At 40.7% G+C, this 60948-nt stretch overlaps 2 protein-coding genes across 7 annotated transcripts; one reads left to right on the forward strand and one right to left on the reverse strand.

The window, feature by feature from the left end:
- Window positions 1–1284: 1284 nt before the first annotated feature.
- On the reverse strand, window positions 1285–32955 carry TCEANC2 (transcription elongation factor A N-terminal and central domain containing 2). Of its 3 annotated transcripts, none has more exons than XM_037043203.1 (5): window positions 32882–32955; window positions 31927–32068; window positions 24471–24612; window positions 8742–8935; window positions 1285–2316 (listed from the first exon to the last, which is right to left on the reverse strand). In XM_037043203.1, the coding sequence occupies exons 2-5, from the start codon at window positions 32026–32028 to the stop codon at window positions 2128–2130; spliced, it is 627 nt and encodes a 208-aa protein (XP_036899098.1). In that variant the 5' UTR covers window positions 32029–32068; window positions 32882–32955; the 3' UTR covers window positions 1285–2127. The 3 variants fall into 3 exon arrangements, with proteins under 3 accessions (XP_036899098.1, XP_036899095.1, XP_036899096.1); XM_037043200.1 differs by lacking the exon at window positions 32882–32955 and adding an exon at window positions 32656–32867; XM_037043201.1 differs by lacking the exon at window positions 32882–32955 and adding an exon at window positions 32557–32648.
- A 5-nt stretch (window positions 32956–32960) lies between these two features.
- On the forward strand, window positions 32961–60607 carry TMEM59 (transmembrane protein 59). Of its 4 annotated transcripts, none has more exons than XM_037043196.1 (9): window positions 32961–33367; window positions 36900–36932; window positions 37899–38004; window positions 39766–39860; window positions 43270–43422; window positions 44935–45016; window positions 46041–46125; window positions 52054–52162; window positions 59980–60607. In XM_037043196.1, the coding sequence occupies exons 1-9, from the start codon at window positions 33179–33181 to the stop codon at window positions 60133–60135; spliced, it is 1008 nt and encodes a 335-aa protein (XP_036899091.1). In that variant the 5' UTR covers window positions 32961–33178; the 3' UTR covers window positions 60136–60607. The 4 variants fall into 4 exon arrangements, with proteins under 4 accessions (XP_036899091.1, XP_036899092.1, XP_036899093.1 ...); XM_037043197.1 differs by having other exon boundaries at window positions 32962–33367; window positions 46044–46125; XM_037043198.1 differs by lacking the exon at window positions 36900–36932 and having other exon boundaries at window positions 32963–33367.
- Window positions 60608–60948: the final 341 nt, after the last annotated feature.

The raw sequence follows: 60948 nt of genomic DNA on the forward strand, positions 1-60948 counted from the left end.
TGTGCTATGAGTTTTTGTTACAATCTAATGGGGAGACAGAATCACAAGCACAGCCACAGAACATGTGTGTAGGTACAGAACCATATACAGGATACCGCAGCAGGGGCAGGAGAGGGAATTAGGTAGAGGGGCACTTCAGAGAGACACAATAGCATGAGAAAATGCTTGGGGCGGGGAGGTGATGTGGTGGGACTTTCGGTGTTGACATGTCACTTGTTTCCAGCACGGAGAGGTGGATTTGAAGAGGCTAAGCCCGGATGTGAAGGGACTAGTTAGGAAGCCCTGTGGTCAATCTGGGCCACACAGGGCCAAGTCCTAAAGTGGCCCTACGGATGGAGATTCTGAATATATGTGAGAAGTAAACCTCTAGGACTTGACTGGGTCAGGGTAGGAGAGGCGGTGTGTAGGTGACCCCCAGGGTCCTGGCTAGAGTGCCTGGGTTGCCAGTATTGCCAAGTGAGAGAAGACATGTTATATTCTGAGATGCCATCTGAAGTTCAGGGACCAGGCACGGTCTGAAGATGCAAATTAGAGTATCACCCTCATGTAACCATGAGAGTAAATGAAATCAACCAGGGAGATGGAATCCAGTCAAATAGACCTGGGTTTTGAATCTGAGCTCTGCCATTCACTAGCTGTGTGACCCTGAGTAAGTGACTAAACATTCTGAGCCTCCCTTTTCTCATCTTTAGTGGGATGTTGTTAGTATTATTATTATTAAAATGTCTATCACAGTGCCGAGCACATGGGGGGTGTCTAATTATTATTCTGGCTCCAGCACTTCCTGGCAGTGGAAAACTGAACAAGATGCTTCTGCGTGGTGAGCCTCGGGGTCTCATCTACAATTCCTGCCAGGCATCCACAGTACCTCGTGGAATGGGCGCTCACTAAATGGTTGCTGAACAAATGAAGAAACCTAAAAAACCTGAAATAATACCTACTAACAGAACAGATGAGAAGATTAAACAGGATTCAAAAAACTGTGTAAGATCAATGTAAATGCTAGTGAATTATCTAGCACTTGGAGGGTAGACAACGTTAGTCCCTTCCTCTCTGTCCTTGCTTTTTTTTAACCCATCGTCTTTCTTATTTTAAACCTCTCCTTTTTTATTAGCTCTGCCTTTTCAGATTACAAACATGTGCCAGTCTCCCCTAACCTAATACACTTTCCTTGGATCTTGCTATCTCAGATTCTCATCCAATCATTCTTCACGTTTACCAACTATACTTTTTCTCAACACAAAGCCCTTTTCAATGAACAAGCCATATCTTTTGTTTTGGGGAAAAGTCCCACTTTATTATTACTTTAAAAAAAGGCAAATATCATTTACATAATTGTTCAAGCAGAACTATATAGAGATATTTCATTTTAAAATATATATGTATGTAATATTTCTACTACAGTAATTCATTTCAAGAGGGATTTCATTATGTATCTTCTACGGGGCCCTAAACCGAGAGAGGCAACGTATTCCAATAAACCCCAAGGTGTGGAGATGCTTCAAGTCAGTTCTTCATTAGGAGCCTCAGCATGGGGGCTCCGGAGACCCACACAGAAGGTTTTCCGGAGAGAGCTGAGACGTTCAGATAAGTGAGTTCTGCAAAGAAGGGGTAGCTGGCTGGCTGCGGCAGGCTCACCCCTGGGGTAGAGCGGAGAGAACAGACGGGGGAGTTCTGAGAGGCACCAGAGCTGTCTAAACTCGGGGGGACGGAACCAAGTGAGCGGCAGCAGTAATTGAGTTTCAGTTACCTGCAGGGTGGCGAAATAAAGCAGTAACTTCATCTGCCTGACGTGGGGGAAGTTTGGAGGTGTCCTTGGCATACTCACAGTGAAATCCGTCCCCTTTTGCTGTGTTGGGTGATGGCAGCCACACGGCCCTGGCTTCCCAGTGACAGCCAGCGCGCATCCTGCGAGGCAGCGCCGGTGCGCTACAGCTAATGAAGCATTTCCTGCAGGCGCGTCTCCCAGGGCTCTCTGCGTCCTCTGTCTGAAGGAACGGCACCATGGGAAAATTTAGCGCAGCCAGCATCAGCCATCACCCAAACTCAAAAGAGTCTTTGAATGGCGGAGGGGGGGTGGGGGCCGTTTTCTTTTCCGCCGAGCCCAGGGTTAGAACTGTCCTCGGGTCATTTTCTGTGGGTCTGTACAAACGTGCCGACTGGCAGCGTGCCGTTCTTCACCTGAGCCCGGATTTCAGCTCGGTGCTTTAATGTGAAGACCAGGGCTCTCACCGTCCGCCTGTACGGCCCATTAATGAGGCGGGAGCAGAGATGAAAGGTTTCCCGCTCAATATTTTCAACCAGTAGGTGATCCATCTAAAAAACAGCAAAATTATCAAATTAGGGCCTTACATTGCATACGGATTAAAAAACAAGAGAGGCTGGAACACTCTGCTCAGAGGCTCCCATTAATCAACTGAAATTCAAGGACATCTACTTCCTGTCACAAGAGAAACAGGAAGAGCAAATTAATTCCACCCTGGCAATTAAGGAACAAGGCCATGTGCTTTGTGACAGGGACCTCATTCACAACCCCTGCCGGGTGGTAATATTTGCCATTATAACAGGAAACTGGCCTGAACTAAGCAACGGGTACTGGGCCCTGCACTTTACCAACCAGGAAACGAAGACCAAGGGCAATAAATCAGTATAACAGTTTATACTTTTTTGGGGGGGGTTGTTTTAAAAGTGCCTTTTAACCCCTTACTGCATTTCAGAAGCACTGGATCTGAATCCTAATATGTGTGTAGAGCAGTTTGTAAATCACTTTTCACATTTACCGATCACAACTCCTATTCTCTCATTTTACAGATGAGGAAATGGGTTCAAAGGTAAAAAGTTCAAGGGCTTACAACTGCTAATAGGCAGAGCTGGGACTCTGACCTGGAGCCCCAACTCCAAAGTTCATGTTTCTTCCTTTTCACCATACTGCCTCCTCAACATCCTGAGAGACCAGTGAAGTTCGGAGAGAAGTCTGCAGGGTCAGCTAAGCAGAGCAGGCCTAGGGGGTGCGACCTGTGGCAATTCCGGCGCTGTCTGGCTCAGGCCCAAGTCCTCCTAAGGCCACAGATGTAATTAAAGTAGGAGGACAGATCTGGAACTTTGTCCACATGGTCTGGATCCGGGTCAGGCTGCGCTGCTGGTCAGGGAGCCCCTCCACCCTATCTTTCTTTCCAGGCTCACTCCTCACTATTCCCTCCCTCCTTCCTCAGTCCCCAGCGCCGCCCAGCATGAGCCCGCTAAGCTGCTTTCACATACCTCTGTGCCTCCGCACAGTATGTGTTCCCTCAGCAAGGTACACTTGGAAACGCCTAGGAAACACATTCCAATTTGTATGTCGAAACTTAGCTAAAAAGCAAAAAGCAGTGAATAAGGCTAGTGCAGTCTTTGACTCCATGGAGGGCACAGTCCAGTAAGAAACAGGTAAGGAACTGGGAGTATAAGAGCACTGAATGCTAGGAAAGAGGCCGGAAATGCATGCTGGGACACGGGGGTATAGCAGAGGACCCCAAGCCAGGAGGGCAGGATCTGGCTGGGTAACGTGAGCATCTGCTGTGTGATAAACTCACTGACCAGTACGTATACCTTCTGTGCACTTTTGCTATGTATATATTGCACTGTTGTTTAAAACAAAAAGTTTAAGAATAAAATGCACCAAAAGTAAAAAAGGATCATCTGACATTTAATAAAATATCCTAATATAAGGAACAGACAGACCAAAACAAATAGAGAAAAGAAATTTGGGAGAAATAAGGACCAAATTTCTTTTGGAAGAAAGCAGGGAGCAGAATAGAACTGAGAGAGAAAGACAGGATGAACGCCCAGGCCCAGACATCTGCCTAAGTACAGCAGACAGAAGATGTTCAGGGAAGTGCATGGTCCGGATGACTGACTGACCACCTAGGCTGTGCTGGAGTGAGTGGACTTGGCACCACGGCTGTCCAGAACCCAGGCTCCTCAAGCTTTTCATGGCCTCCTGGGCGGGCACTGACCTAGCCCCTGGCCTGAGGCAGCCCTGGTGGCAGATTACTGCTGGGGGCTGGGAGGCTGGCTGGCTGGCTGCCCAGCATCTGTCCAGAAACACATGCCAGACAGGCTCCTCAGTCCAGTGTGAGGATGGCTAGCCACTGACTGTTAGAGATTCACTTAGTTTAGCAGTCAAGAAAAAAGTGTTTTTTAAAAAAATTTTTGAGGAGAGCAGTTGTTTGGGGAGAAAATAGTATATATACATGCATTTGAAACACAGGTTGTGACCATTCCATCCAATTGTACTATATATATAAAATAAAAAAGAACTTGTAGGGTGCCCTGGAGTTCACTGAACTGGATACTCATACATACATTATTTCACTTAGCAAATAGTCACTGAGTTGCTAGGCTGAGCCTGGCCTGATCTGGGGAGTGTGGAGACTGGGCAGAAGAGACCCGACCCCGACCCTCCAGTACCTCACGGTCCGGGAAGGAGACGGCATGTACCCACACACAGCTGTGGGGTAGTGGAAGAGGTGTTCTCCCCACCATGTGGCGGGAACAGGGAGCGAGTATCTAATAGTTCTCACATCTTCCTGTTACATGAAGGCCAATCAGAATGAAGAAAGGAAGAAAAACACCAGTGATATTAAAATGTAAATTATATGGGAAAATGATTCATCATGTACCCTTGTGTACAGCAAGTTCATTGCACAAAGTGAAGAATGCCTATCTTATAACTGCCTTTGGATAACCCCCGGCCCCCCGCCAAGTTACTGGGTTCTTTCCAATAGGTCCTAACCTCGTGACTTAGGTAAGCCCTTGGGACTGATCTAAAGGACCACAGTCTCACTGAAACCTCAAGAAAAAGGGGTTTTGCTGTGCAATGCAACTGTAGGAATGGGACTAGGAATGCCATTAAAAAACATACAGATTTATTTAGGGACCACATGCCTTCTTGGTCTCTCAAGATCTGCCTGCACTCCTCTTCCTCACAGGTTTTTGCTCTTCTCTGCGTGCTTCAGTATCAATTCTAACTGCCATAGTCTCTCTCCATATTCTACCATCTCTACCCACGGCTTCCGCTTCCTCATCACTCCTCCAACATCCTTTCTGTTTTAACACTCCCACTATTGTTTTCTTAGTATTTCCTAGTTTGCATTTCTTAGAGACAGAATTTGATTTGCCTTCCCTGTTTGTACCCGTGAGTTACTCAGTTGTCCAATCCTGGACGAACTGGCTATCACTGGGAGAAGATCTAAAACATGACCACCTAGAGCTGTCTCCATCAAGGATTCTGGCCTCAGTGGGGAATGGTGCTCTAATCAATTAGTGATGTCTACCACATCTGTAAGCCCTTTAGAAAAAGGGAACAAGGCCTTCTTCCCATGCGTGCCTTAAGTGCAGAACTTCCTACATTGTACTATAACTATCTCCCTCAGAATACTGTGAGAGCCTCTCTAGGGATGAGACTGTGTTGGATCCCTTTCTAAACCCCCCATGCCCAGCACAGGTACTAGCAGATATTTCTTGCTAAGAACTCAGTAAATACTTGCTAAATGAATGTCCTTTTCCCCCTAGGTAACCTCCCTCTGTTCCTACTCTTTCAAATACATCCTACACGTAGTAGATAAAAAATAGAATGTGAAATATAATGCTTCTATTTCATATGTATTTCTAGTTAGCAAAATCCTACCCCTCCCGCAAAGGCCAGTTCAATGGCCACCTCTTCTATAAAACCTTCCCAGAGTCCCCCATCAGATTTCACTTTCTGTCCTTTGTGTGTCTACACCACTTGCTAGTACCACTATTTCAGATCTATTTCATCTTGCCCTGTATTAGTCATTTACAGGCTGTCAGCCAGGAGACAGTAAGCTTTCTTAAGACAGGGAGTGCAGCGCACTCATGTTTGCTTTCTCCCCTGGCACTAGTAGTAGTAGTACTAAACATTTGTTGAATTGAATGTCCACTGGAAGCAAACTTTGTGTGGGTTTTAGTGCACATAGGATGATTGGATTTGTACATATCTAACCACACTCCTTTCTGACCACTTAAATACATTTATAAAAGAGTTGGTCAAAGCCAGAGGTGCAGCCTGAAGCCATTAAACAAAAGAAAAAACTAACAGTTCCATATGGGGACGTACCCCTGACCTGGATCTCATTAGCACCATCTGACAACCAACTGGGCCAACCAGCCAGCATTTCATAACTCTTAATGATACAGGCTCACTTTGAGAATCGGGTTCATTTTTTTTTTAATGACATAATAGGAAAATGATCACAGGCCATGAGGTAGGGAGGAGAGTGGATAATGAGGAAGGGGAAGTAAGAGAATGACACCACAGGGGATGTTCATAAGAGGAAAGATCTAAAAGACAGAGCAGAACAAAGAAGATCTGGAAGGGAGAAAGTAAAGGGGAATGGAGCCAGGGTCTCAACAACGGAGCTTTCATTCATCTGTTCCATTACTCCAAGAACAAGGAAGCAATCCACGACTTTGGAAAGCAAGATCCATATAGTAATAAAGAGACAACTTGGCTGTGTGTGTATACTCCTCATCTGCGGTTTTCGCTAGTAAAGAGCATGACCAAAGCAAAGAGCATGAAAACAATTTTTCTGCAAAAGTGTAATAAGTAGACTTACAAAAACACATTAGGATGGGATTGTAAAGGCTGTTTAGCCATTGGGTCAATAACTTACCAACGACTCACTACTGCCTGATGAAGTACATTTGTTGAGATCAGATGTCTGATCTGACTGCACTCAATGCTGGTTATTGTCAAAGACTAGATACCGACTGGATTAGATGGCTCACTGATTTATCCTAATATGGAAATGTTTCAGATAATAGGTGCTAGGAGTTAACTTTGCTGCAAAAGTGTTTATAATTCTCTGACATATCAAACTGATAAAATTACTATCCATACTGTTTTATGCAACAAAAACAGATTTGATATATATTTTTCTTGGCCAAGGAAGAGAATAAGATGCATACTTTTAATTTTTAAAATCTACTCTTAGGGAACAAAACCACTCAACTATGCTTAATCTGGTATTTTTTCCAATTACATTGGAAAGCATTAACGAATGTATCACTTTTTTAACTTTGCTTTGTAACACTTGAGTGCTTACCACTTGATGTGCCATTTAAAGGATAATTAATGGATAAACTAAAAGGATAATTATTATGGAGTTTAATATAGCAGGCAAACCACTCATTAATCCTTACAAGCACTGCTTCGTTATTATCATTTACTTAAAAAGATACCACAGGGAACTGGTATTTACCAGCACATTAACTACACATTATATACCCACACTCTATGTTTCTGTAATCATTTTGGTTTATTTAAAAAATAAACTTTATTTAAAATATCAAATAGCAAGTCTTGTTGGCTAATCAATATTCTGAAAAATTAGATTTATAATCTTCATATTTTTTCTTTCTTCCAAGGATTTAATTTTCATATTAAAGTTTTCTTTAGGAAAAGGTAAGCCAACTTAGCAGCATAGCAATTTGCTGAACTATCAAATAACATTAAAAATTATAAAAATGAAAAAAAAACATATAGAAAATAATATACAAAATGACACTGACTGATATTGATCAAGATTAAAAAAAAGCACAAATGTAAATAACTGTCAATTTTCTGCCATGTTTAAATAATCAATAAAACTATCCTATGGAACACTAAGCATATAATTGGCTCTTAATAGTGGGATAATCATAACTTTATAGCATTCATTTAAAAAGCTCTAATAATTTACCAAACAGAAAATGCACCAAAATGTTAACATAATTATGTCTGGGTTGGTAAGTTCAATGCTGACCTTCTTGTTCCTTTCTATATTTTTCCCATTTTCTATCATAAGTTTATATTAAAAGACCCAAAACTTTATTTTAAAAAAGTAAATAATATACCACAAGTCTATTCACCTATCTTTTGTGGATGCATAATTAAGATAGAAAGGTTAAAATATTTTTTCACTTAATATAGTAACAGATCTAGCATTTTAATCAGACTTCCGAATTGCTTCTTTCATTAATAATATTAAATTATTCTTAAGGGAACTTTAATAGGAACACCCTAAGAAAAACAAAAATGTAGATGTTGCATGTCTGATTTTTCCAGAGTATAAACTGACCTGTAAGATTTGTCTGATGATGGTGTTTCATATTATTGTTAGTGAGCAAAAATCCCTCCAGCACTGCATCCCGAACCACTAACGTCAGCTGAACTGTTGACTACGAAGATGATAGGAATTATGTCTAGCCAACTGATTATATGTTTTAGAACCAAAGGTATGAATGTGGAAAAAAGTTACTTATTTTGCCATTGATATTCCATAACAGAGTCTACCCCAGAATTTTTGCTTCAGTGGGAAGGGAAAGGATTTTAAACGGAAGGAGACAATGTTCACTAAGTGACTTCTAATCACCAGGCACTGTACTATTCTTTTGTATAAATGGATCATTAGCTCTTTCCAATAACCTTAGATGGTAGGAATAATAATCATTTGACAGATAAAAAATCAAGTGTCAGAAGTGTTAAGGGATTTGCCTAAGGTGCCACAGCTTGAGCCAGGGTTTTAGTCCAGGTTTTGCCAGTTCCTTTCTACAGCACTGTCTCCCAGAATGATTACAAATCCAGACCCTTAAAGAAAAAAAAAAAACAGATCTGCAGCATTACGACTATGAAAGTTCATTATGGAAATGTGAGGCTCATCTAACCAAGATCTCCTAGTAATCACATTCCAACCAGACATTACCTCCAATTCCAATGCTTCTGAGAGTAATTTCTGGGCATTTTTCCTAAATGTCTCAGTTTTGGAATCACTCCGGACTTCGATAGAAGGTCTATCCGCGTGTTTCTCAATGAAAGTTCTCCACTCAGTGTAAACTTCTCTGGCAAGACAAGCCACCTCTGGGTCTGAGTGTTGACGCATCTTGTTCACAGTGTGACCTGGAAGGAGAGAAGGGAAACCAAAGGTTCTGTCTTCTGAAAAATACAGGATAGATGGACTGAAGTGTGTATGACACTTAGCAAGTAATATACATACCTAAAATTTCTGAGGCTCTTGGAAAAAGGAAAACCATTTCTCGAAAATGAAGATTACAAGATAATCACTGGACTAGACAGTGTAGTAAGTCATACAACAGAAACAATCAACAGATACTTAAAACCGAACAACTAAGGTACCAAATCCACAATCCAAAAATTGCAATAAAAGAAAATGAATTAAGCATTTTTCTTATCTTTTTGGTACATACTGTATTTCAGAAAACCAAATAGCTCTAGTTACTGAGGGCATGTTCTTTATTCAGCTAATAAATGTGAAAAGACTGACATTAAAAAGAATTGTTGCCCATAATGAATTCACGAAGGTGATAATCCTCAGTAGATGAGCTCACTGGATGAAAGGTTGATGGGGAAATTTATAATGGCGTTGTCAAACCTGAACCACTGATCAATCAGCATCCCCAAGAGTGGGACTACCAGACACAGGAAGCAATGCACAGCCCTACCTACGAAGTATTCTTGTACCATCTTCTCCTTAAAAAGATGAACTGGAATCCAATGAGTCATCCAAAGCTGACTTCTAGTTTGTAGAAAATATGAGAGGCAGTTGGGTAAGTTATATAGTATGAGGCAACACACAAATCCAGAATGTGGGACATTCTACAGAACAACAGACCTGGTCTAACAGTAAATGGCATTTTTAAAAAGAAGGATAAATTGGCACCATAGCTCAGGAGCTAGAGCACTGGCTTTGTGAAAAAGGGGGTAAGGTCAAGGACTTCTACTGATTAAGAGTCTCTTGAGTCCAAACTATCACGTGTGATGTTCGGAACCCCTCAAGGCCGTCTCCCACAGGGGCCAGAAGAGCCTTCCTTTATTGCACTTTATTATTTTCTCTTTTAGGGATTTCTTTTTCCAAAACATAAACCTGACCATTTCACTGTTCCACTTAAATCTTTCCATTCTGTATCCACATTCACAGCTTGTCACCCAAGTCCCTTCAATCACGTGCCACCCTCCAACCCACTTTCCAGCTTCGTTTCCAGCTACCACACTGTCATCCTATACTGAAGCTACTTGCAACTCCAAAACTCTCCAATATTTTGAAAGTCTCTACTTTGAACATACACTCTGATAAACATTCTGTCTGCCTGGAATACTCCTTCTTCCCACTTCGTCTGGTTGACTTCCCTTCTGTCTTTAAGACACAGTATGGGAGTCCCTTCCTCTAGAAAGTCTTCCTTATACCCCTAGTCTTGGTTGTTACACCTCCTCTGTGCTTCTTTAGCTCCTTGGACTTTACCACAATAATTATTATGATTAGTTGCAACTAGATCAGTTATTTCTCCTGTTCAGCAAAGTGAGCTCCTTGAGGGTAGGAGCTGTGCCGTGTGCATCTGTCTGCATCTCTAGCAGAAAGCATGGTGGCAGGAGGTGGGGGCGGGAGAGCAGGAGTCCAAGAGCTGTTGTGGAATGAGGGGCTCGTATGAAGAATAACTTATTTTTACTAAAATATTTATGCAAGGGGGAAAATACCATATTATATAATAGAAAATTAGTAAAGTCATGCCAATATATTAAAGTTAATTTAATATAATCTCAATAAAAAATCTTAATAGGCTGGGCTGTTTTTATTAGAATACAACCTATCTTGCTAGACTTATAGAAATATAAATGGGTAAATATATAAAATATTATTTTGAAAAAAGAAATCAGGTATAAGTAGCTTTGTAAAATATGAGAATATATTATAAGCAACAATAATTAAAATTATATGGACTAGCACCAAAAAAACCCCTACTAAATTAAAAAGTTCATAAATAGACCGTATTATACACAAGAATTTAATATATAATAAAAAGAATCATCACTGAACAAAGGAAAGCAGAAAAAGGCTTTAAATTTGGGGGAAAGCTCATTAGCCGACTGTGCAGGCCAACACCCAATGGCTCCTTCACTCCCCGCACATCTGTGGAAGGCCCACTCTTACGCAGGGCACTCGTCACACAGGGCTGAACGAGAAAAAGTACCTGCTTTTACGGTTCTGTGATGAGCATCCTGCAGATGAAAAATAAATGTAACTCTAAAGGGAAAATGAGGGTCTTTAACTTCTCAATCTAGCCAATCATCTACCTAGAAATGGCACCTAGCCTCCTACTGCCCAGAGAAAGGAATGTACCAACGCCTTCACCGGGAGAGGGGAGTGGAGTGTCTCGAGGTGCTTCCTGGACTGGACGGCAATGCTTAGTGAGGTGCTTCCGAAACACACACATCACTCAAAAGCTGGTCACTACTCAACATTTGCTTTCTGAGTAGAGGTCTCCATATCCTTGCGATTATTCATTCAGCGAACACATTTTTGTTGGTCACTGTTATAGATGCTAAAAATAAAGAGATAAATGAGACACTGGAGGACCTTGAGAGCTAAGTTCAGGCCATTGTAATACCTTAGTACTAAACACCTTCTTTATGCCTGGTCCTGAGGGTACAGAGAGGAAAAAGACACAGTCCCTGGAATTTAACCTACTCTCACCCTGCCAAGGTGTGCAAAGAAGATTTATGTTAAAAAAAATTCATTCGGGTACTGTGTGTGGCAGTGAAAAGCTAAAAACAACTTACAAGCTCACCATTAAGAGTCCAATTTGTTAAATAAATTATAGTCCGTTCAAACAATAAATATTTTGCAGCCATTAAAGACTAGAATAATTCAATATGGAAAGGTGATTATTCAGTTAAGTGGAAAAAGAAAACAGATTCTCAGAAGAGCGGACACAGTATGAGCCAATATTTATTTATTACATAATTTATAACAGAAATTACATTTATGTAATAAACACATGTGTGTGTTTATACGCAGAGGGAAAGGTCTAAAAGAATTTATAATGAAATCATCATGGGTGTCCTCTGAGAAGTGGGACCGTGAGTGTGTGTCTGCTCGGCCCAGTTTGTGACCTGTGGGCTGGCTCACCTGTGAGCGGCCCTGGTGGTGCAGGCTGTGGGGCACCGAGTGGTGCTCACACTTGGGCTTCTCTGGAACGCAGACCCTGCTCTCTATGTGGTCCCTAGCTTATCTTTTTCTCTCCCCATAAGAGGCTCTGTTGACCTAGCTTTATGTATGAGAACTGAAGACACGGAAGTTTTCAAACAGAATCCTCTACTTGTCAAACCAATGGCCCTCACCATCCTGATGTCACTTGATCCTTCAACGGCATCCGACACGCTCGCTGCCTTCCTCCTTCTGACATACTCTCTTCTACTGCTCGTGAGACACCACCTGTTACTGCTTTCCCTCTTCCTTTTCTATCTCTTCTGCTGGCTGCATATGCCTTGCTCAGCCTTTATCTGTGAAGCCCAGCTGGGGTGTTGTCCGTGGCCTCCTCTCTTCTTCCCCCGCCTGCCTTCCCTGAGTAACCCTACCTATTCCTGTGGTCCAACTACCACCTGCAGGCAGAGGACCACCACACATGCATTTCCAGCCCGAAGGTTCACACTGACCACAAGACCCAAACATCCAGTCCCCTACTGGACATCCCTACGTGCTTATTTTGCAACATCTCGGTCTCAACATTTCCACAATGGAAAATGAATTATTATCCCCCTCTTCCTGTATTTCTTATCACACAATGGCACCACCATTCACCCACCAAGTAAGGCTCCTTAGCATTTCTTGTACCTTTCCCTTTTCCTCTTCAGCTCCCTCTTCATCCTCACTGCTGCCCTGGTACAGGTCCCCGTCACCTCTCTATAGGCCTATCGAAATGATTTACTATTGCAATCTTTGGTCCCAGTCTGGCCTTCTCCAGTTTATTCTCTATCCCGAAGTGAAAAATAACCTTTTTAAAACACAATTTGATCACATCACTCCCTTACCAAAAAACCCTTCAGTGGCTCTCTCCACTGCCCTCAAATTAATTTTTAAGTATAGCATTTGAGCTCTGGATGACCTGAACTTCTTTGGCCTTACTTCTTACCAGGTCGCCCTCTTTCCTTCCTCCCCTCACACCCAGCCCTCCCGCCCCTTCATCTCCATGCACCACACTCTAGCCACTGAGAGCAGCTTGCACATCCTCATTTTGNTGGCCTTCTCCAGTTTATTCTCTATCCCGAAGTGAAAAATAACCTTTTTAAAACACAATTTGATCACATCACTCCCTTACCTAAAAACCCTTCAGTGGCTCTCTCCACTGCCCTCAAATTAATTTTTAAGTATAGCATTTGAGCTCTGGATGACCTGAACTTCTTTGGCCTTACCTCTTACCAGGTCGCCCTCTTTCCTTCCTCCCCTCACACCCAGCCCTCCCGCCCCTTCATCTCCATGCACCACACTCTAGCCACTGAGAGCAGCTTGCACATCCTCATTTTGGTTCTGGCTCTCTGGGCTTCTCATTTCTGTGCCTTCGCTCACTGTTCCCTTCGACTGGAATGTTTAAATGCTCGCCCTCCCTTCTAAACTGCAAACATCCGGAGGGCAGAACCTGCACCTTACTCCAAATTACAGCCCCAGCTCCCAGAATAGTGCCTAGCACAGAATAATCAACAAATGTTTGCTGGACTGAATCAAAGTTAAATTTAAAAATTTACACTTGGCTCTCAAATTGGCTTTGTACTAACATTTGAATGCGGATGCAGCTGATTGGGAAAATCACCAGATGTGAACAAAACAATGGGATGAAACTGTGAAGAACTGAATCCGAAGGTGATGGGAAAATCAAAAGCTTGTAATTCTTCCCCATTGCTAATAATTCTTCCTGCGTACTACTCCAGATTTTATATGAGTTATTCAGTTTTTATAACTAAGCAATGAATTAAATACTATTTTTATATCTCTTTTTACAAGTGAGAAACTGAAGGTCAGCAAAGCAACAAGCTCCAGGTCTCACAGTAAGAGAGGAAGCCAGGGTTTGAATGCAAATGGCTTGACTCCAGGGCCTGCACTTAACCACTCGCACCCTGTATCTCTGTCAGTAGGGACTGGACCACAGGCAGCGCTCTGTAAGGCTCTACTGAGGTCACGCTGTTTACCTTCCTGGTATTCCCATATCAGAAGAGAACAGGCCTTGTGAAGTGGCCACAGGGCTTAAAGCTCCCGGCCTGCAGGGGGCAGCACACCCCACAGATAACTCTCACAGGACCCCCACCCAGACTGGTGGTCCCCAGGCTCTGCCAATATCAAGAAAACCACCCCAGGATGGGCGGGGCTGTACAGGAGCTCAACGAGATGCAAGCTTTGTCAGCAAGCGGAAGGAGTCTCCAAAGAAGAGTGACAGCAGGAAAGGTGGTCTGGGCAGGAAATGAGAAGGGGAGACAAGGTCTGGGGAACCCTCTTCTAGCAAAAACAAGGCAAAAATCATACATTTTGGACCACAAAAGGAATTTCGTGATAACGGTAATGATGCCAGTTAACCACTGTGCTGAACGCTTTGCACACCTCAACTCGCTTCATTCTCAGGACAACCCTATGAGGTGGGTGCTGCTGTGGTTCCCCATCGTACAGGTACAGAGCCTGAGGAACTTGCGAAGGACACGGCACGTAAGCAGCAGCACCAGGTTTCAAAGGTAGGCAGTTTGGCTCCAGAGTTCATGCTCTAACCCCAGGTTACTGCCTCTGGTGATAACACTCTTCTACCTTCATCTGATTCGGTTGAAAAAAATGAGGATCCATGACCTTTCCCCAAGGTCACAAGTTGGTCAGTAGCTACATGAAAGAAGTTAATGGTCTGCGAAAGTCATTATTTGCTCCATGAAGTTTGTTTTAAAGCAAGCAGTGCAACTGGCTGATCTTATGATCTTAGCCAAGTCCCCTGGATTTAAGGGTAGGGGGCTTCTGCATCCCGGCACATTAAGCTAAATTCCCTGCAGGAAGCAATCTTTCACTCATTTAATAAACATTACCACATGCCAGATTATGTACCAGGCCCTGTGCTAGACACTGGGGGAGAATGTTGACCAACCGCAGCCCTGCACTCAAGGAGCTCCAGGTAGGTCTAGGCACAGAAGACACCTAGAGACAAAACTGTGGAACTGTTACAGGCACTAAGACAGTACTTAAAGGGGAACTCCACGGAGGATCAAGGGACAGAGGAGGCAATTCAGCTAGGAAAAGGGCCAGGAAATACCAGCAAAGAGGCAAATTCTCATCCTGGGTCTTGACAATGACTCAAGGAGACAGGACTTACAGAGGAAGTGGAGTGAACAGGATTTGGGAACCTGAAATAGCATGGCATCATTTGAGGGCTAATGGCAGGCAAAATAGTGGTCCCCCAAAACAGCCATGCCCCATTCCACAGAACCTGTAAATACGTGGAAAAGGGGACTTTGCAGATGTGATTAGGGTTAAGGACCCTGAGCTAGGGTGGACTAGCCTGGATTATCCACCGGCCTGGATTATTGGTGGGCCCCATCTACTCACACACCTTAAAGGTAGAAGAGAGAAAAGGGTGAGTCAGAGATGAGGTGTGAGAAGAATTCAACCCTCCAGCTCTGAAGATGCAGGAAGGGAACCGCAACCTAAGGAATACGGGAGGCTTCTAGAAATTGGAGAAGGCAAGAAAGATTCTCCCTGAGTCTCCAGAAGGAACGCAGCCCTGCCAACACCTTGATGTTAGCCCACTGAGGCCCACACAACCACCAGATAATAAATCTGTGTTTTAAAACACCCATTTTATGGCAATTTGTTATGGCATTAAACACAGAAAATGAACACAGAGCCTATCATACTTGGGGATTGCTGATGAAGAAGGAATCTACGACACAAGTTAAGACTAGAAGGCCAAAGGTCCTTGCCATTAACTTCTCCCGTGACCTTGGGCAAGTCAAATCACATATCTATCCATTCACCCACCCACTCACTCATCCACTCAATTTGTTCATTCAACAAACATTTTTAGCTTCACAGAGATTATATTTCATCTGGATCTTGAAGGACAAGTAAAAGCTTGCCATGGACAAAGGAGCATCTTTAGGTTTCAGGAGGTGGCATGACGTGGTATAAGGATATCTCACTTAGCTTTGTCACTTACTATGTGGTTTTCTGACCTGGACAAGTTACTTTAAGCTCTCTAAGCCTCACTTTTCCCACTTGTAAAGAAGAGAAAATAACAATTACCTTCCAAAATTGTTTTGTGGTTCAAATGAGGTCATAGTTGGGAAAGCACTTAGTAAGTACAGGTTTTCCTGTTGTTAATCAATCATAAATGAAAATAAGACATCTCTGAAATCAGATCACTATGATTGACACAAGACTTTTCCAAGAATATTCGCATATAGAGCATTGCAAAGTGGGGCACCTGGGGCACACCTGCTCTCCAGGTTGAGGGTGCAAGGCTTCACTCTGCTGCCTCATCAGCCACCTACTTGATACCTTGTGCTCACTGGTATCCTTTAAAATAAAGGTATCCAGCCCTGACTGGTGTGGCTCAGAGGGTTGGGTATCATCACTCAAAGCAAAATGTCACCAGTTCTGTTCCCAGTCAGGACACAGGCCTGGGTTGTAGGTTTGGTCCTTGGTCAGGTCGCATACAAGAGGCAACTGATCGATGTTTCTCTCTCTCTCTGCTTCCCTCTCTCTAAAAATAAACAAATAAAAATCTCTTTTAAAAAACCCGTTAAGCCCCGGCTGGTGTGGCTCAGTGGATTAGCACCAGCCTGTAAACCAAAGGGTCGCCCGTTTGACTCCCAGTCAGGACACGCGCCTGGGTTGCGGACTGGGTCCCGAGTTGGGGGCGTGCGGGAGGCAACTGATTGATGTTTCTCTGCCTTGCTTTCTCTCTCCCTTCCCCTCTCTCTATAAATAAATAAGTAAAATCTTAAAATAATAAAATAAAATAAAGGTACCCACTCACAGAGTCCCCGTTAAGTGGCACGTCCAAAGGCTTTCTCCTGGCTGGCCCTCAACTTCCCAGCCCACATGAGAACAGCGAGGCCACGCATTTCCCTTGCCTCTTAAACCACTCTCCTCCTTGGCCTTCACGTTCCAGTACAGAAGTCCTGGTTCCCTTCTCCCTCTAATTACACTCCCTCTGCTCTTTTACTAGCTCCTCTTCCCACGTCCCCACCATGAATCCTCCACCCCTTAGTTCTACCCCTTAGCCCTTTAATCTTTTTTTACCTAGCATTCATCCACTTAGGTGACATTAAGCAAATGACTTCCAAATATGTATTTTTAGTTTAAATCTCTCACGTGAGCTTCAGTCCCACATCTCCGATTAACCGCTAGACATTTCTACCTGCAAAGTTCCAGTCAGAGAAAAATGCTAGGGGCATTGCTAAAATGGGGATACTAGGAGAAACCTTGCATTTGAGGTACACACGAAAGGCCACTAAATTCTGCTTAAAAGACATGAGTTTGAGCAGATGGCAGAACCCACAGAGATGGTCCACTAATATACAGGCACATACGGTGAGGGTCCAGGGCACAATGGCAGTCTGCTGCTAACCAGGAAAGAGCACTGTCCCAAGAGGCCTGGGTTCTCGTTATATCTGGTGCTAACTCACTATGTGGCCCTGGGTAAGTCACTGCATCTCTCTGGGTCTGTTTCCTCCTTTATAAATGTAGGTAGCTAAATGGAATTAAGTGTTATGAACCTGACATTTACAAAGTACAGAAACAGCAAAAATTATACGATCTCAATAGTAAACGGACAAAGAACATAAACAATTCATAAAAAAAGAACAAAGTGCCAATGAACACATGGAAAACAATTCATTCTCTGCAGCAAGTGAAAACAACCTATTTTAGCCTATATTAATTAGTAAGATTTTAAGAAAATGGTAGGAATATAAATTGAAACAGCATTTCTAAAAATCTAAGATTCAAAGTGGAATCAGGACAGGAGCTACACACTCGAGAGCTGTCTGAATTAAGGCCTCTGTTAAGCTCGAGAGGGGACAGGCTCTCTGTGAAAATATTCTAAAGCGGCAGCAAGACTGAGGTTGGAGTTTTAGGGAAAAGCTCCCCATTAGAAAACAGAGAACAGGGACTGAAGAAAGAGAAAGACAAGAAACAGGAATCTAAAAAGCTACAAAGAGCCATGGAGAAAACTCTTATTCGAACTTGTCATTTTCATTCATTCAATGAATATATACATCCTGCGCTCCACCTATATGCCACACTAACGCTGGAAATACCAGTGTGAAATGCCACTGCAGTGTGTCGCATGGTCCTGCTGGCCTAGGGTTACTATTTAAGTGAAAAATACAGAAGTAAACAATTAAATAAGTAATTACAAACTCAGGTAAGGGCTATGAAAGAAATAAACATTAAAAAACCAACTGGCAACAAGTTCAGTGTCATTTATGTTGACAGTAAAAAGATTAATCAATGGTCTCAAATGCATGGTTCTGGGAAGATGAGAAACAAGACTATTGGATTGGATGGAATGAAACCACCTGTATCCTAGGAGAGAATAAGGGTGGTTGTGGGCGGGGCCAGCACGGAAAGCGTTCAGTGAAGGAATGGGAGGCACAGAAATGGCAGTTGTGATTATTAATAATTTTTAAAGGAATCTGGCTACAAAGGGAAGAAGAAAATCAAAGTGTCTGTAAGAGATAGCAAAGATAAATTAAAGGGCAAGATTTGTGTCTGTCTGAAGGCAGAAAGGACCAGCGAAGAGGGTAAGAGTGGCCACAGAACAGAGGCGTCTTGGCCTCCTCATCCCCAGTCAATCCCGCATTCTTCCTGATACGGTCTTTCTACAGATCTGTCAGTCAACAGGTTGGAATCTCTCCCATTTTAAAATGACAACTTCCTTCAACCCCACATTCCCTTTCTGATGTTACTCTCTTTTTTCTTTCAATTCTTGAAAGAATTATTTTCACAGTTTCATTTCCTTACCACCTTCTCATTCCTCAACCTTCTGCCCTGAACCCTGCCCTTGACCTTACCAAAATCATTTATGATTTTAACTTGCAAAATCTAATGTATAATTTTTAGACTTTAACATATTTGACTCTTTGAGAACAACAAATGCCACTGACCTAGAAACACGCCTTCACATTTCAAGACAGCATTCTCTCCTGTTCCCCTTATCACACCTTGTCAGTCTCCTCTGGTAAGTCTCCTAAATATTGGTATGCTTCAGGATTTTGGATTTGGCTCTATGCTTTTCTTCGTTTAAAAAAAAAGTTTTTTTTAATCCTCACCCAAGGATATATTTATTGATTTGAGGGACAGAGAGACACACTGATGTGAGAGAGAAACATCGACTGGCTGCCTCCTATATGTGCCCTAACCAGGGGTAGAACTCGCAACCTAGGTATATGCCCTGACCAGAGATCAAACATGCAACTGTTGGTGTATGAGATGATGCTCCAACCAACGGAGCCACCCAGCCTGGACTATGCTTTTCTTAAATACTCTTCCTGGGCAAGCTTACCTATTTGCATTGCCTCAGTTTCTAACTATATGTTGACGATGACTCCCAAGTATATACTTAGAGTCTCTCCTTAGCTTTAGCCTGTACATCCAACATTCTCTTGGACATTTCCTCCTGGATGTCCCACGGTATGTCCAACACAGTAAGTCTAAAACTGAATTTATTGATCTCCCCACTTCCAAACCTGCTGTCCTCTATCTTAATGAGTGGCGCTCCCACACACCTACTTGGCCATAACAGAAATCTAGGCTTCAGCCTTCGCTCCTTTATCTTCATTCCCAACATCCAATCTGTGGCTTGGTTCTTTAAGATTTTATTCCATGTATGTCTCTTGGTTCTTACTATACTTCTCCAGCCCCATGACTGCTACCCCATCCAGGCTACCCGCATTTCTCAACCGGATGTTTAGTAGCTTCCTCACTGGGCTTTCTGCTTCTAGGTTTGCTTTTCTCCAACACTTCCTCCACATGGTAGCCAGATGATGTTTTTCTAAAATGCTAATGTGTGTATGTCACTCTTCCATTCAAAATCCAGTCCCATTCCAGTTCAGAACTACATCGACTACCTTTAGGGTTTCAGGGTTTATCACGGACTAAAGCTATCCTTTCACTGCAGTAAAACTAGAATCTAGATTTTAAAAACCACCTCATTCCCTCCTTCAAAAATGTAAGCAGAGCCCTGGCTGGTGTGGTTCAATGGACCGAGTGCCAGCCTGTGCACTAAAGGGTTGCAAGCCAGGTCCTGGGGGGCATGAGAGGCAACCGCATATTGATGTTTCTCTCCCTCTCTCCCTCCCTCCCCCTCTCTCTATAAATAAGCAAATAAGTAAGTAAGTAAATAAATAAATAATGTAAGCAGAAGCTAAAGGGTTCAGCTCAGGGAGGGTGGGGTTAAACTAAGGGCTGATGCAGATAGCCACACTGCTAAAATACTTATTTTCGGGTCAGTGGTGAAGAGGGAGAGCTAATCCTGGGACCCTCGTGCCGACCTGGGACCCCTGAGAAGTCTGCTAAAGGATTCCAGGTCAGAGGGGACCCGTCACTATCGCTAGAAACAAAAAAAGAAAAGAAGCTAATCCCCTCTAGAGGGAAGCGTCTCCAATTTAGTCCCACTCAATTCCCACAGATTAAAGGAAAATAATGTCTCACAATTAAAAATCAACAAACACCGGGAGGGCAGCAGAATAAACGACAGATTTAAACTGCCGAGGACTACACATGCGAGAACAGTCAGATGAGAAATACAGAAGAACTGCACAGTAAGTGTTTAAAGAAATAAGAGGCCCAATCACAAGAATGTACAAATAATATTTAGAAGAGCCAGATTTAGGGAGAAATGAAACTTACAAAAATGAAAAACAATTTTTGAGATAAAAAACTCAATGTACAGATTAAATAGCAAATTAGAGTCAGCTAAAAGAGAATTGGTGATTTGGAAGATCTGTATCTGAAGAAACTGCTCAAGACATGACAAGAGACAAGAAGATAAAAAATATATGACAAATAAGCTAAGGGGTATGAAAAATAAAAGGTCGAACATACTTCTAATTATAGATCCCAGAACAAAGAAATAGAATGAAAGAGAGGTACTTTTGAAGGGAAAATGGCTATAAAGTTTCTACAAATGAACAGAAACATGCACGACCAAGAAGTAAAATAAATCTTAGTTAAATAAAAAGAAATATATATTGTGGGAGCCATTCTACAAGACACCCCCCAATGACCCCCAACTCTTGGTATTCATAACATGTGTGTAGTTGCCCCCAAATTGTACCGGGGTGGACTGTGTGCCCAACAGAGTATGAGAGAAGCAACGGTACGTCACTTCTGACATTAGTTATAAAAGACACTGTAGCTTCCACCTTGGTTGTTCCCTCTTGAATCACCTGTCCAGGAGAACGTCAGCTGCCATGTCATGAGCCACCCTACAGAGAGGCCTGCGTGTTGAAGAACTAAGGCCTCCTGCCTGAATCCTGGGAGTGAGCCATTTTGAGTCAATCCTTAAGCCCTGGTCAAACTTTCAGATGACTACAGCCACAGCCAACAGCTTGACTGAACCTCTAAGAGACTGTGAGTCAGAACCACCAGATAAGCAGCTCTCCAATTCCTGACTTTCAGAAAAACTATGTGAGATAAAAATACTTAAGCTGCTAAATTTTTTAAAGAGACTGTTTATTTATTTTTAGAGAGAGGGAAAGGGAGGGAGAAAAAGAGGGAGAGAAACATCAACTGGTTGACTCTCACATGGTCCCAGCTTGGGACCCATCCTGCAACCCAGGCAGGTGGCCTACCCGGAATCGAACCAGTGACCGTGCAGTTCGCAGGCTGGTTCCTAATCCACTAAGCTACACCAGCCAGGGCAAGCTGCTAAATTTGGGGGTAATTTTTATACAGGGATAGATATCTAATACACATGCTAAGACCAAAAAGTTCTGAATGGCTTACAAAGAACCTTCTCTATCTGGTACAGATTGTCTCCCCAGCTTGAAGTCAAACACATCAAACTTGTTTTAGTTTCTGCAGTGCATCCTGTTCTCTCCCACCTCCAGCCCTGTGTAGAGCTCACATAACATACCTCCTGCCTGACACATTCTTCAGCACCTTCTCCTCTACTCCCAACGCATATATTCCGTAGACTAACTTTCCCGGTCATCAGAGCATTCATCACATTGTCCAACAGTCTTGTTAAATGTCTGTCCTTCCATTAGACTGCAGGCTTCAAAGAGGTGTGCAAAATATCTGCCTCCATTATTATGCCGGCACAGTTCCTAGCACAAAGAAGGCCCTCAGTAAATATTTGTCTCTTATAGCCCACAGGACAGGGACAGGCAGGAGGCTAAAGGTGGAAGAATGTAAACATGTTCAGGCAATGATCCAAATGAATCTTGAGCTTAGCAATTGTCGTAAGTACAAAGAAATCAAGAAACCCTTACGTCAGGTTTAGGGAAGCTTGGGGTAGGGTAAAGACGCAAAAGTTGGATGGTTTCCAGTTCCTCCCAAGTCAAGCCACCTTGTTGTGGTTTCATTATGACTCTTGAATTGAAATCGCTGATCAGACACACCCATTCTTAAAAGCACACTCAAAGAACAAATAGAAATGATTTAAAAAAATTATCATGATCTGTATTTGTAGAATAATTCCAGCCTATTATGTTGATATTTAAAATCTGATCATAAATAGTAACTGTGGTGTGTGCCTAAATATGAACAGACACATACAAACATGTAAATATATACATGTCATAAAATATTAATCACTAGTACCCTCTACTGGTGGAAATACCTTATCTGCTCATATGAATGGTCTTATTGCCCTCTAGTGACCACAACCTATAAAGAGAAAATCCACCAGCAGATGGGAGCAGTTCCTTGGCTATAATGATAGGGTTTTATGTTCTTTAAGCATCTAATTTTCTCAGATTCTGGTTTATATTACAGGGGTGCAACTCTCAAGACTCTAGGGGGTTCTCTGGGGGATTTCACACAGCTCTTGCCAGCTGTTCGCACCAGTATGTAGCTGCTCTCTCTTCTGCTTCTCATGAACAAGAGGTCAAGGGGAGGCAGAGAAGGCAATGGCTGCACCAGTGTGAGGGCAAGAACAGCAGCTGTGAATGACTCCCCTGGACTCCCCAGGGAGTCGGGAGCAGCTTGAAGAACACATGGTGGCCCTCCCTTGCATGTCATTCACAGGTGGGTACTGCAGTAAAATGGCAGTTCAATCTAGGCCCTGACTTACCTTTTCAATACCTCCAATGCTGTGACAAATGACGTAGCAGCAAGGGATGCTATCATTTTGTTTTTATTTACCATACTTTGCAAGTTATTTCTACTCCAGACAGAAAAGCCAAGCCTCTTTCAAGATTTAACTGAAATGTCACCTCTTTCATGAAGCCGTTTCTGAATTCCCCAGGTGAAGGTGACCACTCCATTCTTTATGTCAGCACATACCTTATATAGATCAGAATGGTACTCAGGACATTATCTTGATTTTTTAATTTATAACCTGTAGTTTCTTAATGTTCACATTTGTCTACATGCTTATTTTTCCACCAAATCCTAAGTTCCTTGAGTTCACAAACCATGCCTTATTTTTGCACACTCAAAATGTTAACTGGCCAAAGATCACTGCCAGTTACTAGTTCATGAAGTTAGCATAGAAACTAAAGTATTTAGAAACTTTAAGAGCAATTTAACAGAATAATTCTACACCTGTTGAATAAAATTTTTAAAAATGGGGTCTGTATTTTGTATATTTTAATTTTATTTTTCTGGTAATTAAAAAAAAAATGTATGATGAGGTCTGTCCGGAAAAAGTCCAGCCATTATTTATACAATGAGAACATTTTGTGCAACATCAATGTAACCTGGCAGCCAAGGAGAGTAGACTGAAATGCACATGTGTGAACAATGACAACTTCACTGTACTAGTCAGTGGGGGTGGTAGACACCACTGAGTAAGCATGTGTACTGTGTGGCTGCATGTGTAAACGAATTTACATCAAACTTTGCATTAAGCTTGATCATTCCTCTGTGGAAACTATTCAGATGATTCAGAAGGCCACAGCTATGGGCAACTGGTGATTGGCAGCTGCACCATGACAACATGCCTGCTCATGCATCATCTCATGCAGAGTTTTCTGTGAAACATGAAATCTCCCAGGTGACTCAGCTCCCCTATAGCCCAGATTTGATGCCATGACTTCCAGCTCCCCTCCCCCCCAAAAGTCATCTTTGAAAAGGAAGAGATTTCAGACTGTTGATGAGACTGAGGAAAATACGACAGGGCAGCTGATGGCGACTGGGAGGACTGTGTGAGGTCCCAAGGTGCCTACTTCGAAGAGGACTGAGGTGTCATTGTCCTATGTACAATGTTTCTTGTATCAAGGATCTTCTTCAATAAATATCTCTTTTTCATATTGTATGGCTAGGTACCTTCTGTACAGACTATGAAAATCTGGTGTGCTACCAATGGAAACTTTTTAAAATAACAGTCTCTTACCACGTATAGTTTGAAAAGCACATAACTTAGTTGTTGAGTGAGGGAGGAAAGGAAGAAGGAAGGAGACAAAATATAAGCACTTTGTATAACATTCAGAAAGAACATACCTATCCTTGTTGATTTTAAAACTTCCCTGGAGGGTATTTTCTTCTTTAATTCTCGTAAGGTTTCAACCAGATTCTCTTTGGTTTGATCAGGAAGCTCCAACATAGTTTTCCATCTTTTTATGTCTTCTACAACCACAACTCTCTGGGAAAAAGAACAGTCATTTGGAAAATGGAACATTTTCATTAGAAAGACATCTGCCTTCACCTGAGCTAATGGGGCTCCTATTGACATCTGAATTATTGATTATGACCTGAACCACAGCACAGTGTGTGTGATAGCCCCAAATGATGGGTAATTGCTTAAAAGCAGGTCCTGCTTACTGCAAATCAGGAAGAGAGTTGCATCTATTAGGAAAAGTGCAAGTTTTAATCTTACCATGTCAGACACCACTGGGCACTTAGCAGGGAGAAGCAATAAGGATAAGAAGAAAAGAAAAACGATGCTGAGGTGAATCAACCCTATAGCTCACTAAAGTGTTTTAATTCATAGACAAGGACAGAGAGCAGAAAAGTCATAAAGACATATTTATTTCAACAATAGAAGCATACTTCAACAGTTCCCACTTCCTAGATGATATAATTGAAACTGTCTCATGTTTGAAGAATTTTTTAAAATTTCAAATAGAGGTAGACGAATTCACTATTTTGAATAAAAAAGTGAACATTTTGCCATTTTTCATAAATAAAACATTACGAAGTTTAAATTTCCTTACATCCTTCACCAAACTCCTTCCCCTCCTGTTTCTAGAAGAAACTGCCTTACTTCCATTAAGTATAAAATTTTAACAATTAAGGAATATGAGAAGGGACAGGAAAGTTCTTTGTTCTGTGTTGCAACTTTTCTGTTGTTTCTATAGTAAACAGACACAAAATAATAAAGTTGTTTTTCTAATTTAAGAATTCTTACCTTGATGGCTATTACCCTGGGGAGGGGACCCAGTTAGAGAATGGGAGGGGGTTTGGGGGCTCTGGGATTCGGGCAATGTCCTGCTTCTTGATGTGGATACTGGTGACACAGGTGTGTTCACTTTGCGAAAATCTGTCACCATGTCCACTCATGGTTTGTCCATTTTTCTACGTGCATGTGACAGTTCACTAAAAAGCAGCAACAAAAAAGTCTCAACTGCCTCCCCGGGCTGGGGTCTGCTTCCCGCCTAGCAAGGGTGCTGGGAGGAGGCGGCACCAGACTCTCCCACTTCCCTGTCTCTGCTCCTCCTCCTCCCCCATCTGCTTCCTTGCTTTGATCTCTGACTCTCCCAGGTTCAAAGACTGGGAGGAGGAGAGGTGAAGACAGGAAAAGCTGTACTTTTGGTTGTGATACTGTGCTAATCAGGTTTTAGTGCACTGGGATATTTTCAATAGGAAGAAGGTATAAGTATCGTATCATTCTGCAACTTGCTTTTTCACTCAATATATTTTATTCATTTATTCACATTGATATATATAAAGCCAGATGAACCACTTTAATAGTATTTTATATACAAATGTCTTAGAGCTCTAAAATCTATTCTCCTAATGAATATTAAGGGTTATAAATAATGTGACTTTAAACTATATATACAAAATAGGAGAAATAGAAATATATAAATGTAAATATACAGATATATATCTCCATGCATGGTAATAAGTATGGGGTTCTACTTCATTATAGTGAACTCTTTTTTTCATCCAAAACCCTGGGAAGATCCCAATCTTTATGCTGTTTCATTGGACTAATGGAATTTCTCTAGCTCATTTTTCTCAAACACGTTAGCCCTGTTTTGGCCTTCAGCTTCAAACGCAGGTTACTAGCCTGAGGACTTATCCCCATTCTGGCCCTAAAACCCCAGTCCCTTAAGCTTTACATCTGGTTTCAATAGAACTATTCAACTTCAGCTCCCACTTGCAGTTCTGGGTTTACATTTCCTCGTACCTGAGGATTTCTCGTTCTTGCTTTCAAGTTCAGCTCTGTGTTAGGAGACTTTTTATTCAGTACTTCCACATGGTCAAAATGAGGTTCAGGGTTCCACTCAGCTCATTCTAGCATATGGAACTGCAGAAGCCCACACTCTTCAGCATGGCATAAAAGGCCTCACACGACTTCACTCTTGACATCCTTTTCAGCCTCATCATTTGCTCCAGATACACCAAAGGATTTAAAGCCGCCTAAATGAATCGCAGTATTTCACTCTCTGCCTCGGATGCTCTTTCTTCACCTATTTATTTTTTAAGATTCTCTTTAAGCATCACCTCCTCTATGAAGCCATTCTTGCCTCTCTCCAACCACATTCGAGCATAATCCTTTTTGGGTCCCTTTGTATTCTGCACAGACTTCTATTACTGTATCTCTGCTTTCTGCATATACTTATCTACAAGGCTGTCTGCCCCACTGGACTGTGAGCAACTTGAGGGCTGGAACAATTCATTTGTCTCTCTATCCCCAGCACACAGTACGTGTAATTGAACAAAGCCATTTCTACCCTCAAGGACTAAGTACAGCATAGCTTTCGGATCTGAAATTTTAGGGCAGAAACAGAAAAATATAGCAGTCAAGTTTCAGAGCAGAAGAATTCCATCCACACCAAAGAATGTTTCCTTATTTCTGTCCAAATATGGGCCCAAAACAGATATTTCAAGTTTGTAAAAGAATTATGGGGAGGAACAAGGGAAAGTGAACATGAAGTATCAAAGGGGCAGCTACAATGAGTAGTGGAACGGTTATTGCCAGAAAGAAGAGGTGCTCTTCAAAACACATCTGGTCTCACAGTTATGGCTGGCTGAAATACCACATTTGGCAAAACCAATCAGGGACAATGATTCTCTCCTAAGCAATAACATGGGCACCATCCCACTGGTGGGGGCAGGAGACAGATATTGGCTAGTCAATCCTACAAAGGAAGGAAAGGTTTATAGAGCATTCTTAAGTGCTGAACCTAACAGAACTAGTGTATTCTAAAATCTTTTAATAAAATAAAATCTCCCATTGCAACCAACATAAGAAGTCATGTTCCTTTAAGGGAGTAAGGAGAGAGTAACCAAATTAACCTTTACCATTCAAATATACACTACATGAGCTCTACTGAGTACTACTTTCACTGAATGTGATAAGGCTACCGCAAAATTACCTGTACTACACTGATACCAGAAGTACAATGGTGCTAATATTCTAAGATTTTTATACTTCCTCTGCATGGCATTCAGAAACTCCACCTTTTCAAAACAGTTGATCGTATAAGGGGCAGGCTGTTGAATCAGATCATCTAGTTCAAATCCCATCATGTACAGCTGCATGGCTTTGAGTAAACTACTTACTCTCTCTGTGCCTTAGATTCTTCAACTGTAAAATATAAATGATAAAAGCATCCATTTCACGGAGCTGTTATTAGAATCTAAAGAGTTAAATTATGGAAAGCACTTAGCACAACGCCTGGCCCATTGGAACGGGCTCAGCAAATGTTAGTAGGAGTCACTATTACTATCATCATCGTCGTCATGGTTCTCAGTTCTAGTTTGATTGCACAAGCCTCTCTTCTCTGTACATGAAAAAAAGGAAGCTTAGTTTTTACTACATTCCAGGCACAATGCTTAGCTCTTTCAACATGCATTTATTTATTTAGCCGTTATCACAACACTACAGGTTAGACATTTGAGCATCTGTGCATTTGAGTTAGACATTAGACATCTGTGCATTTGAGTGGGTTGACAAACGAGTAGGAATTCACTAGGTTAGATGTTGTTACTTCTGATGTCATTGACGAGGAGATCGAGGCTTGAACATTCAGCACATTTCTTGGCATCAAAATGTGATGCTGGCGTGTGGGAATAAGTCATCTGGCAGAGGGTAACTAACTCTCTAGAACGCACACTGGACTCACCTTGGTCATAATTTATCATCGTGTACACGTGAAAGTAAGCAGGTACGTGTGCATAAAGGAAAGAGAACAGCCAGTACCACTTAATGAATGGTTATCTGCCACTACTTCCCTCTACCTAGCCAAATCTGTCCGTCCCCTTCAGGGTGCTCTGACCACGAAAACAGACACTGGGCTCTCGACTCTCTTAATTCTTATTGCCCGAAAACCAAATTTGTAATGGATCACTATGGTTTTCTATCATTACTTAATAATTTCTTATGCTATGATCCTCTTATAGGAAGTCCCATGAGGACTCATACTTTGACCTTGGATTTCTCTTATGTTCCCTAGAGTCCCTGGCATAGTGCTGGACATAAAAGTACTTCATGACAATATTTATAGAGCCCTGCCTGGTGTGGCTCAGTTGGATGGGTATTGCTCCACAAAGTGAAAAGTTACCAGTTTGATTCCAGGTCAGAGCACATGCCTGGGTACGCATGTTCGCGGGCCTGGGTGCATGCTTCTCTCTCACACTGATATTTCTCGCCTTCTCCTTCTCCCTCCCTTCCCCTTCTCTAAAAATAAAAAAGTAAAATCTTCAAAAAATAATAATAATATTTATAGAATAGTTTAATATCTAGACCCTGCAAGGGCACCTCCAAATAAAGATGATTCCTATTTACTCAATAAATTTCTACTTACAACGTAGTAGGCACTGTGTTAGGTATTAGAGCAGAATTAGAACAAAGTAAGACACTGTGGTCCCAGTCTGTAGGAGCTCATAGTAGACTGGGGAACTACAAGTAATCAGGTAAGCATAATACAGTGAGGTAGGTGCTATAACAGGTAGTTGAGCCAAGTGCTAAGAGAGCATTGAAGAGGGAAGGATGAACTCCCCCAAAAGACCTGGAAAGCCTTTCAACAGCCACTTAAATATTTACTGATTACTTACGCATGTGTCAAGCACTGCGACAGGTCCAAGAATACAGAGGTAAACAAAATAACCAAGGTCCCTGTACTCATGACATTTATAATCTACAATTCACAGGGAAAGTTGCATTTGAGTGGGTTGACAAATGAGTAGGAATTCACTCTGTAAGAAGAAAGAGAAAGGCTTTCCACGAAAAGGGACCAGCCATATGCAAAGCCCTGGAGGCATGAAAGAGAACAGCTTATACAGAGAACAGCACGAAATGGGGTGCAGGTGGAAAGTATTCCCATGAATAGGAGGCTACAAGGGATTAGACAACAGGCTCACGGGGTCAGAGCAGAAGAGGTAACACACGCCATGCCAAGGCTTTTGGAGTTTTAGTTCATTTGGTCATTCAGAAAAATGTGTTGCAGGCCTCTATATGCTAAGCCCTGTGCTAGGCACAGGGGACACAAAATAAATAACTTGTCCAACATCACACCAGTAGTGACAGCAGAGCTGGGATTTTAACAGACAGTTTGGCTCCAGAGTCTGAGTTTTTAGTAACTATACCATATAATTTCCAAGACAAGGGAGTCAAGCCATTCTAAGCAAACGGGAAAGCATATGCAAAGGTACAGAGGTATGAAAGAGCACATATTTGGTAAAGTGTGAGTGGTTGACACTGGATGAAATGGACATACGAAGAGCCAGCAGGGAAGGAGGCAGGCAGGTGCCAGGTCGTGGAGGGCCTTGGGGGGCCTTGGGTGTCACGTAAAGAAATGTCTTTATTGACAAGTAAGGAGGAACCACTGAAGGATTAGGCAGGGAAATGACTTGAGGAGATTTTCATGTTTTAAAGACTTACTTCTCTGGCTAACGTGTGGAGGGAGAATGACAGGGAATGCTAAGTTAACAGACCACGGCACTGCTCCACATGAGAACTAATAACAGTTTTGAACTTATAGCGGGAGATGTAAGGACAGGAAAGATTTTTAGGAAGCACAGTTGAAAAACTGCATACAAGAGAGAAAGGAGTTAAGGATGGTTTCTGTTTCTAGTCCTAGTTACTTGGCATATGGATACAAAGTAAATACAGGAGAATAAAGAATAAGCTTGAAAGAAAAGCTATTGCATTTAATAGAAATGTTATTCCATATGCCTACAATTTATTCTGATTCCATAATCTCCCTATGACTTATGTTCATCATCATACAGTGTTTCTGAAGTAGGACACAAGAGTAGAGACATAGAGGGGAGAAAGGACAGGCAAAAAAAAGTAGAATACGGGTGTTTGTATGTGAGTGTAGGTATAGTTTAATTATCACCCTCCTCTTTTTCTTCCAGATAGTCTGATTCCACAGTCCCACCCACCACCATATACGTGAATACTATGAAAAAACAGACAGTCAACAACTTGAATGTGTTCCATGAAGTCACAGAACTTCGAGACAAGGAGTAATTTTAAAGATAATCTAGAGTTCAGTAGGTCTCAAGCAACCAACCAAGGGCTTCTCGGAAACATGAGGATATTTTTGGTTAGCACCATGGGAGGTGTCTGAAGGCCAGGGATGCTAAACTTCCTACAACTCACAGGACAGACCCAAACGATTAAGAATTATTTTACCCCAAATGACAACAGTACTCCTTTAAAAAAAGCAGTGACATTGTTCAACCCTATGTGTTAGGAATGAGGACAAACTGAGGTCCCACAGAAGGAAATGACTCGCTGAAGATCACCCAGCTGCACGGCAAGGACTGGAACCCAGGGCTGCTGTTTCCACTCCCCTGCACTGTTTTCTTCCCTGGAGCTGGTAAGCCTGTGGCATATCTAGAAGAGTCTGTCTGACTATACAGGTCAAGTGCACAGAATGCCACCTTGCTATCACAATTCTCTGCACATTTCATCTAGCCTCAAATTCCATTCTCACCCTCAGAAATCTAGGCTGGAGGTCCAAGTAAGTAGTCATCAGCATGGGAAGTCTCAACATGAATAAGGTCACCCTGGCTAAATACATAAAACATGTAACAAACCTCTTGGGAGCACAAACATTAGAAGTGTAATGGAGGAAGGGAAACTAATAAAGGAAACTCAGATATGGAGGAGGAGAGGTTCAAGAAGACAAAGGGAAATAATCATAAGCAGAGTTTTGTTTTGTTTTTTAGTAAAATAATCATTACTTTACCATTAATTGGGTGTCAATGTTGACAGACTCATTCTTGGTTGTCTATCCTGTCTCTATTCCTTGATTCTTTCTTGCTAAAACACCCCTCCTGCAAAGAGTCCACTAAAACAGTCTCTTTCCCACTCTCAGCTGTACCTATGGAGGTCACGTGATACAGTTCTGGCCAACAAGATAGGAGAATGCGCAATCCTCACACAGCCATACGGAGTGTATACAGGGTACACAGAATCCCTTAGTACTTTAACATTCCTAATGGACAAAACTTTGCACAAGAAGAATAACACAGGGAGCAAAACCTAAAGCCAAAGTAATCCTAAAATGCCAAAGTAATGAGAAGAGTAAGAGAAATGTGGGAACTGATCAATAAAAGTCAGTACAGGGTTCGGGGGAAACAAATAAGGAGTGGTTAGGAACACTTCCGGGAGGAAGCATAGCAAAAACAGTTCACAGGTCTTCCACAGAACTTCTCCACAACACCTTGCTATCAGTCTGCTGCACGTTTTCTTTAGTCCCAGATCCCCTCTCACCTTCAGAGATTCAATCGTGGCCTGCTTGTAAATCTTTCTCCCAGGATCTTTCTTCTGAGGACTACTCTGGGGCCGTGGCGTCCGAATGACGAATTTATCCATTTCTAGGGGACTCCAACCACCTTCACGTGCCTGCAGTGTTCTGCTCAAAAAAGAGGGCAGATTCTAAAACGTCATCCAAACTGCTGGGATGTGTGCTCCCTAAAGCGACACAATTGGGTTCTATACATGCTGGACGCATTCCTGAACCATGAGGACTATTGGTTGGAATTTACGGTATGATTTCTTTGAAAAAGTAGCATCTTCCTAAGAACTGAAACTTGTACAACGATGGGTTTCAGTTAGAAAGGGCCCAACTTTCAGAAGCGCATACTGTGGCAGGGACTCCAAACTGGCCCAAGCCAATACCGATCGATCCTAGTGACAGGCCTCTTCCAACCTAGATTGGGTTGTGTTAGGGTTAAAAGCTCCACTGGGTTCAACAAAGCTCTCTTAACAACCACCCCAGCATAGCCGCAATCCCAAAGGTTCCTCTAGTACCCAGCCATCAACAACCTCTTCCAGATCTCAACAGGGTCCTCACAACAAGCAACCAATTCCTCGATCTGCTTGGTGGTCAGAGGACCCTACCCGACTACAGTCTTCCGGATCCCCAAGCAAAAGTAACAACCATCTTCCTCTTCCCTCAGCACTCACGAGCCCAGAAAGGGGAACTAGCAACAAACCCACCAGGGAAAGCAGCCCTGGCAGCAGCTAGGCCCCTCCAGAGAACACCTCCTGAGGCCTCCAAGTCTGATGAAACTAAACGGACGCCTCTTTCCAGGGCGGTAGTTGTGCGAAGAGGAGAGTCAGGACTACAGCAAACTACATTCCCCAGAATGCACTGCGAAGGGAGGGGGATGCGGTCGCGCCCGCCCCGGCTGTAGTTCTTCCAGACCAGCTTTCTCGACTGTACCGTGCGCCTCCAGCCTGTGGGGAACTACGTGCCCCAGCGTGCCCCTCAAAGGGGAAAAAAGGAGCCCAGGGGGCCGGCGCGCTGGTTGGCTTCACCTCTTCTCTCCAATTTAGAAGTTCGCAGACCCAGAGCCGGGGTGGAGGTGTTAGTTTCACTCCGACCTGGGCGGAACTGAGAGGGACAGCGGAGGCGGAAGTGGCGGCCCTTGGGCTGGAGAAGGGTCTGGTCCCGGAAGGAGGAGGAAACCCTGAAAAGAAAACAGCAACAAACTGAGCTGCTGTGATAGAGGGGAACAAAATGGCGGCGCCGAAAGGCAGCCTCTGGGTCAGGGCCCAACTGGGGCTCCCGCCGCTGCTGCTGCTGACCGTGGCCCTGGCCGGAGGCTCGGGGACCGCTGCGGCCGAAGCGTTTGACTCGGTCTTGGGTGATACGGCGTCTTGCCACCGGGTGTGTCAGTTGACATACCCCTTGCACACCTACCCCAAGGTAGGGCGCGTCCGAAGAGGGCTGCAACCCCTCCCTGGCCCCCCATCTCTCCGCTCTCCCTCTTCTCTGTGAGCTCTGGGAACCTGGCGATTGAATCCACCATTCAACCGCTGCCTCCCAGCTGTCTAGCTCCTGTTTTCCATCTTAATCACACCCGCATTTCTCCTGAAATTAGCGGAAGTTTTTGCCGCACCCACCCAGTAATGGGCTGGGGGACACAAAGATGAAAAAGATCCGACCCCTTTCCTCTGGAAGCTTGCAGAGCATCCGGGGAGACGAGCATTCTAAGAGGGAGGAGGGTGCTGATTATTAGCGCGGGTCCTCACCTTTAAGGAGCGGGAGGGATGGTGGGGGCGGGGGACAGAAGCAGATACGCGAGTCCACAAAAGGTTACTTCGTAAACCTGTTTACTGAGCATCTCTCTGGGCCGGACCCCCTAGCCTGCCTGTTTCGGGAGTCAGACTAGACAGTTCCGCTGTGGTATGAAATGTATTGAGTCAGCCCGAGGAGTTGTGAGACGCACCGGAAGGGCTTTCCATCTGTGTTGAATTATTGTGTGCTTGGCACTGCCATTAGGGACCGGGATGGTTTAGAGAAGAAGCAGATGGATCTGCATTGAAAGAATTTACCATTTAGTGCAGAAGACGGGATTCGTGGAGTAAAGAAATCAGGCCGCCCCTCAGGGGAAAGGGGGATCACATCTTAGGGAGAGGAGTGATCCTACTTTCAGTCCCTGCCCCGCCGCAGGTGCTGCCTTTCCTGTGGTCCCGTTTTACTTCTCAAGTTGTTTTTCAGCTTCTTGAGAGTTCTTTACTCAGCATTCTAGATCGCGTGGTGACTCCTCCGCCCTTTCCTGTATGCAGGGGTGGGCAAAAAGAGGTTTACAGTTGTGACTGCAAGAAACAGTGTTTATTCTTGTGTTATTATTTGCATTATGTAAGCCTACTTTTGCCTACCTCTTTGTGGTTTGATAATACGTTTTTCCCACCCCACTGCCTGTATTTATAAGAGCTTTTGCTGATGTTGCTTGCCTTTCCTTGTTTTTTCCTTAATCTCTATGCTGTTGGTTTAACCGTGTGGCTAGCCCTTTCTGCTCTCTCAAACTACAGAGTAACCACGAGGACAGGTCCATGGAAGTTAGGATGTAACTTATGGCAAGTGTTTTCAGGTCTTTGAAATGAGAAGTTCTAAATGCTATCACTTCCCATATGCCTGTTTACATTTTACATTGCATGCGAATTGTCAGTTTTCAAGACGAAGTGTGGGAGAGGATATTGTATTACCCTAAATTTTCAGAGACTAATATAGCTAGAGAGAGAAATGAGAAATTCTGACTTCCAGACTTAAATCGATGTAGAATGCCCTGAATACATTATTTTCTTCTCTCATCTAAGAGGATTGTAAGAGGAAATTCATTGATACTGATTTGGCCTGGTTTGAGGTGGAGATTTACTTTGTATCATTTGAGTATTTGGTTTTGGGTTTTGACATTTCCTAGAACATTTGTAGCATGAACCAGAATCCTGGGAGAATAATTAATTCAAAAGGATAAACATTCTGGAACTTAGAGGTATTTTTATAATATCCACTACTTCCTAAAAATCTCTATGACATCTCTAAGCCATTTTTAGTTATTTTTTAAAATTATTCTCACCAGAAATTAAATCATCTGGCTCCCTGTAAGTCCTGGACTTAAAATTTATTTTGTCTACCCCCCTGTTGCTAGTATGGTGACAGATTTATACACATTATCCCTAATTCTCGCAACTACCCTGCAAAGTAGGGTTTTACAATTGAGGAAATTGAGGCTCTGAAAGGTTAAGTAACTTGCCCAAGGTCACATAGCCAAGAACTAGTGTAGTAGTTGGAATTAAACCCTAAACCTGGCTGTACTATGTTGCCTTTTATTAATAAAGTTGTATTAAAATAATTAATTTACTTATTCCCTTGATTTCTGTTTGTCTTCCTCCCAATTATTGTGCTTTGCAGTTCAGGAAAAAGCAATGTGTTATATGAGAAATGAATTTAGGTAAATTGACAAGCTTCACATAGCCTCTCTTGGTCTGGTATTTGTACCTGGTGGATAGAGATCTCATTTTAATGACTTATTTTCAGAATTATTTGTTGTTTGAAAAGTACAAAACTGTTGGTAAGCAATTATTTTAAAATTACTATAGTTTACCCTTTAATTTTCCTTAAAAGTACAATTGCATGATTTGCATGGATTCAAATATAAGAAACATGTTTATGTTAATAACAAAGTTAACTAGATCCAGCCGATATTTTTGTGTATGGCTCTGGAACCACCTAAACTCCAGGTTCTATCCACAGCTCCACTTTTACTATCTGTGTGGTCTTGCTGATCACTTAACTTCTAACTTTGTTTTGTCAGCTGTAGGGAAAAAACCCTCATACGTAAAGATTAAAAATAATATATGTGGCGTTTCAGCACAGTGCCTAACACATGTCAATAGTTGTTTCTTCTGTTATATGAGTATGTCATTAAACCATTTTGGTGTATGTATTATTAACAGTGTTGAATAATGAGAGTATAGTTAGCTTGACTCAACTCAGGATATAAAAATGTGTATAATTATTTAGCTGGTGTTCTGTTTGGTGGGGAGGACCATCTCCTTGTGCTCTACATCAGGGGAGATATGTTTTATAAATGCTTGACAGTCATGTGGGATACATGGGGCACGAATTATTACTTGGAGTAATAATATTATCTAGAACATGAACATGTACTTGAAACAAGGATATGATTCTTCATAACTGCCTATTGAGTGCCTACTCTGTGCTGAGTGTTATGTCAGATGTTAAGTGTTAGTACAGTGCCTGGCACATTGTGGGTGCTCACTAAATATATTACTAATGTTATGTCTACTTATTAAATAGTATAACAATATTAAGGGTATTGTGAATATAAAATGTATAATCCTTATATTCAAGATTGACATTAAGAGTATTGTCTGTGTTTTATAACTAAGAAAACAGATGCCCAGAGAGATTTAGGTTACTTGCCTGAGGTTGTGCCAAGGAAGTGGTGAGGCTCAGCTGCCGTGCCATACATACTCTCTTCTGAAAATGGCACTCGGGGGCTTGTTGAATTAATGTAATAGAAAACATATCTGGAAATGAAATGGCATCCAGTGAAGCTCATACTATTGAGCTTGTGCCTCCTCAGTGCAGTATAAGGAAATACGTGGTGCTCCAAGGCATGAGAATTCTTTCGTTGTTGTACAGAGGCTGCAAAGCTACTCAGGTATGAAGTTTATTTTAATTGCTAAAATTCTTTCAATTTCATCTAAACTAAACTTAACAACAAATGCAGCTAGAACTGTGGTCCAAAAATGTGCTATCTGAAAGCTGTATAATGACTCTTGCTTAATACTAGACTGCAGCCATCTATTCCTCATGGATTGCCGCTGCTACAGCAATCTTACTAATCCTCTGCTAGAAAGAAGCGCATGCCTTTGTATTCTGTTGGTTGCTAACTGGTGTATACACATGCTGTTTCCTTCCTTATTAGGTGCCTGCCAGTTTATACACAGTGGATCACACAGTAAGTTGAGGGGGCTCCCCGACATGTGCTGGTTTATTTCAAATACTATATGTATTTCATTGAAGGAAAGCCTGTTGAAGACATTGTCATTAATCTTACTAAGCAGGTAACATTTTCCAGTAATGAAGAATATATCCTATCTTGAGCTCACACTCATATATAATGATGCCTATAACTATTGTTTTCTATTTTAAAACTCTATTATTATTAACACTACAACCATTTATTGAGTACCTTCTATGTCCCAGGCACTGTGCTAGGAATAGCTAGCTATTTCCAGCATTATTGAGGGAGTTGGAGATAATAATTTATAGCTATTATCTCCTTTTATGATGAGAATAACTGAGATTTAGATAGGTAAAGTAACATGTTGGGTCACTCACCTAAAAGGTTTTAATCCAGATCCGTCTAATTCCATTGGCTTTACCATATGGCACACTATTGCTCTTGTGTTTTTAGTTAAGCCAAGTTTTTAAAAATCTTTCATGCAAGCATTTTTGTAGATGTGCACCTTACTTTGTGGGGATCTTTATAGCACTGCCTGCCATGTGAACCTACTCATGGCGCTTTTCCTGGTAAGCTTGGTGGCATGTATAAATATATTGATGTGGCAGACGTGTGCTGTCGGTACCGAAGCACTTGCTTACTCATTTCTATTTCTGTTATTAAAATTCTGATTATATCATTGTTATTTTTATTTGCAAATTTTTCCATGAAATATGGGAAAAGAGTGATTTTACCTACTAGGCTTCCTTCTCGGTTATCTCTTTAAGAAAGAAACTGAAACCTCTTTCTATAGCAAAGGTCTTGGGTATTACTTGGCTCCTATCATTTTTCTTTCAGCTGTAAATTTTTCTATTGGACAGTCTATAATAAACCCTACTAACTTTGCTTTCTTTTAACCTACTTTCCCCTAGGGAAATGTACTGTTTTTTTGGTAATCCTCCCTGTTCTTGAACTCTCCAGGAAGAGGAGCTGTACGCCTGTCAGAGAGGCTGCAGGCTGTTTTCGATTTGTCAGTTCGTGGATGACGGAATCGATTTAAATCGGACCAAATTGGAGTGCGAATCTGGTAAGAAGATACACTGATGACATCAGCAGTATGGAACATTGGTTTTATATGCTTCTAATATACATTGAGTTGTATTATACTTTGAATGTATTTTCCTCAGAAAATGACAAGCATGATATTGAAACTAGTCCTTTAGCATCTTTTAATTATTATGAGGTTAGAGTTGTAGTAGCTGCTACTAGAAATTTCACAGGCTTCAAATTTCATCTGTTTTTTAAGACAGTGTTGTTTTGTGCTGTGGATGGGACACCTTTATTTGAGCAAGTACTTGGTTTAGACAAATGCAGTAGTAATTACCCTTCTCATAATTCATTGCTACCTTTTCCATGAATAGTATAATTTTCCAAAGCCTTTCAATCATAGGCTAGTTGACCTAGCTCCTAGTTTTTTTAACTGAGTCAGGCCTTTGACTCAGTATTTAGTAGTGTGTTCTTTTGTGGGTCATGCTAATAAAAGAAGTAACCAGAGTCTTTGTCATCTCTTAAACCACTACGCTTACTTTTTGCTGAAAGAGATGTGTGTAATAAAAGGAACCTGTAATTAGGACAAAATTGACATTTAACTTTTTAAAGAACTGTAATAGGATTTTCTCCATTCATTACCATACACTGTTTGTTCAATGGAACAGGAGGTATCTTTCTTCCTATCACTGTGCCATGACTAACATCCAGCCTTTGTGGTATCAGAACCTTATTTTTTTTTAAGATTTTATTTCTTTCTTTAGAGAGAGGGGAAGGGAGAGAGCAAGAGATGTAGAGGAACATCAGTGTGTGGTTGCCTCCCACGCGTCCCCCACTGAGGACTTGGCCCACAACCCAGGCGTGTGCCCTGACTGGGAATCAAAACCAGCGACCCTTTGGTTCACAGCCCACGCTCAATTTATTGAGCTACACCAGCCAGGGCCATAACCTTATTTTTTATGGCTTGATCTCCTAACTGGCCATCTTTGTATGTGCATAATGCGGTTCAGTTTGTTATCTAGCACCTTTGAGAAATGTGTCACAAACACATGACTGGGTTGGAAAGAAAAATAAGATTGTTGTAGTGGTGAAGTGCTCTATCACAAGAAGAAGATGGGTCTGGTGCACTAAATGCCGAGAGTTCAGTGGTAGAGACCTGTTTCAACTCCAGAGTCCTGCTGTAGACCATTTTCCCAGTTCCATCTTCTCAGAGCTTAGGGTGTTAGACTGCCTGCTTTGCTTTGCTTTGCTTTGCGGTGTGAATATCCTTGCTTCTCAAAGGAGTGACCCAGTTCTGAACAGTAATATCATATATTTGTATAAATCACTAAAATATATTATTTCCTTCAACCCCATGAAGTAGGTGGCTGTATTTCCATTGTACATATGGAAGTCAATATGTACAGTTAAACAGTCAGTCTAGGTCACTTACACAGCCAACATATGATAGATCCAAAACCTCAGGTTACCTGTTCAGTGACTTTGCCTGTTAAGTGTTTTTTCCACTATGCAAACCTTAGCTATGAGGCTCCCTTTTTCTGAATGTCGCCATATTGTCAGAACTTGTAATTAATAGATTTCTACCTGAAGCGTTACCTGAAGCATTTGACTTGTGGGAGATAAAAAGGGTTTTATTAAAATAATACATTTGCTAGTATTACCAAATTTGGAAGTATATATTGATGAAATGCTTTTTAAATAGTGAGAAATTTCTTTGTAAAATACAAAATCCCTTTTCTTTCTCCCCCCCTTTTCTCTCTCTCTCTCTCTCTCTTGTAATTTGACTGTTTTTCTCTTACAGCATGTACAGAAGCATATTCCCAATCTGATGAGCAATATGCTTGCCATCTTGGTTGCCAGGATCAGCTGCCATTTGCTGAATTAAGACAAGAACAAGTATGAATGAAACTACTTTTTAATGTTGCCTTCTTAGCTTATACTCGTATTGAAATATTTGTCACCTGCACAGTCCTATTTTAGTGTTACATTTTATAATTAGTTTTCAGCGAATTGTATGTTTGCAAATACAAAATATCAATTATATTTTTGTATAATGCTTTACTGTTAAAAGATGTATGCACATAAATAATTTTGTTTTTTCTCACGGTCTAGTGAAGATATTTTCCCCCTTTTACATATGAAAAAACTGAGGCTCAGGGAAATTGATGGTTCAGAGGGCCCCCCCTTTTTTTTTAATCCAAAAAGCTAAATAAAACCTTAACTCGGATCATCATCAATATTACTAAATTAACTTCCAAACTGTTTTCCTACTGTAACCCCCTCTACTTTATCTTTAGTCTGTGTCCAGACATTTATTTTCTAAATGGAAATCCCATCATGTCATACTTCTTTCTTATATAGTTGCTCCCTGTTATATACAGGTTTAAGTCCAAACCACTCATCTCAACCTGGCTCCTGGTGACCTCTCCGGTGTCATCTGTTCATAACTCCCACCCCTCATACTCTATATTCTCTAAACATTTTGGAGAAAGTTCCTTAATTTTATTAACTTTTGCATAGAAAATCCAGCCTCATGATACAAAAGGTAAAAGGAGTAAACAGTGACATGTCTCCTACTCCTGTATGTCTTGTCCTCCACTGAAGCAGGCAGAGTCCCTGATAGAGACACATTTTACGCATACACAAGGATACGTGCATCCTTTCTTTTAAAATTAAAAGCATACATTATGAATGTCTACTCTTTTAACTATGTAATACTTCATTGTATGGATGTATCATTTATGCATTCCATTATTTGGGACATGTAGATGATTTCTAATCTTTTCATTTACAAATGACATTGCATATTTTGCACATGTATGAGTCAGAATTGGAGGGAAGATGATATCAGCTAGTGTTATGTCTCTATAGTACTTTAATATGTGTGTATATATATTTGGCCCATAGATGCTCCTCTCACCCTGCCCTGTTACCAGATGTCTCACATTTTATACATATATTCTTTTCATTGGTTTTTTCCATTGATGTTCATAATGACATGATTTATTTTACTTGAAAGATGAGAATAGTATGATTTATCCCTTTCCCTTGTATCTCTTGAGGACTTGTTAGTCCTTATTTAACCAAATCTCACCATTCTCCTTATTTTTAGACCAGAAATAAAATATCAGAAATATTTTATTTCTGATACAGGTGACAGGTAGCTTACAAATATTTTTGGTGGCAAATTAAAGAGATTTTCAGCTTTACCATAGTCAATTTGCATATACAACTAAGTATTTAATGGTAACAATTACTGCAGATTCATGTAATTCTTTTTTTAGTATATTTTATTGATTATTCTATTACAGTTGTCCCATTTTTTTCCACCTTTTCCCCCTTTCCACTACCCCTCCTTCCAGCATTCCCCCCTTAGTTCATGTCCATGGGTTGTACATACAAGTTCTTTGACTTCTTCATTTCCTATACTATTCTTAACCTCCCCCTATTTTGTGCCTACCAGTTATGCTTCTTATTCCCTGTACCTTTCCCCCCATTCTGCCTGCTCTCCCTTTCTGCTGATAACCCTCTATGTGATCTTCATTTCTAGGCTTGTGTTCCTGTTCTAGTGTTTGCTTAATTTGTTTTTGTTTTTTTAGGTTCAGTTCTTGATAGTTGTGAGTTTGTTGTCATTTTACTGTTCATATTTTGGATCATCATCTTCTTCTTAGATAAGTTTCTTTAACATTTCGTATAATGATGACTTTGTGATGACGAACTCCTTTAGCTTTACCTTGTCTGGGAAGCACTTTTATCTGCCTTTCCATTCTAAATGATACCTTTGCTAGGTAGAGTAATCTTGGATGTAGGTCCTTGCTTTTCATGACTTTGAATACGTCTTGCCAATCGCTTCTTGCCTTCAAGGTTTCTTTTGAGAAATCAGCTGATACTCTCATGGGAATGCCGTTGTAGGTAACTCTCTCTTTTCCTCTTACTGCTTTTAAGATTCTCTCCTTATCTTTCATCCTGGGTAATTTAATTATGATATGTCTTGGTGTGCTCCTCTTTGGGTCCAATTTGTTTGGGACTCTCTGAGTTTCCTGGACTACCGAGAAGTCTATTTCCTTTGTCAGATTGGGGAGGTTTTCCTTCATTGTTTTTTCAAATAAGGTTTCAATTTCTTGCTCTTTCTCTTCTCTTTCTGGCACCCCTATGATTCAGATGTTGGAACATTTAGAGTTGTCCTGGAGGTTCCTAAGTGTCTCCTCATTTTTTTGAATTCTTGTTTCTTCATTCTGTTCCAGTTGAATGTTTTATTTTTTTCCTTCTGTTCCAAACCACTGGTTTGAGTCTCAGTTTCCTTTCCTTCATTGTTTGTTCCCTGTATATTTTCCTTGATTTCATTCTGTATAACCTTCACTTCTTCCTTTATTTTGTGACCATACTCAACCATTTCTTCAAGCATCCTGATCACCAGTGTTTTGAACTCTGCATCTGATTGGTTGGCTATCTTCTCATTCCTTAGTTCTTTTTCTGGAGTTTTGATCTATTCTGTCATTTAAGCCATTTTTCTTTGTTTCAGCATACCTGTTACATAGTAAGGGGTAGATAGAGCCTTGGGTATTCACCAGGGCAGGGCAACCCACTTCACTGTGTTGTGGTGCTGTGTTTGGGGGAGGGGTCAGAGAGGGAACAATGCTGCTTGCTTGGCTCTGGCCAGCTGTCGGTCACTTTCCCCACTACCCAGAAGGGAATTGTGCCCTCTCAGGTGCTGCCCTTGTGATTCCTTGGTGGGTGGATTTGTGTACATTCTAGGACCTGTGGGCCCCTCCAATAGACTCTCTGGTGAGACTGGCAGTTTCTCCTGCTGCTGCAACCCCCACATGGTTATTTATATAGCCATAGGCTGTGAAGCTTTCTCTTCCTGTGCTGGAATGCTGGATTTGGCAGTCTATCTCACTCCCCAGTTCTTCCTCCTGGTTTATCTGCACTTGAATGTGGGACCACCTGGTCCCGCAGCCACCACCTTGCTATGCGTCTTCTCTGACCCTGCTGCCTGTCTCCACCCCTCCTATTAGTCTGGATAAATATTTCTTTTTTAACTCCCTGGTTGTTGGACTTCCATACAGTTTGATTTTCTGACAGTTCTGGTTGCTACTGTTTTTAAATTAGTTGTTATCCTTCTTTCATTTATATGAAAAAGCGAAGCTGAAGCATTATCTGCCTACACCTCTGTCTTGGCAGGAAGAGTCACTTAATTCTTTATACCCTAACCCAATGAGGATTTGGAGAACCTTGATTACGTTGCTGTCTTGAATATGCATATAAAAATAATAATTACATATGTATATAATTTTTTTTAAAGCTCATGTCCCTGATGCCAAAAATGCATCTACTGTTTCCTCTAACTCTGGTAAGGTCATTCTGGAGTGATATGATGGACTCTGCACAGAGCTTCATAACCTCTTCATGGACTTTTTATCTTCAAGCTGATGATGGAAAGATAGTTATATTCCAGGTAACACCTGTGCTTCATATATTCTTCTACATACCAACAAGAGTAAATGGGTATGTCTTAAATGAATGTCTTGGATAGAGCTGTGTATTCAGTCACTTACAAATACTTACCATCAAGTAATATTTATTTGGTCTAATGGAAATGTTGGGCATCACAACACGATGTGACTTACCCTTCCTTCTGCCCACTGGAAGCCTATCTAAAGGCCATTCCTTATAAGAACTGCCTTCTGAGTTTTGTAGTGGTTAAAATGAAACCTCTAGATACAAGAGATAAGAATAATTAGTATACTTTGAATATAAGTAGTGGCATGCATTTATATTATATGTGGATATTAGAGAAAAGCAGTGTGATGTAATCTTTGGTTATTTTTAGTGCTTTTCCTCATAACTCTTGTAAGAGCTTGTCGAAGAAGTATATTGCCTCCTAGAGAGGTAACCTCCTAACCCCATTATTTACTGTGTGATGTGATAATAATAGTAGCTATTTTTGAAGGTTCTTATATACTAGGGATTCACGTATTTCATCTCAGATCTTCAAACAACTTCAAGAAGTTGTATTATCTTTAGTTCATTGATGAGGAAATAGCCTGTAACTTGTTTAAGGTCACCTGCCCGTAAGTAACAAAAATAGGCTTCAAACTCAGTTCCTTTAGTTCTAAGGCCCAAATACCACCTCACCATACTGTCTTCCTTTTCATTCCATAGTTAAATTCCTAAAGTTTACCAATCCACAAATTCTGTTGTGGTACTTTCTCAGATAATAATTGAAGTGAACCATAATTGAAGCGAACCTTTACTTAGTGAGTGGCTCACTGTAAGGCTAGTATGTGATTTTTAATACTATCCTGAGCCTTGAATATCTAATAAGTAAAACACAGAAGGAGTCTCTTTAAATTCATGAATAAGTTTTATATCCTAAAGCTACTTAAGTTAAAGCATAAGTTGGCTCTTAGAGTGGAGTCCTCATTCATTCCTAATTAGATGTGAGTCAACCTGAGTGTAACTAGGATGGAGAAGCTCCCACTTTGGAGTATCAGTGCTGTATGCAAAGTATGGAATATTTAGCTGTAATTTATGAATTACTCATACTGAGGAAGCATGGAATGTTTTAGTTGAGAAAAATAGAGATAATAAGTGTTTGGCCAAAAATGTTGGCAGTCTGCTAAATTATTCCTGATCAACTAGAATTAGAACTCATTCTTGTAGGGTATGATATTTAATGCAGTATGTTATAATTTATCCTCTTTTTTATTTTTTAAAAATGTTGTGAGGAAGTTAAACTAAATACTTGATGGTGCCAGAAATCTGTCTGTTTCTTTGCAAGGCATTGGATCTGATATTTAGGAAGTGCAATTAAAATATATTGTGGTTAATGTGTTTTATTTTTTATACCATACTTCTGTTACTTTTTCTCAATTTGAATGTTTATAGAGATAATGTGTTATAGAACTTGCTACTGAAAAAGACTTAAGAAGTACAAATGGCTTAATTGCTTTCATTATCATTCTAGTCTAAGCCAGAAATCCAGTATTCACCACAGTTGGAGCAGGAGCCTACGCAGTTGAAAGAATCATCGCTAAGCAAAATGTCCTGTAAGTTTATTTGAAGCAACTTAGGATAAAAAACATTAGCAGCCAGCCCTGGCTGGTGTGGATCAGTGGGCTGAGCACTGGCCTGCAAACTGATAGGTCACCCATTCAGTTCCTGGTCAGGGCACCTGTTTCTCTCCTTCTCCTTCTCCCTCTCTTTCCCTCTCTATAAAACTAAATAGATAAAATCTGAAAAATGTTTAAAAAGTAGTCAAATCTGGTTGTGATAGAATTGGTTGTGTGCTTGTTTTTACAGTAATGGAAATGAACAAATAATTTCTTAATAGTGATTCTCAAACTTCAGTGTGCATTAGAATCTAGAGAGCTTGTTAAAAACAGATTTCTGAGCCCTACATCTGGCAGGTTTCCAATTTACCAGATGTCGGACAGACCTGAGAATTTGCATTTCTGACAAGTTCAGAGATTTCATTGATGCCGCTGGTTGTGACTGCACTCTGAGAACCACTATTCTAAAGCCATTTAGTTTGCTTCGAAGGGTGTTGTGAGCCTGAACTGATGAAATACTCTGATACATCCCAATAAAGCAACTGAATAGTGAAACTAGCCCAAAAGTGTGAGTTCCTATTCTATTTTTATTTACTTACAAAAAGTGAAATTTAACTCATGGAAATACAAAACATGAAGCTAAGCTGACCTTACCTCTAGCTCATACCTTATTTTAGATACTGATTAAATTAACTTTCTAGTTATTTTGCTGGGTGGATAATGGTAGCACACAAGGCGATCTGTAACTTTACATTAGAAGAAACCAAATTCTATTATTCGGGCCCTCTTGTAATTAAACCAAAAGTGTTAATATCACTGAGAATTTGGAAACAAAATAGAAAATCTTTAATGTAGTAGAATATCCAGTTGGTTTTGATGTGTCCCAGGAACTTGCATTCGTTATTAAATGTATGAGATTATACTGACGGCTAGGTATCTGTGAAGAGTATAGATCTAGACAGTCACCCGAGCCTGTCTTTTGGGGCATGGAGTAGCATAATCACGTACCTTGTTATTTCAGCAGATCTACAAATGAGAAGTTCACAAGCACACAGGAACTATCTTGAAGATGGAGAAAATGATGGCTTTTTAAGATGCCTCTCTCTGTATGTATTCTTCTTTATTAATGAATATAGGAGATACAGTGTGACTTATATCAGAGAGATACATTCCTTTTTATTATTTTAAAATTTTATTAGCTCCTTAAAAGTAAAAAATTTTACCTTTTTCCTACCAAACTTGTAGTTTGGGTATTTTAGTTTGCTTAAAAGGTAATATGCATACTACTTTAATGAAACCCCAGCATGTAGTTTTTTTTTTCCACAGTACAAAAGCTGTCTTGTTAGGATTCTTTGATTTATGTTAAGAAATGTGCTTCTCCAGCCATTTAAATGATATGTTCATGGTTTGGGGACCAGATTTTTGTTTTTAGCTGCATGGACACACATGAGGCATGGGGAGATCGGTAAGAGTGATAGGTTAAGGAGGGCTTTGTGTTGTGTGCTAAGGAGTATCAGCTGTGTGCCACGGAGTCTTAAGGCAGGCAGGGGAAAGTGGGCAGGCAGGGTGGAGGGTACCTCGTGCCCTCCTGGGAAGGAATGTCAAGCCTTCTGAGGGTGAAGAGGTTTTTATCAATGCATGCGTGCTTCCATTCCTCCAAGAAGTTATGATATGAGCTGCCCCTGCTCCCTCAGTATCCCCCACCCCCCTGAAAAGAGAAAGAAAGTGGGTCTTAACACTTATTGGTAACTATGTACTCTGTCAGATACCAGGCCAAGCACTTGAGCAGAATGCATACAGGTGCTTGCCCTCACTGCCGCACACTGCAGTAGTCCAGATTGCATGCGTTTCCTGTGATTTCTTGTGGTAGAAATAGTTTCTTGAAAGGTTTTATCAGATATCAGTAGGGTGATATTGGGATCTACAGATTAGTGCCTTTTACTGAACATAGTCTTTAAAGACTGGGTGAGAAAAAGAGGATTTAACTTAAAATGTTCCCTTTCTTCCCTTTCTAAACCTGCTTTTGACCTTGTGCAAAAAAATGGGCATTTTTCCCCCTCCAAAGTTACAATTTATTCTCAGTACTTCACTACCTGGCATCTTATTTGTGTTATTGCTCTTTAACATTTTTTATTATATTTTATATTGTTCTTCTAAATCTTACATTTTAAAAGTAACTTTGTAAATGTTTAACTTAGGAAGCAACTAACTTTATAACTAGAGATTTAATTTATAAAGCTTCTGTGCACAAACATGAATTATTATAATAATATCCTATAAGTAAAAAATTCTTTTTACTTTTTTATTTTTTAAAAATGTATTTTATTGATTATGCTATTATAGCTGTCCTATTTCCCCCACTTCATTCCCCTCTACCCTGCACACCCCCTCCCACCCACATTCCCCCCTTAGTTCACGTCCATGTGTCATAAGTTCTTTAGCTTCTACATTTCCCATACTATTCTTGCCCTCCCCCTATTTTCTACCGTCTATGCTACTTATTCTCTGTACCTTCTCCCCCTCTCTCCTCCTCCCACTCCCCTGTTGCTAACCCTCCATGTGATCTCCAGTTCTGTGGTTCTGTTCCTGTTCTAGTCATTTGCTTAGTTTATTTTTATTTTTGTTTTAGGTGTGGTTGTTAATATTTGTGAGTTTCCAGTAATTTTATTATACATGTTTTAAAAGATTCTTTTTAAAATGCTTTTCCCCCTCAGTGATCTCATTTGACTCTTAGTATAGTGTACCTTATAATAAGTAGGTAGATCAGAGAGGTGAATCACCTGTCCCCAAGGTTGTCTATCTACTGTGTTAAAATTCAAACATAGGTTTTCTGATTCTACATCTTCTAATCATCCTGTTCTGCCATAGCTGTCTGCTTTGTAAAGGGTCATGATTTTCCACAATTGCCTACAGTACCACCCAGGTAATCAGTGGAACTGGTCTTCTGATCCTTACTGTAGTACTTATTTGTATTATATCACATAGTTATTATAAAGTTACCCTTGACCTCCAGAGTAGAAATTGAGCCCACACTCATTTTTCACTTGCCATTTCTTTTTAGAGAGTCTGTTATGTGCCAGGCACTGTGTTAGGGACTTGAAACCTAAGAAAAGATGTTCAGTCTCTGCCTCTATGGAATTCTCAGGTTTAGTGTGGTAGAGACAGACATGGAAACAGTGAACAGCACAGTAATTATTGCCGCATATTACACATACACACATACCTCTCGTAGATAGAGTACAAAGAGTACTGAGTCTGTCAGAGGTTTTAGTGGGAGAATTTGCAGAGGAGATAGAAATGGCTTAAATGATGGGTAGAGATTTTTGCTAGTTGTAGTACATTTGTTTAGGAGATTTGACCAGAGTTCCGGCCAAGATGGAGGTATAGGCAGAAACCCTTTGCTTCCTTGCACAACCAAAAGCACCAGAAAATCAAACTGCATAGAACTCTGACAACCAAGAAATTAAAGTCAACCAGACGAGTAAGAACCTGCATGCGGCAGCAGACCACAGGTGGGGCTGGCAGAAGGCGAAACTGAGACTTGGAGCTGACTGTGGACAACAGCAGAGGTTGCTGCAGTGGGAGAAACTCCCAGTCTCACAGGAGAGTTTGTTGGAAAGCGTGCTAGAGCCTAGCAGGCAAGCTGGTTGTTCCCTCTCTGGCCCCTCCCCCACAGGCAGTGCCACAGCATGCAGTAAGGAGGGTTGCCCTGCCCAGGTGAATACCTAAGGCCTCACCCCCTTACAACTTATCAGGGGCCCCAAGCAAAGAAATCAGACCCAAATGAAAGAACGCAGCAAAACCTCAGAAAGAAAGCTAAGCGATGAGACAGCCAACCTGTCTGGTGGAGAATTTAAAGCCCTGGTAATCAAAATACTCACAGAACTAATTGAGCTTGGTCAAAAGGTGAAAAAAAACAAATGAAAGATGCCCAAAATGAAATAAAGCAAAATATTCAGGCAATCAACAGTGACAGGAAGGAAACCAGGACTCAAATCAATGATTTGGGACAAAAGGAAGGAATAAACATCCAGCAGGAACAGAATGAAGAAACAAGAATTCAAAAAATGAAGAGAGACTACAAACCTCTGGGACAACCTGAAACCTTCCAATATCTGAATCATGGGATGCCAGAAGGAGAAGAATAACAGCTAGAAATTGAAAACTTATTTAACAGTTAATGAAGGAAAACTCCCCCAATCTGGTGAAGGAAAAGTACTTTTAGGAATCCCAGAGAGTCCCAAAGAAGTTGAACCCAAAGAGGAACACACCAACACATGTCATAATTACATTAACCAAGATGAAAGATAAAAAGAATCTTAAAAGCAGCAAGAGGAAAGGACAGTGTTATCTGCAAAGTAGTTCCCCATAAGACTGTCAGCTGATTTCTCAAACCTTGAAGGCAAGAAGGGGCTGAAAGGAAATATTTGAAGTCATGAAAGGCAAGAACCTACACCTAAGATTACTCTATCCAGCAAAGGTATCATTTAGAATGGAAAGGCAGATAAAGTGCTTCCCAGATAAGGTCAAGTTCATCATCACCAGAACCTTATTATATGAGATGTTAAAGGGACTTCTCTAAGAAAAAGAAGATAAAAATATGAACAGTAAAATGATACTGAACTCACAACTATCAACAAATGAGCCTAAAAGAAAAGACAACAAAAACTAAGCCAACAGCTAGAACAGGAACAAAATCAGGGAAATGGACATCAAATGGAGGGATTTCAGTAGGGACGGGGAAGGGAGGAATGGGAGGGGAAGGTACAGAGGAGAAGAAGGGTAATTAGTAGGCATAAAATAGAGATAAAAATGGTATAGGAAACAGAACTCAAAGAACATACATGTACAACCCATAGGCATGAACTGGGGGGGGGATGCTGGAGGGTTGGGGGTATAGGACAGAGTGGGGTAAAGGGGGGGAAAACTAACAGCATGATCAATAAAAAATTCTTAAAGGGGAAAAAAAAGATTTGACCAAACTAGGTAGACAGGAGCTAGAAAGGAGCAAGAAGGTAATCAGGTGTAATGTCATGAAGAGGCCTCTGAAGGATAGAGGATGACTTTGGAGAACTTTTGTAAGTCAGGTAAGAAGAGGTCTGAATTAGGGCAGTGGATGAATCCAGCAAGTGATGAAGATAGTTGAGGATCTTGTAGGATTGTTTTGTAGAGATTGGAGAAATAGATTGACTAAAATGAGCTCTACTTTTCTGACTTAACAGTCGTGACTGGAATCCAGATGTCAAATATATCCTCCTCATTTCATGAAGGGAATTCCTTAGTAGCCAGGTTAGGGCTCAGATATGTAAATTAGGGGGTTTTTTTCCATTAAAAACATTTTTACTCCATTATCTTTCTAAATTGGAATACCTAAAGCCTCATATAGGAGTTCCCTGCTCTTAGATACAATGCGTTTCTAAAGTCATCCTCGTTTGCTGCGACAAACAATGATTGCATGCTTTTTCCTTAGCATGGTCAAGTGTTAGCTGGCCATCAAGTGAATGGGTTATGGTGGTAACTTCAGATCTTTTTTTAGGCTGTTTGGGTGAGCACAGACTTGCCTGTTCTTGGAATCTTAATCTATAGTTTGGCAAACAATGGGTCAATTACAGAAAAAGCTTTGGTTACTGATTCTTGTAGCTGCCTTTCTTCATGACGATATTTTAATCATAAGAAACGTAACCATATCTTTACTAGCATACGATGTAATGGATACAGAATGCCTCATAATAGATGTACTCTTGTCAGTTGAACAAGTAAGTTAATTGTGGTTGATTGAGTATTTGAAATATTCTAGAGAAGCTAGCTCCTGGAAGAGTGTTGTGAATCCCTTTATAAAACAATGATAATTTAGCCCTGGCTGGTGTAGCTCAGTGGATTGAGCGTGGGCCTGCGAACCAAAGGACTGCGGTTCAATTTCTTGTCAGGGCACATGCCTGGGTTGCAGGCCAGTTCCCAGCAGGGGATGCACCAGAAGCAACCATACATTGATATTTCTCTCCTCTCTTTCCCTTCTCTTCTAAAGATAAATAAATAAAATTGTAAAAAAAAGGATAATTTTATAATTTACCTATTTTATACCTTAATTCTGGGATATTGGGTTTTCTTAAGTCAGGTATTGTAATATTTTGCAAAATGATATATGACATTTTTATAACAGTGTGTAATTTATAGGGTACTTTCATTTTCCTTATCTCATTTAGTAATTTAAGAATACCCTTGACCTGGCTGGTGTAGCTTAGTGGATTGAGCGCATGCCTGTGAACCACACGATCGCAGTTCGATTCCCAGTCAGGGCACGTGCCTGGGTTGCAGGCCAGTTCCCAGCAGGGGACTCACGAGAGGCAATCATACATTGATATTTCTCTCCTTCTCTCCTTCCCTTCCCCTCTAAAGATAAATAAATAAAATCAAAAGAAAAATCTACGATGTCTACTACCAAAGCTGCCATTGAAGCCATAGAGAAATAATGGGTGATAACCCACTCAGGAAGCTTTAAAAAAAAAGAAAGAAAGAAAGAATACCCTTGACAGTATTTGCTTTAATTTTATACATTTAACAAGAAACCAGTATGACTGATTTTCAAATTATAAAAGTGATGTAGCATGCTTCAGAAACTTGAGAAACAGGGAAGGACTTCATACCAGCCTAATATAATACTGTTACAATATTTCCTTCTGTAAGTGTGTTTTTTTAAATAACCATATTTTGCTGTGTGTAATGTGCTCCAGTGTGTAAAGCACACCCATGTTTTCATATCCATTATATATGAGATTGTTATCCCATTAGTATACCCATGGTATGTAATCATTACACCAATGTATGATGTACATCCTTATTTTTCCCTCAGATATTTGGGCACAAAAGTGCACTTATACATGGCAAAACATAGTACTTTTAAAGGTAGTAACCATGAAGTTTTAATTACATTATTAAACTAAGTATGTGTCATTGATTGCCTTTAATTAAAGAATCTATTTCTTATGAAATTTTAACATGACTGGTTTTATTTATTTTACTTTAATTTTTTCCAGTAACTCCGGGTGGATTTTGACCACAACTCTTGTCCTCTCCGTGATGGTGTTGCTCTGGATTTGCTGTGCAACTGTCGCTACAGCTGTGGAGCAGTACGTTCCCTCTGAGGTAGATCTAATTCTGACACATCATTTGAAGACTGCGCCATATGCTCAGTCATTTTAAATGCCTATTTGTTTAACTAGCCTATTTGTTTAACTAGGCTTTGAAAAACAAAGCCTCTTTACTAATAATAGAGTGAGAGAAGATTTGGTGGTTTTAAGCACACACCTGGGTGTGGGCAGAAATGAAAAATTACAGGTTTGCGACACAGGAGTTACTGTTCTGGTTTTCTGTAGTGCTAACTACCGTAGTTATGTGTATGTCGGCCAGTTTGAGTAAAGCGTTTCTCCCAGTTCTTTGAAGTTGAGAAGCACCTACTGCCATTAGTTTCTGAAGTGATATTTAAGGAAGAAGACTTGTAGAACCACTTAAATTTGTAGTTGTCATAAATTTGGAAGCGTAATAGCTGCTTTAGAAGCAGCAAGGCTAAAGTGTATGATTCTGAGTTCATTTGTTCTGGTACCTAACCCTGAGAGGGGTGGAAAACTATTGTGACTTCTTTGATAATTAAAATTCAACTCACCCAAGAAACAATTTGTAAGGTTAAGGAGTTGTACTTTGGGAAAAGTCTATAATTTGATGATTCAATTTAGCCTTCAAGGAAAGAAAGTTACTTATATAACTAAATATGGGGTGGTGATGTCTGTTGACCTCAACTCCAGGTGTGAGACTTTAGTTCTCTAATGCCTCAAAAGTGCAGTGAAAAAGAGTGAAAAGAAGAAAGGAGGGAAATTAAATGAATCTAGTAGTGAGCAGTTGGAATGTGCCTAGCATGTGGTTGAACAGTCTTATCTAAATAGCCTATAACGATATGTTTTAAGATGAGATTTATACATGAATAGTTAAGTAATAATTTCTTAAGATGATATGTGGTACAGGCAGCTAGAAACTGGGACAGAGTAATGTCAATAATTAACATTTATATAGATCTTTAAAATTTACAAAGTATTTTATTTATCTAACATGTCCTTGGTACTCTATAGCAGGTTTTATTACCCATTTAATAGATGATGAAGCAGGCTTAAAAGATCCAGTTAACCTTGGTGGGATTGCACAGCAATGAAAGTGTTGAGGCTGGAATTAGTTCTTGTCTTTGGACTCACAACACCTGTGGTTTTTTCCCTGCGTACTCTTTTTTCTTATGGCTAATAAGGATTTTAAGTGACACAGATAATAAGTGTTAAGGAAAGCAGACACCAGGTGCTGGGGTTGTTAGATAATGCCTTTAGATAATGTGGACCTGACCTGAACTTGGAAAAATGGGTAGGTGTGGTTTAGCAGATAGAGAAGGACCGTTTCCCCAGGTACAGACAAGAATAGCTAATTATCAGGGAAGTACTGTAAGGAACTAACTTGACTGAAAGAAGTTAAATTGGGAAATGCAACCAAGTCAAGTAGATAATGTCGGGCAGGATCGGGAATTGAAATATCAGAGATTGCATAAATTTCTGTAAAACCATCTACTTGTGATAAAAATGTACTGATGATATCCTCTTGCTACATTACTTACCTGTGTTTGTTATTTTTAGTTCTGATGTCCATATTTTAGTCATTTTACTATTTCTAAAAAAAAAATGGAATTACCCATCTTATATAGGATTGCTTTTGCCTATTGCTTCCTTTAAAGTTACCCCGTGCATTCTAAATCCAATGGCAACAAAACTACAAACTTACAGTAATAAATCTTTGTTGACCTTTCACCATGTGGCACTTTATTCCTTCCTTTTTTTTTTTTTTTTTTAAGATACACATAGAGATTGGTCTGATTATTGCTAGGAAAGACTGGATGGCTGGCCTCAGGTTAAATTCACCTCAATAAATCACCACAACCTGGATTCTGGTCCCCAGGCCAATGGACTACTTTGAGCACTTTCTACTAGGCACTGTTTTAACTGAATTAGCTCATTTAGTCTTTTCACTAATTCTGTGAGGTGGCTGATATTATTACCCCCATTTTCCAGATACGAAAACTGCAAGAGAGACTGCAAGAACTGCAAGAGAGAGTTTGTAATTGCCCTGGTGTCACATACCAACAGGTGGTAGAACCAGAATGTGGGCCCAGTAGCCTGACAGCAAAGCCATTACCCTCAAGTTTCTTTAGTTATCTGGGCATCATAAATAGGGGTGTTGATTATGCGATTCCTATCAGGAGCTGATCTCCTGTGTGCCTTTGGACACTAGGAAGGTGAACACCACTGAGACCACACGGCTCCTGTTTCTGAGCCAGGATGCTCCAACTCTCTCTTCTCCAGATAAGTCTTAGATGGGCATTTCTTGGGTTTTCCTCTGTTACGTCCTTACTTGACTTAAGGAAGTGATCTCCGCTTCTGGTGTTGTTTAGATATGCTAATGCCTCATCATGGTTTTGATTATGTCTTACAGATTTGAGGATCTTTCCTTCCCTTTCAGATGACTCTTCATCTTCCTTTTCCTTTTAGATGTCTCTGCTGTGATAATTTTGTTTTGATTGTATAGTTTTCATTCTGTCAGAAATTCTCTCCCCTTATTTTCAAGTTCTTTGGGGAACACCTCACTTTTCCCATGCATGCCCCCCCAACACCTGTGGTCCTCAAGCCTACGGCTGCGGCACCCATGTGGAGTCCTGTTGGTGCCTGTAACGTTTCCTACAGGTATCTGCCTCACGGATGTTACTTTCTTGCCCTTCTCCAGAACTCTTCTTCTTGTCCCTAACAATTAAAATTATGGCTATAATCTCAAAGAGCCTGGACTTTTGTAAGAGATATATTTTCTAGAATATGTGGAAAACAGCCATTTAGAATCACTGTTTTAGACATTACTTTGTATGTGAAACCACATTTTGGCTAGGTATTAATGTTTCAACCATATTTTTACTATATATCTATTATATAGTACTTTATAGTTAGTGTAGAAATTTGTAAAGTACATATAAAGAAGCATAAAAAAAATTACTCAACCCATCATCCAGAACTATTTTTGTGTTGCCGTTTGAGTGGATTTCTTTTATAAACAATTTTAATACATATTTAAGGCTTTTGTTTCTTGCTTAAAAATATTGTAGTATTAGTACTCCTTCCCTGTTTTTTTTTTGTTTACTATAAAAATAACTGAGAACATAGCATTAGAAAATTAATTCAGATTTTCTTGGCCAGATGCCACCTGTTTTAAACTTTACTTTCATTAAGTCTTTTCATTGATTTTATTATTGGAACATAAATTATTTCTGACCCCTCTTCATTCATAGTAACATGAGACTCCATTTTATTTTATTTTATTTTTATTTTTTATTTTTTAATATTTTATTGATTATACCATTACAGTTGTTCTATTCTCCCCCTTCATTCCCCTCCACCCGGCACACCCCCTCCCCCGCTTCCCCCCCCTTAGTTTATGACCACGTGTCTCAAGTTCTTTAGATTCTATATTTCCCCTACTATTCTTGCCCTCCCCCCTATCTATTTTCTGCCTACTGTCTATGCTATTTTCTGTACCTTCTCCCTCCTTCTCCTCCTCCCACTCCCCTGTTGCTAACCCTCCATGCGATCTTCATTTCTGTGGTTCCACTCCTGATCTAGCTGTCCTCTTGGTTTGCTTTTGTTTTAGGTGTGGTTGTTAATAACTGTGAGTTTGCTGTCCTTTCACTGTTAATATTTTTCATCTTCTTTTTCTTATATAAGTCCCTTTAGCATTTCATATAATAAGAGCTGAGTGATGATGAACTCCTTGAACTTGACCTTATCTGAGAAGCACTTTATCTGTCCTTCCATTCTAAATGAAAGTTTTGCTGGATAGAGCAATCTTGGCTGTAGGTCTTTGGATTTCATGACTTGGAATACTTCTTTCCAACCCCTTCTTGCCTGTAAGGTCTCTTGAGAAATTCACCGACAGTCTGATGGGAACTCCTTTGTAGGTGACTGTCCCCTTATCTCTTGCTGCTTCTAGGATTCTCTCCTTCATTTTCATCTTGGCTAATGTAATGATGATGTGCCTTGGTGTGTTCCTCCTTGGGTCCAACTTCTTTGGGACTCTCTGAGCTTCCTGGATTTCCTAGAAGTCTATTTCTTTTGCCGGACTGGGGAAGTTCTCCTTTATTATTTGTTCAAAGAAGTTTCCCTCTCGTGGCTGTTTCTTTCCCCCTTCTGGTACCCCTATAGTTCAGATGTTGGAACATTTAAAGGTGTCCTGGAGGTTCCTAAGCCTCTCCTCATTTTTTTAAATTCTCGTTTCTTCATTCTTTTCTGGTTGGATGTTTTGTTCTTCCTTCTGGTCCATTCCATTGATTTGAGTCCCAGTTTCCTTTCCATCGCTATTGGTTTCCTGTGCATTTCCCTTCATTTCAGTTAGTTTAGCCTTCATATGTTCCTCTAATTTATGGCTAAAATCAACCAGTTCTGTGAGCATCCTGATCACCAATGTCTTGAATTGTGCATCTGAGAGGTTCGCTATTTCCTGGTTGCTTAGAGTTATCAGTTCTGGGGCTTTGAGTTCTTCTTGAGCCATCTTTTGGACTGTTTGTGCCTGTTACGTATCAGGAGCGGAGCCCTAGGTATTCACCAGAGCAGGGCAACTCAGTTGCTGGGTTGTGACAGTTGTACGTGGGGGCGGGGTCAAAGGAGAGCAATGGCGGTCTCGTCGATGCTGCTTCCTGCCGCTGCCGCCACCGTCACCAGGGCCCGCGAGTTCCATCCCACTGTGCGAGAATGTGCGACCGAGGTCAGCCCTCTGCCACTGGGTTCGCCCGCTGGGGCCTGCGCAGTCCATCTCACTGTGCATGAATGTGCAACCATGGTCAGTCTGCCCCGAACCCAACTGGGTCTGGGCTGCTTGTGCGCCTGGTTGAAGGGTTCGTTGTTGTCGGACTTCCATATAGTTCAATTTTCTGTTCTTTGGCTGCATCTTTGTTCTCCAAACCTTTGTTGTATTCAAACTTGGTTGTGGGAGAAGGCACAGTGTTTCCACCTCTGCCTCCATCTTGGCGGAAGTCTCCATGAGACTCCATTTTAATTATACAAGTATGTATAAATCACCTGTGAACAGTGTTACATTTACATTGTATTATTTACATGTATAGTCCTTTGTGTTTGTAGGAAATGATAAGCCTGCTGAGAGAATGTGTGTCTCTTAAGCTCCAAGACCTGGTATCTTAGAGCTTAAACATGAAATGTAAAAAGCTTCCTTCTTTTAATCACGACAAACAAAGCTTAAAATGTTGATAATAAATGTCTGGAATGTAGTCTTAGAAACTTATGAACAGCTTTATTTTTCTTAATTTAGGAAAACTCTGAAATAAAATTTTTTCAGCCTGCTTTGCACATACTTAGGTATTCATCCTATATCATTTGATTGTAACAGCCAGAAAGAGTTGGCAAAAAATTTTATTTTCTTCGTTGATCTTAAAAGTAGGGTCCTTTTGAGTGATTTGATGATTAAAGATTTTGATCCTCCTTTTTCCACTTTTTTCCCTCTGTTCTTTCATATTTATGATGTCATTTTTGAACTTTAATGGGATGATACTTTATCTCATTGAGCTATCTATTTAAGATGATAAAGAGTTGTCACTCATAGTGGTCTCTGTCAGGCAGGCCAAACTTGATGTGTTAGTAAATCACACACAGTTACAGATAACTTGTTCTGTACCAGGCCCTGTTCAGGAGACTAAAGATACAGTGAAGAATGAGATCAAGGTGGAACAAAGTTTAAGGCCAAGTCTCAGGAAGTACGGTGAAGCGTATCTCAAAAGTATAATAAACATTATTTTCTTTCTTTAAAAAAAGAAGTCCAAGGCCCTGACCTCTACTGACTGGCAGGAGACAGCTGACATACTCTAATATCCAGATCAATAAAGTTTTGGTGAAAATAAAAATAAAAAAAGTCCAAGAATCTTGCCATTTAGAAGCTTTACATCTCATAAGAGTCCGAAAGCAGTGTAAGTCCTATAGTTTTTTAATTCAAATTCTGTTAAGAAACTGTGGTTTAGAAAAGTTTAAGTAATTTACTCAGATTACGTGACTGGTTATTGGCAGAGCCAGGCCTAAAGCTCAACTATTATTTACTCATTAAATTCGTTTTTTAACTTTTAGAAGCTATATGTATAACAAATTAAATCTTCTTCCTCATTTTCAGATAAACCACAGCCAAAAGTTTTTAAAATTTTATCTTCTATTTCTTTGTTTTATCAGCTTTAGACATTCTCTAATGTCTTCCCACTGAAGGGTGAGAAATTAATTAGTTCCCTCACACTGTGTCCCACCTCACCTCCATCTCTTCACTTCCTTCCGGGTTGATGTTTAAAATCATTCTAACAGTTCTTGGTTACTGTTTCAATATCCTTAAAGATTTTATTTATTTATTTTTAGACAGGAAGGGAGGGAGAAAGAGAGGGAGAGAAACGTCCATCAGTTGCCTCTCACATGCCCCCAGCCAGGTGCCTGGCCTGCAACCCAGGCATGTGCCACTGGTGACCTTTCAGTCCTCAGGCCAGCACTCAGTCCACTGAGCCACACCAGCCAGGGCATCAAGGTCCTCGAGTGTTGCTGAGTAGTGCGTGACGGTTTTTCTTTCACAGTGCTCCAGAGCAGTTTAACCACGTGTTCATCCTGGGTTTTAAGGAGGCCACACCATGTCAGATCCAAGTCTAGTCCATCAACCTCTGAATATGTTTGGAAGATACTCTTACTGGAAAAGTATAAGGTGCTGAGCCATTTCCTTATTGCAGGATAGTTGTTGCCTTGAAGCAGTAGGTAGTAAACCATACCTGAAACACGAAACAAAGAAGCAGCTATCACTATAGTCACTTTGAAAAATATTTTTATCACCCCAAAAAGAAAATTCATTAATAGTCACTCCCCATTTCCTCCCAAGTACCACCATCACCACCACCACCCTTAGTTGGCCTCTTAAACTTAGCATGATATTTTCAAGGATCATTCATGTTGTGGCATGTATCAGTATTGATAGATACCAAAAACCTTGGAAGTGCTCTTTAACATCTTTTAAATGCACCTTTCCTCCATTAGATAGTTCTGTGTAGTTGTCGCTCTGTATTTCATCGCTTGCCTTCTCGATAAGGTCAGCACTTCCGTTTTTAACTCATGGTTCAGAGATGCATTGCTGTAGGAGTTTACAACAAAATCTTTTTCATTTCTTAGCAAATACTTTTCACTCTGCTTTTCTGCCTTCAGGAGATAACCCTAAATAGGCCTACTTCCTAAAGATATTGGACATTATCATTGTGCTCCCATGGGTTTTATGACAGCTGCAGTGACTGTGTTATGCTTTCATTCTTTTGTTTTACTATCTTCTTAGATATGATGCTAATAATTTTAAGGAGCTTTTTTTTATGTGTTTTTGTGAAGACCTTTCTGTTGGCATTAAAATAGTTCTTGTAAATTTCTTGTTCCCAAAGCCTTTTAAATAGCACATATTTTTCAAATGCATTCAGTTAAAATATTTAGTAGCAGAGAAACTTACTCCAAAACATTTGAGAACGGAGAGCTCAGATTTACAAGAAATTAATTGCTTAAAGAATCCAACATCCCAAATCAGTGCTCTTAGTTATGACCACATTAACTCCATTTAAACCCGAGCAGCTTTTCTTGATGCCCACTTCTTACGCTTCTAAATAGTTTAAGTTGGAACATGGGAAAAGCTTCCTTTGGCCAGCACTGGCAGCTGAACCGCCCGTCTGTAAAACACTTTGATTAAAAGCATTCCTCATTCTTGAGGACGGTTATAGATTATTATATTTTTTACAAACTACTCGTAGATTAAATTGTTATTTGGAGACTTACTTAGTGATGTTTCTAATTATCCACATTCTAAGATGCATTGATTTTCTTTTGCAGAAGCTGAGCATCTATGGTGACTTGGAGTTTGTGAATGAACAGAAGCTGAACAGATACCCACCTGCTTCCCTTGTGGTTGTTAGATCTCAAGCTGAAGACCACGAAGAAGCCGGGCCTCTGCCTACAAAAGTGAACCTTGCTCATTCAGAAATCTAAGTTTCTCTTCTTTTTCCAAGAAAAGTGTCCTAGATGCCTAAAGTTCATTTCTCGTAGGGCTTTTAAAATTGGTCTCATTGGATATAGGGCTTAAAAATCAGTATAAAATGAAAATAAAGTTACCCAAATCTGAGAAGGCTGTATTTGCTGTAACTTTACCTACAATTTTTTTCTAGTAATTTAAGAGATGGGTATTTGGGATTGAATTTTTATTTTAATCTCTGTAGCTACTTTATTATTTGCATTGTTTTGGGGTTTTTTAAACCAGATTCTATGAGCTGATCATTGTTTCCCCGCCTCTCACCGTGTATCATCAGTCACTTTAGTTAATAAGCTGGACACTCAGTAGGATATGATGCTTCTGCTCAGAAATGGCCCATACCCTGTAATTTGAAATCTAGCAGGAAATGCCCTGACACTACATTTTCAGTTGTATTGAACTAAAATCATTAAAATTTTATTTGAATAATTATGTGCTGAAAGTTGAGTTAATGTACTCTTGATTTTCCAGATCTTTCCTCTCACCCCTACCCAACCTGGACAGAAGTTTTGAAATGTTCTGTTTCTACCTATTGCTGTATAATATGATCAGGAAACAAACTGAAGCAAAAACGATGGTGGTCAGAAGTGCATTTTATGTTATTCGCACAGGCTATAGATTTATGTTGAATGAGTCTTTCCAAAGAACTATTTTTCTCTGTTAGCATATCAGGTATAAGTTTAAAGATATTTTCGGAGAAAACTTTTCATTTTGAAAGTAAGAATTTGACTCGTGGTGCAGAATTCAGTGTAGATTTCACTTGGCAAAAGCTA

Source organism: Sturnira hondurensis, unplaced genomic scaffold, assembly GCF_014824575.4.
Source record: "Sturnira hondurensis isolate 20B ecotype Veracruz unplaced genomic scaffold, ASM1482457v3 Scaffold0004068, whole genome shotgun sequence".
NCBI classification, from domain to species: Eukaryota; Metazoa; Chordata; class Mammalia; order Chiroptera; family Phyllostomidae; genus Sturnira; species Sturnira hondurensis.

Coding starts and splice junctions, on each gene's coding strand:
- TCEANC2 (XM_037043203.1), bottom strand. CDS start 32,028: ATGGATAAATTCGTCATTCGGACGCCACGGCCCCAGAGTAGTCCTCAG. Junction 8,936..24,470: donor TTTAAAATCAACAAGGATAG/GTATGTTCTTTC, acceptor CTCTCCTTCCAG/GTCACACTGTGAACAAGATG. Junction 2,317..8,741: donor CAGAAGCATTGGAATTGGAG/GTAATGTCTGGT, acceptor GCTGTTTTTTAG/ATGGATCACCTACTGGTTGA.
- TMEM59 (XM_037043196.1), top strand. CDS start 33,179: ATGGCGGCGCCGAAAGGCAGCCTCTGGGTCAGGGCCCAACTGGGGCTC. Junction 39,861..43,269: donor CTGAATTAAGACAAGAACAA/GTATGAATGAAA, acceptor TTTTTTTTAAAG/CTCATGTCCCTGATGCCAAA. Junction 45,017..46,040: donor ATCGCTAAGCAAAATGTCCT/GTAAGTTTATTT, acceptor TTGTTATTTCAG/CAGATCTACAAATGAGAAGT.